The sequence below is a fragment of the Eucyclogobius newberryi genome, unplaced genomic scaffold (assembly GCF_026437365.1).
Source record: "Eucyclogobius newberryi isolate DKJ021-1_F unplaced genomic scaffold, fEucNew1.0.hap1 SCAF_9, whole genome shotgun sequence".
Classification (NCBI taxonomy): Eukaryota; Metazoa; Chordata; class Actinopteri; order Gobiiformes; family Gobiidae; genus Eucyclogobius; species Eucyclogobius newberryi.
Window position 1 is genome coordinate 13,797,801 of NW_027316532.1, and position 72,089 is coordinate 13,869,889.

A 72,089-nucleotide genomic window follows, 5' to 3' on the forward strand; every position below is an offset into this window, starting at 1 on the left:
CCTTTTCAGCCCATGAAACAGTTGTTTGTGAGTTTTGAAAAAAGTGCAAAAGCTATTCAAACCCTTTTTGCTGGGCAAGTAGGACCTATGAATCTACACAATATATAGTTTAAAGTCTGAGTCTATCATATTAGGTTGTGGATTTATAGCTGTTTTTGTGTCTATTGCTTCAAAAGCATTTTCACATAATTTGTGTTTTCTGAAGAAACTGCAAGAGATATCTAGCCCATACTTTCTGTGCAAGAGGGGCTTGTACATCTGCACAACATGTCTTTTAAAGTTTGAACTTATCTTATTGCATTTTTGAGTTATAGCAGTTTTTACTGTTTTATTGCTCCAAAAGCCTTTTCAGCCCATGAACAGTTGTTTGTGAGTTTTGAAAAAAGTGCAAGATCTATTCAAACCCTTTTTGCTGGGCAAGTAGGACCTGTAAATCTACATAATATATAGTTTAAAGTTTGAGTCTATCATATTAGGTTTTAGATTTATAGCTGTTTTTGTGTCTATTGCTTCAAAAGCATTTTCACATAATTTGTGTTTTCTGAAGAAACTGCAAGAGATATCTAACCCATACTTTTTGTGCAAGAGGGGCTTGTACATCTGCACAACATGTCTTTTAAAGTTTGAACCTATCTTTTTTCATTTTTGAGTTATAGCAGTTTTTACTGTTTTATTGCTCCAAAAGCCTTTTCAGCCCATGAACAGTTGTTTGTGAGTTTTGAAAAAAGTGCAAGAGCTATTCAAACCCTTTTTGCTGGGCAAGTAGGACCTGTAAATCTACACAATATATAGTTTAAAGTTTGAGTCTATCATATTAGGTTTTGGATTTATAGCTGTTTTTGTGTCTATTGCTTCAAAAGCATTTTCACATAATTTGTGTTTTCTGAAGAAACTGCAAGAGATATCTAACCCATACTTTCTGTGCAAGAGGGGCTTGTACATCTGCACAACATGTCTTTTAAAGTTTGAACTTATCTTATTGCATTTTTGAGTTATAGCAGTTTTTACTGTTTTATTGCTCCAAAAGCCTTTTCAGCCCATGAACAGTTGTTTGTGAGTTTTGAAAAAAGTGCAAGAGCTATTTAAACCCTTTTTGCTGGGCAAGTAGGACCTGTAAATCTACACAATATATAGTTTAAAGTTTGAGTCTATCATATTAGGTTTTGGATTTATAGCTGTTTTTGTGTCTATTGCTTCAAAAGCATTTTCACATAATTTGTGTTTTCTGAAGAAACTGCAAGAGATATCTAACCCATTCTTTCTGTGCAAGAGGGGCTTGTACATCTGCACAACATGTCTTTTAAAGTTTGAACCTATCTTATTGCATTTTTGAGTAATAGCAGTTTTTACTGTTTTATTGCTCCAAAAGCCTTTTCAGCCCATGAACAGTTGTTTGTGAGTTTTGAAAAAAGTGCAAGAGCTATTCAAACCCTTTTTGCTGGGCAAGTAGGACCTGTAAATCTACACAATATATAGTTTAAAGTTTGAATCTATCATATTAGGTTTTGGATTTATAGCTGTTTTTGTGTCTATTGCTTCAAAAGCATTTTCACATAATTTGTGTTTTCTGAAGAAACTGCAAGAGATATCTAACCCATACTTTCTGTGCAAGAGGGGCTTGTACATTTGCACATGTATTTTAAAGTTTGAACCTATCTTATTGCATTTTTGAGTTATAGCAGTTTTTACTGTTTTATTGCTCCAAATGCCTTTTCAGCCCATGAACAGTTGTTTGTGAGTTTTGAAAAAAGTGCAAGATCTATTCAAACCCTTTTTGCTGGGCAAGTAGGACCTGTAAATCTACCTAATATATAGTTTAAAGTTTGAGTCTATCATATTAGGTTTTAGATTTATAGCTGTTTTTGTGTCTATTGCTTCAAAAGCATTTTCACATAATTTGTGTTTTCTGAAGAAACTGCAAGAGATATCTAACCCATACTTTCTGTGCAAGAGGGGCTTGTACATTTGCACAACATGTCTTTTAAAGTTTGAACCTATCTTATTGCATTTTTGAGTTATAGCAGTTTTTACTGTTTTATTGCTCCAAAAGCCTTTTCAGCCCATGAACAGTTGTTTGTGAGTTTTGAAAAAAGTGCAAGAGCTATTCAAACCCTTTTTGCTGGGCAAGTAGGACCTGTGAATCTACATAATATATAGTTTAAAGTTTGAGTCTATCATATTAGGTTTTGGATTTATAGCTGTTTTTGTGTCTATTGCTTCAAAAGCATTTTCACATAATTTGTGTTTTCTGAAGAAACTGCAAGAGATATCTAACCCATACTTTCTGTGCAAGAGGGGCTTGTACATCCGCACAACATGTCTTTTAAAGTTTGAACTTATCTTATTACATTTTTGAGTTATAGCAGTTTTTACTGTTTTATTGCTCCAAAAGCCTTTTCAGCCCATGAACAGTTTATTGTGAGTTTTGAAAAAAGTTCAAGAGCTATTCAAACCCTTTTTGCTGGGCAAGTATGACCTGTAAATGTACACAATATATAGTTTAAAGTTTGAGTCTATCATATTAGGTTTTGGATTTATAGCTGTTTTTGTGTCGATTGCTTCAAAAGCATTTTCACATAATTTGGGTTTTCTGTAGAAACTGCAAGAGATATCTAACCCATACTTTCTGTGCAAGAGGGGCTTGTACATCTGCACAACATGTCTTTTAAAGTTTGAACCTATCTTATTGCATTTTTGAGTTATAGCAGTTTTTACTGTTTTATTGCTCCAAAAGCCTTTTCAGCCCATGAAACAGTTGTTTGTGAGTTTTGAAAAAAGTGCAAAAGCTATTCAAACCCTTTTTGCTGGGCAAGTAGGACCTATGAATCTACACAATATATAGTTTAAAGTCTGAGTCTATCATATTAGGTTGTGGATTTATAGCTGTTTTTGTGTCTATTGCTTCAAAAGCATTTTCACATAATTTGTGTTTTCTGAAGAAACTGCAAGAGATATCTAGCCCATACTTTCTGTGCAAGAGGGGCTTGTACATCTGCACAACATGTCTTTTAAAGTTTGAACTTATCTTATTGCATTTTTGAGTTATAGCAGTTTTTACTGTTTTATTGCTCCAAAAGCCTTTTCAGACCATGAACAGTTGTTTGTGAGTTTTGAAAAATGTGCAAGAGCTATTCAAACCCTTTTTGCTGGGCAAGTATGACCTGTGAATCTACATAATATATAGTTTAAAGTTTGAGTCTATCATATTAGGTTTTGGATTTATAGCTGTTTTTGTGTCTATTGCTTCAAAAGCATTTTCACATAATTTGTGTTTTCTGAAGAAACTGCAAGAGATATCTAACCCATACTTTCTGTGCAAGAGGGGCTTGTACATCTGCACAACATGTCTTTTAAAGTTTGAACCTATCTTATTGCATTTTTGAGTTATAGCAGTTTTTACTGTTTTATTGCTCCAAAAGCCTTTTCAGCCCATGAACAGTTGTTTGTGAGTTTTGAAAAAAGTGCAAGAGCTATTAAAACCCTTTTTGCTGGGCAAGTAGGACCTGTAAATCTACACAATATATAGTTTAAAGTTTGAGTCTATCATATTAGGTTTTGGATTTATAGCTGTTTTTGTGTCTATTGCTTCAAAAGCATTTTCACATAATTTGTGTTTTCTGAAGAAACTGCAAGAGATATCTAACCCATACTTTCTGTGCAAAAGGGGCTTGTACATCTGCACAACATGTCTTTTAAAGTTTGAACCTATCTTATTGCATTTTTGAGTTATAGCAGTTTTTACTGTTTTATTGCTCCAAAAGCCTTTTCAGCCCATGAACAGTTGTTTGTGAGTTTTGAAAAAAGTGCAAGAGCTATTAAAACCCTTTTTGCTGGGCAAGTAGGACCTGTAAATCTACACAATATATAGTTTAAAGTTTGAGTCTATCATATTAGGTTTTGGATTTATAGCTGTTTTTGTGTCTATTGCTTCAAAAGCATTTTCACATAATTTGTGTTTTCTGAAGAAACTGCAAGAGATATCTAACCCATACTTTCTGTGCAAGAGGGGCTTGTACATCTGCACAACATGTCTTTTAAAGTTTGAACCTATCTTATTGCATTTTTGAGTTATAGCAGTTTTTACTGTTTTATTGCTCCAAAAGCATTTTCAGCCCATGAACAGTTTATTGTGAGTTTTGAAAAAAGTGCAAGAGCTATTCAAACCCTTTTTGCTGGGCAAGTATGACCTGTAAATCTACATAATATATAGTTTAAAGTTTGAGTCTATCATATTAGGTTGTGGATTTATAGCTGTTTTTGTGTCTATTGCTTCAAAAGCATTTTCACATAATTTGTGTTTTCTGAAGAAACTGCAAGAGATATCTAACCCATTCTTTCTGTGCAAGAGGGGCTTGTACATCTGCACAACATGTCTTTTAAAGTTTGAACCTATCTTATTGCATTTTTGAGTTATAGCAGTTTTTACTGTTTTATTGCTCCAAAAGCCTTTTCAGCCCATGAACAGTTGTTTGTGAGTTTTGAAAAAAGTGCAAGAGCTATTCAAACCCTTTTTGCTGGGCAAGTAGGACCTGTGAATCTACATAATATATAGTTTAAAGTTTGAGTCTATCATATTAGGTTTTGGATTTATAGCTGTTTTTGTGTCTATTGCTTCAAAAGCATTTTCACATAATTTGTGTTTTCTGAAGAAACTGCAAGAGATATCTAACCCATACTTTCTGTGCAAGAGGGGCTTGTACATCCGCACAACATGTCTTTTAAAGTTTGAACTTATCTTATTACATTTTTGAGTTATAGCAGTTTTTACTGTTTTATTGCTCCAAAAGCCTTTTCAGCCCATGAACAGTTTATTGTGAGTTTTGAAAAAAGTTCAAGAGCTATTCAAACCCTTTTTGCTGGGCAAGTATGACCTGTAAATGTACACAATATATAGTTTAAAGTTTGAGTCTATCATATTAGGTTTTGGATTTATAGCTGTTTTTGTGTCGATTGCTTCAAAAGCATTTTCACATAATTTGGGTTTTCTGTAGAAACTGCAAGAGATATCTAACCCATACTTTCTGTGCAAGAGGGGCTTGTACATCTGCACAACATGTCTTTTAAAGTTTGAACCTATCTTATTGCATTTTTGAGTTATAGCAGTTTTTACTGTTTTATTGCTCCAAAAGCCTTTTCAGCCCATGAAACAGTTGTTTGTGAGTTTTGAAAAAAGTGCAAAAGCTATTCAAACCCTTTTTGCTGGGCAAGTAGGACCTATGAATCTACACAATATATAGTTTAAAGTCTGAGTCTATCATATTAGGTTGTGGATTTATAGCTGTTTTTGTGTCTATTGCTTCAAAAGCATTTTCACATAATTTGTGTTTTCTGAAGAAACTGCAAGAGATATCTAGCCCATACTTTCTGTGCAAGAGGGGCTTGTACATCTGCACAACATGTCTTTTAAAGTTTGAACTTATCTTATTGCATTTTTGAGTTATAGCAGTTTTTACTGTTTTATTGCTCCAAAAGCCTTTTCAGACCATGAACAGTTGTTTGTGAGTTTTGAAAAATGTGCAAGAGCTATTCAAACCCTTTTTGCTGGGCAAGTATGACCTGTGAATCTACATAATATATAGTTTAAAGTTTGAGTCTATCATATTAGGTTTTGGATTTATAGCTGTTTTTGTGTCTATTGCTTCAAAAGCATTTTCACATAATTTGTGTTTTCTGAAGAAACTGCAAGAGATATCTAACCCATACTTTCTGTGCAAGAGGGGCTTGTACATCTGCACAACATGTCTTTTAAAGTTTGAACCTATCTTATTGCATTTTTGAGTTATAGCAGTTTTTACTGTTTTATTGCTCCAAAAGCCTTTTCAGCCCATGAACAGTTGTTTGTGAGTTTTGAAAAAAGTGCAAGAGCTATTAAAACCCTTTTTGCTGGGCAAGTAGGACCTGTAAATCTACACAATATATAGTTTAAAGTTTGAGTCTATCATATTAGGTTTTGGATTTATAGCTGTTTTTGTGTCTATTGCTTCAAAAGCATTTTCACATAATTTGTGTTTTCTGAAGAAACTGCAAGAGATATCTAACCCATACTTTCTGTGCAAAAGGGGCTTGTACATCTGCACAACATGTCTTTTAAAGTTTGAACCTATCTTATTGCATTTTTGAGTTATAGCAGTTTTTACTGTTTTATTGCTCCAAAAGCCTTTTCAGCCCATGAACAGTTGTTTGTGAGTTTTGAAAAAAGTGCAAGAGCTATTAAAACCCTTTTTGCTGGGCAAGTAGGACCTGTAAATCTACACAATATATAGTTTAAAGTTTGAGTCTATCATATTAGGTTTTGGATTTATAGCTGTTTTTGTGTCTATTGCTTCAAAAGCATTTTCACATAATTTGTGTTTTCTGAAGAAACTGCAAGAGATATCTAACCCATACTTTCTGTGCAAAAGGGGCTTGTACATCTGCACAACATGTCTTTTAAAGTTTGAACCTATCTTATTGCATTTTTGAGTTATAGCAGTTTTTACTGTTTTATTGCTCCAAAAGCATTTTCAGCCCATGAACAGTTTATTGTGAGTTTTGAAAAAAGTGCAAGAGCTATTCAAACCCTTTTTGCTGGGCAAGTATGACCTGTAAATCTACATAATATATAGTTTAAAGTTTGAGTCTATCATATTAGGTTGTGGATTTATAGCTGTTTTTGTGTCTATTGCTTCAAAAGCATTTTCACATAATTTGTGTTTTCTGAAGAAACTGCAAGAGATATCTAACCCATACTTTCTGTGCAAGAGGGGCTTGTACATCTGCACAACATGTCTTTTAAAGTTTGAACTTATCTTATTGCATTTTTGAGTTATAGCAGTTTTTACTGTTTTATTGCCCCAAAAGCCTTTTCAGCCCATGAACAGTTGTTTGTGAGTTTTGAAAAATGTGCAAGAGCTATTCAAACCCTTTTTGCTGGGAAAGTATGACCTGTGAATCTACATAATATATAGTTTAAAGTTTAAGTCTATCATATTAGGTTTTGGATTTATAGCTGTTTTTGTGTCTATTGCTTCAAAAGCATTTTCACATAATTTGTGTTTTCTGAAGAAACTGCAAGAGATATCTAACCCATACTTTCTGTGCAAGAGGGGCTTGTACATCTGCACAACATGTCTTTTAATGTTTGAACCTATCTTATTGCATTTTTGAGTTATAGCAGTTTTTACTGTTTTATTGCTCCAAAAGCCTTTTCAGCCCATGAAACAGTTGTTTGTGAGTTTTGAAAAAAGTGCAAAAGCTATTCAAACCCTTTTTGCTGGGCAAGTAGGACCTATGAATCTACACAATATATAGTTTAAAGTCTGAGTCTATCATATTAGGTTGTGGATTTATAGCTGTTTTTGTGTCTATTGCTTCAAAAGCATTTTCACATAATTTGTGTTTTCTGAAGAAACTGCAAGAGATATCTAGCCCATACTTTCTGTGCAAGAGGGGCTTGTACATCTGCACAACATGTCTTTTAAAGTTTGAACTTATCTTATTGCATTTTTGAGTTATAGCAGTTTTTACTGTTTTATTGCTCCAAAAGCCTTTTCAGACCATGAACAGTTGTTTGTGAGTTTTGAAAAATGTGCAAGAGCTATTCAAACCCTTTTTGCTGGGCAAGTATGACCTGTGAATCTACATAATATATAGTTTAAAGTTTGAGTCTATCATATTAGGTTTTGGATTTATAGCTGTTTTTGTGTCTATTGCTTCAAAAGCATTTTCACATAATTTGTGTTTTCTGAAGAAACTGCAAGAGATATCTAACCCATACTTTCTGTGCAAGAGGGGCTTGTACATCTGCACAACATGTCTTTTAAAGTTTGAACCTATCTTATTGCATTTTTGAGTTATAGCAGTTTTTACTGTTTTATTGCTCCAAAAGCCTTTTCAGCCCATGAACAGTTGTTTGTGAGTTTTGAAAAAAGTGCAAGAGCTATTAAAACCCTTTTTGCTGGGCAAGTAGGACCTGTGAATCTACATAATATATAGTTTAAAGTTTGAGTCTATCATATTAGGTTTTGGATTTATAGCTGTTTTTGTGTCTATTGCTTCAAAAGCATTTTCACATAATTTGTGTTTTCTGAAGAAACTGCAAGAGATATCTAACCCATACTTTCTGTGCAAGAGGGGCTTGTACATCCGCACAACATGTCTTTTAAAGTTTGAACTTATCTTATTACATTTTTGAGTTATAGCAGTTTTTACTGTTTTATTGCTCCAAAAGCCTTTTCAGCCCATGAACAGTTTATTGTGACTTTTGAAAAAAGTTCAAGAGCTATTCAAACCCTTTTTGCTGGGCAAGTATGACCTGTAAATGTACACAATATATAGTTTAAAGTTTGAGTCTATCATATTAGGTTTTGGATTTATAGCTGTTTTTGTGTCGATTGCTTCAAAAGCATTTTCACATAATTTGGGTTTTCTGTAGAAACTGCAAGAGATATCTAACCCATACTTTCTGTGCAAGAGGGGCTTGTACATCTGCACAACATGTCTTTTAAAGTTTGAACCTATCTTATTGCATTTTTGAGTTATAGCAGTTTTTACTGTTTTATTGCTCCAAAAGCCTTTTCAGCCCATGAAACAGTTGTTTGTGAGTTTTGAAAAAAGTGCAAAAGCTATTCAAACCCTTTTTGCTGGGCAAGTAGGACCTATGAATCTACACAATATATAGTTTAAAGTCTGAGTCTATCATATTAGGTTGTGGATTTATAGCTGTTTTTGTGTCTATTGCTTCAAAAGCATTTTCACATAATTTGTGTTTTCTGAAGAAACTGCAAGAGATATCTAGCCCATACTTTCTGTGCAAGAGGGGCTTGTACATCTGCACAACATGTCTTTTAAAGTTTGAACTTATCTTATTGCATTTTTGAGTTATAGCAGTTTTTACTGTTTTATTGCTCCAAAAGCCTTTTCAGACCATGAACAGTTGTTTGTGAGTTTTGAAAAATGTGCAAGAGCTATTCAAACCCTTTTTGCTGGGCAAGTATGACCTGTGAATCTACATAATATATAGTTTAAAGTTTGAGTCTATCATATTAGGTTTTGGATTTATAGCTGTTTTTGTGTCTATTGCTTCAAAAGCATTTTCACATAATTTGTGTTTTCTGAAGAAACTGCAAGAGATATCTAACCCATACTTTCTGTGCAAGAGGGGCTTGTACATCTGCACAACATGTCTTTTAAAGTTTGAACCTATCTTATTGCATTTTTGAGTTATAGCAGTTTTTACTGTTTTATTGCTCCAAAAGCCTTTTCAGCCCATGAACAGTTGTTTGTGAGTTTTGAAAAAAGTGCAAGAGCTATTAAAACCCTTTTTGCTGGGCAAGTAGGACCTGTGAATCTACATAATATATAGTTTAAAGTTTGAGTCTATCATATTAGGTTTTGGATTTATAGCTGTTTTTGTGTCTATTGCTTCAAAAGCATTTTCACATAATTTGTGTTTTCTGAAGAAACTGCAAGAGATATCTAACCCATACTTTCTGTGCAAGAGGGGCTTGTACATCCGCACAACATGTCTTTTAAAGTTTGAACTTATCTTATTACATTTTTGAGTTATAGCAGTTTTTACTGTTTTATTGCTCCAAAAGCCTTTTCAGCCCATGAACAGTTTATTGTGAGTTTTGAAAAAAGTTCAAGAGCTATTCAAACCCTTTTTGCTGGGCAAGTATGACCTGTAAATGTACACAATATATAGTTTAAAGTTTGAGTCTATCATATTAGGTTTTGGATTTATAGCTGTTTTTGTGTCGATTGCTTCAAAAGCATTTTCACATAATTTGGGTTTTCTGTAGAAACTGCAAGAGATATCTAACCCATACTTTCTGTGCAAGAGGGGCTTGTACATCTGCACAACATGTCTTTTAAAGTTTGAACCTATCTTATTGCATTTTTGAGTTATAGCAGTTTTTACTGTTTTATTGCTCCAAAAGCCTTTTCAGCCCATGAAACAGTTGTTTGTGAGTTTTGAAAAAAGTGCAAAAGCTATTCAAACCCTTTTTGCTGGGCAAGTAGGACCTATGAATCTACACAATATATAGTTTAAAGTCTGAGTCTATCATATTAGGTTGTGGATTTATAGCTGTTTTTGTGTCTATTGCTTCAAAAGCATTTTCACATAATTTGTGTTTTCTGAAGAAACTGCAAGAGATATCTAGCCCATACTTTCTGTGCAAGAGGGGCTTGTACATCTGCACAACATGTCTTTTAAAGTTTGAACTTATCTTATTGCATTTTTGAGTTATAGCAGTTTTTACTGTTTTATTGCTCCAAAAGCCTTTTCAGACCATGAACAGTTGTTTGTGAGTTTTGAAAAATGTGCAAGAGCTATTCAAACCCTTTTTGCTGGGCAAGTATGACCTGTGAATCTACATAATATATAGTTTAAAGTTTGAGTCTATCATATTAGGTTTTGGATTTATAGCTGTTTTTGTGTCTATTGCTTCAAAAGCATTTTCACATAATTTGTGTTTTCTGAAGAAACTGCAAGAGATATCTAACCCATACTTTCTGTGCAAGAGGGGCTTGTACATCTGCACAACATGTCTTTTAAAGTTTGAACCTATCTTATTGCATTTCTGAGTTATAGCAGTTTTTACTGTTTTATTGCTCCAAAAGCCTTTTCAGCCCATGAACAGTTGTTTGTGAGTTTTGAAAAAAGTGCAAGAGCTATTAAAACCCTTTTTGCTGGGCAAGTAGGACCTGTAAATCTACACAATATATAGTTTAAAGTTTGAGTCTATCATATTAGGTTTTGGATTTATAGCTGTTTTTGTGTCTATTGCTTCAAAAGCATTTTCACATAATTTGTGTTTTCTGAAGAAACTGCAAGAGATATCTAACCCATACTTTCTGTGCAAAAGGGGCTTGTACATCTGCACAACATGTCTTTTAAAGTTTGAACCTATCTTATTGCATTTTTGAGTTATAGCAGTTTTTACTGTTTTATTGCTCCAAAAGCCTTTTCAGCCCATGAACAGTTGTTTGTGAGTTTTGAAAAAAGTGCAAGAGCTATTAAAACCCTTTTTGCTGGGCAAGTAGGACCTGTAAATCTACACAATATATAGTTTAAAGTTTGAGTCTATCATATTAGGTTTTGGATTTATAGCTGTTTTTGTGTCTATTGCTTCAAAAGCATTTTCACATAATTTGTGTTTTCTGAAGAAACTGCAAGAGATATCTAACCCATACTTTCTGTGCAAAAGGGGCTTGTACATCTGCACAACATGTCTTTTAAAGTTTGAACCTATCTTATTGCATTTTTGAGTTATAGCAGTTTTTACTGTTTTATTGCTCCAAAAGCATTTTCAGCCCATGAACAGTTTATTGTGAGTTTTGAAAAAAGTGCAAGAGCTATTCAAACCCTTTTTGCTGGGCAAGTATGACCTGTAAATCTACATAATATATAGTTTAAAGTTTGAGTCTATCATATTAGGTTGTGGATTTATAGCTGTTTTTGTGTCTATTGCTTCAAAAGCATTTTCACATAATTTGTGTTTTCTGAAGAAACTGCAAGAGATATCTAACCCATACTTTCTGTGCAAGAGGGGCTTGTACATCTGCACAACATGTCTTTTAAAGTTTGAACTTATCTTATTGCATTTTTGAGTTATAGCAGTTTTTACTGTTTTATTGCCCCAAAAGCCTTTTCAGCCCATGAACAGTTGTTTGTGAGTTTTGAAAAATGTGCAAGAGCTATTCAAACCCTTTTTGCTGGGAAAGTATGACCTGTGAATCTACATAATATATAGTTTAAAGTTTAAGTCTATCATATTAGGTTTTGGATTTATAGCTGTTTTTGTGTCTATTGCTTCAAAAGCATTTTCACATAATTTGTGTTTTCTGAAGAAACTGCAAGAGATATCTAACCCATACTTTCTGTGCAAGAGGGGCTTGTACATCTGCACAACATGTCTTTTAATGTTTGAACCTATCTTATTGCATTTTTGAGTTATAGCAGTTTTTACTGTTTTATTGCTCCAAAAGCCTTTTCAGCCCATGAACAGTTGTTTGTGAGTTTTGAAAAATGTGCAAGAGCTATTCAAACCCTTTTTGCTGGGCAAGTAGGACCTGTGAATCTACATAATATATAGTTTAAAGTTTGAGTCTATCATATTAGGTTTTGGATTTATAGCTGTTTTTGTGTCTATTGCTTCAAAAGCATTTTCACATAATTTGTGTTTTCTGAAGAAACTGCAAGAGATATCTAACCCATACTTTCTGTGCAAGAGGGGCTTGTACATCTGCACAACATGTCTTTTAAAGTTTGAACCTATCTTATTGCATTTTTGAGTTATAGCAGTTTTTACTGTTTTATTGCTCCAAAAGCCTTTTCAGCCCATGAACAGTTGTTTGTGAGTTTTGAAAAAAGTGCAAGAGCTATTAAAACCCTTTTTGCTGGGCAAGTAGGACCTGTGAATCTACATAATATATAGTTTAAAGTTTGAGTCTATCATATTAGGTTTTGGATTTATAGCTGTTTTTGTGTCTATTGCTTCAAAAGCATTTTCACATAATTTGTGTTTTCTGAAGAAACTGCAAGAGATATCTAACCCATACTTTCTGTGCAAGAGGGGCTTGTACATCCGCACAACATGTCTTTTAAAGTTTGAACTTATCTTATTACATTTTTGAGTTATAGCAGTTTTTACTGTTTTATTGCTCCAAAAGCCTTTTCAGCCCATGAACAGTTTATTGTGAGTTTTGAAAAAAGTTCAAGAGCTATTCAAACCCTTTTTGCTGGGCAAGTATGACCTGTAAATGTACACAATATATAGTTTAAAGTTTGAGTCTATCATATTAGGTTTTGGATTTATAGCTGTTTTTGTGTCGATTGCTTCAAAAGCATTTTCACATAATTTGGGTTTTCTGTAGAAACTGCAAGAGATATCTAACCCATACTTTCTGTGCAAGAGGGGCTTGTACATCTGCACAACATGTCTTTTAAAGTTTGAACCTATCTTATTGCATTTTTGAGTTATAGCAGTTTTTACTGTTTTATTGCTCCAAAAGCCTTTTCAGCCCATGAAACAGTTGTTTGTGAGTTTTGAAAAAAGTGCAAAAGCTATTCAAACCCTTTTTGCTGGGCAAGTATGACCTGTGAATCTACATAATATATAGTTTAAAGTTTGAGTCTATCATATTAGGTTTTGGATTTATAGCTGTTTTTGTGTCTATTGCTTCAAAAGCATTTTCACATAATTTGTGTTTTCTGAAGAAACTGCAAGAGATATCTAACCCATACTTTCTGTGCAAGAGGGGCTTGTACATCTGCACAACATGTCTTTTAAAGTTTGAACCTATCTTATTGCATTTCTGAGTTATAGCAGTTTTTACTGTTTTATTGCTCCAAAAGCCTTTTCAGCCCATGAACAGTTGTTTGTGAGTTTTGAAAAAAGTGCAAGAGCTATTAAAACCCTTTTTGCTGGGCAAGTAGGACCTGTAAATCTACACAATATATAGTTTAAAGTTTGAGTCTATCATATTAGGTTTTGGATTTATAGCTGTTTTTGTGTCTATTGCTTCAAAAGCATTTTCACATAATTTGTGTTTTCTGAAGAAACTGCAAGAGATATCTAACCCATACTTTCTGTGCAAAAGGGGCTTGTACATCTGCACAACATGTCTTTTAAAGTTTGAACCTATCTTATTGCATTTTTGAGTTATAGCAGTTTTTACTGTTTTATTGCTCCAAAAGCCTTTTCAGCCCATGAACAGTTGTTTGTGAGTTTTGAAAAAAGTGCAAGAGCTATTAAAACCCTTTTTGCTGGGCAAGTAGGACCTGTAAATCTACACAATATATAGTTTAAAGTTTGAGTCTATCATATTAGGTTTTGGATTTATAGCTGTTTTTGTGTCTATTGCTTCAAAAGCATTTTCACATAATTTGTGTTTTCTGAAGAAACTGCAAGAGATATCTAACCCATACTTTCTGTGCAAAAGGGGCTTGTACATCTGCACAACATGTCTTTTAAAGTTTGAACCTATCTTATTGCATTTTTGAGTTATAGCAGTTTTTACTGTTTTATTGCTCCAAAAGCATTTTCAGCCCATGAACAGTTTATTGTGAGTTTTGAAAAAAGTGCAAGAGCTATTCAAACCCTTTTTGCTGGGCAAGTATGACCTGTAAATCTACATAATATATAGTTTAAAGTTTGAGTCTATCATATTAGGTTGTGGATTTATAGCTGTTTTTGTGTCTATTGCTTCAAAAGCATTTTCACATAATTTGTGTTTTCTGAAGAAACTGCAAGAGATATCTAACCCATACTTTCTGTGCAAGAGGGGCTTGTACATCTGCACAACATGTCTTTTAAAGTTTGAACTTATCTTATTGCATTTTTGAGTTATAGCAGTTTTTACTGTTTTATTGCCCCAAAAGCCTTTTCAGCCCATGAACAGTTGTTTGTGAGTTTTGAAAAATGTGCAAGAGCTATTCAAACCCTTTTTGCTGGGAAAGTATGACCTGTGAATCTACATAATATATAGTTTAAAGTTTAAGTCTATCATATTAGGTTTTGGATTTATAGCTGTTTTTGTGTCTATTGCTTCAAAAGCATTTTCACATAATTTGTGTTTTCTGAAGAAACTGCAAGAGATATCTAACCCATACTTTCTGTGCAAGAGGGGCTTGTACATCTGCACAACATGTCTTTTAAAGTTTGAACCTATCTTATTGCATTTTTGAGTTATAGCAGTTTTTACTGTTTTATTGCTCCAAAAGCCTTTTCAGCCCATGAAACAGTTGTTTGTGAGTTTTGAAAAAAGTGCAAAAGCTATTCAAACCCTTTTTGCTGGGCAAGTAGGACCTATGAATCTACACAATATATAGTTTAAAGTCTGAGTCTATCATATTAGGTTGTGGATTTATAGCTGTTTTTGTGTCTATTGCTTCAAAAGCATTTTCACATAATTTGTGTTTTCTGAAGAAACTGCAAGAGATATCTAGCCCATACTTTCTGTGCAAGAGGGGCTTGTACATCTGCACAACATGTCTTTTAAAGTTTGAACTTATCTTATTGCATTTTTGAGTTATAGCAGTTTTTACTGTTTTATTGCTCCAAAAGCCTTTTCAGCCCATGAACAGTTGTTTGTGAGTTTTGAAAAAAGTGCAAGAGCTATTAAAACCCTTTTTGCTGGGCAAGTAGGACCTGTAAATCTACACAATATATAGTTTAAAGTTTGAGTCTATCATATTAGGTTTTGGATTTATAGCTGTTTTTGTGTCTATTGCTTCAAAAGCATTTTCACATAATTTGTGTTTTCTGAAGAAACTGCAAGAGATATCTAACCCATACTTTCTGCGCAAAAGGGGCTTGTACATCTGCACAACATGTCTTTTAAAGTTTGAACCTATCTTATTGCATTTTTGAGTTATAGCAGTTTTTACTGTTTTATTGCTCCAAAAGCCTTTTCAGCCCATGAACAGTTGTTTGTGAGTTTTGAAAAAAGTGCAAGAGCTATTAAAACCCTTTTTGCTGGGCAAGTAGGACCTGTAAATCTACACAATATATAGTTTAAAGTTTGAGTCTATCATATTAGGTTTTGGATTTATAGCTGTTTTTGTGTCTATTGCTTCAAAAGCATTTTCACATAATTTGTGTTTTCTGAAGAAACTGCAAGAGATATCTAACCCATACTTTCTGTGCAAAAGGGGCTTGTACATCTGCACAACATGTCTTTTAAAGTTTGAACCTATCTTATTGCATTTTTGAGTTATAGCAGTTTTTACTGTTTTATTGCTCCAAAAGCATTTTCAGCCCATGAACAGTTTATTGTGAGTTTTGAAAAAAGTGCAAGAGCTATTCAAACCCTTTTTGCTGGGCAAGTATGACCTGTAAATCTACCTAATATATAGTTTAAAGTTTGAGTCTATCATATTAGGTTGTGGATTTATAGCTGTTTTTGTGTCTATTGCTTCAAAAGCATTTTCACATAATTTGTGTTTTCTGAAGAAACTGCAAGAGATATCTAACCCATACTTTCTGTGCAAGAGGGGCTTGTACATCTGCACAACATGTCTTTTAAAGTTTGAACTTATCATATTGCATTTTTGAGTTATAGCAGTTTTTACTGTTTTATTGCCCCAAAAGCCTTTTCAGCCCATGAACAGTTGTTTGTGAGTTTTGAAAAATGTGCAAGAGCTATTCAAACCCTTTTTGCTGGGAAAGTATGACCTGTGAATCTACATAATATATAGTTTAAAGTTTAAGTCTATCATATTAGGTTTTGGATTTATAGCTGTTTTTGTGTCTATTGCTTCAAAAGCATTTTCACATAATTTGTGTTTTCTGAAGAAACTGCAAGAGATATCTAACCCATACTTTCTGTGCAAGAGGGGCTTGTACATCTGCACAACATGTCTTTTAATGTTTGAACCTATCTTATTGCATTTTTGAGTTATAGCAGTTTTTACTGTTTTATTGCTCCAAAAGCCTTTTCAGCCCATGAACAGTTGTTTGTGAGTTTTGAAAAAAGTGCAAGAGCTATTAAAACCCTTTTTGCTGGGCAAGTAGGACCTGTAAATCTACACAATATATAGTTTAAAGTTTGAGTCTATCATATTAGGTTTTGGATTTATAGCTGTTTTTGTGTCTATTGCTTCAAAAGCATTTTCACATAATTTGTGTTTTCTGAAGAAACTGCAAGAGATATCTAACCCATACTTTCTGTACAAGAGGGGCTTGTACATCTGCACAACATGTCTTTTAAAGTTTGAACCTATCTTATTGCATTTCTGAGTTATAGCAGTTTTTACTGTTTTATTGCTCCAAAAGCCTTTTCAGCCCATGAACAGTTTATTGTGAGTTTTGAAAAAAGTGCAAGAGCTATTCAAACCCTTTTTGCTGGGCAAGTATGACCTGTAAATCTACATAATATATAGTTTAAAGTTTGAGTCTATCATATTAGGTTTTGGATTTATAGCTGTTTTTGTGTCTATTGCTTCAAAAGCATTTTCACATAATTTGTGTTTTCTGAAGAAACTGCAAGAGATATCTGACCCATACTTTCTGTGCAAGAGGGGCTTGTACATCTGCACAACATGTCTTTTAAAGTTTGAACCTATCTTATTGCATTTTTGAGTTATAGCAGTTTTTACTGTTTTATTGCTCCAAAAGCCTTTTCAGCCCATGAAAAGTTGTTTGTGAGTTTTGAAAAAAAGTTCAAGAGCTATTCAAACCCTTTTTGCTGGGCAAGTAGGACCTGTAAATCTACACAATATATAGTTTAAAGTTTGAGTCTATCATATTAGGTTTTGGATTTATAGCTGTTTTTGTGTCTATTGCTTCAAAAGCATTTTCACATAATTTGTGTTTTCTGAAGAAACTGCAAGAGATATCTAACCCATACTTTCTGTGCAAGAGGGGCTTGTACATCTGCACAAAATGTCTTTTAAAGTTTGAACTTATCTTATTACATTTTTGAGTTATAGCAGTTTTTACTGTTTTATTGCTCCAAAAGCCTTTTCAGCCCATGAACAGTTGTTTGTGAGTTTTGAAAAAAGTGCAAGAGCTATTCAAACCCTTTTTGCTGGGCAAGTATGACCTGTAAATGTACACAATATATAGTTTGAAGTTTGAGTCTATCATATTAGGTTTTGGATTTATAGCTGTTTTTGTGTCTATTGCTTCAAAAGCATTTTCACATAATTTGTGTTTTCTGAAGAAACTGCAAGAGATATCTAACCCATACTTTCTGTGCAAGAGGGGCTTGTACATCTGCACAAAATGTCTTTTAAAGTTTGAAGTTATCTTATTACATTTTTGAGTTATAGCAGTTTTTACTGTTTTATTGCTCCAAAAGCCTTTTCAGCCCATGAACAGTTTATTGTGAGTTTTGAAAAAAGTTCAAGAGCTATTCAAACCCTTTTTGCTGGGCAAGTATGACCTGTAAATGTACACAATATATAGTTTGAAGTTTCAGTCTATCATATTAGGTTTTGGATTTATAGCTGTTTTTGTGTCTATTGCTTCAAAAGCATTTTCACATAATTTGTGTTTTCTGAAGAAACTGCAAGAGATATCTAACCCATACTTTCTATGCAAGAGGGGCTTGTACATTTGCACAACATGTCTTTTAAAGTTTGAACCTATCTTATTGCATTTTTGAGTTATAGCAGTTTTTACTGTTTTATTGCTCCAAAATCCTTTTCAGCCCATGAACAGTTTATTGTGAGTTTTGAAAAAAGTGCAAGATCTATTCAAACCCTTTTTGCTGGGCAAGTAGGACCTGTGAATCTACACAATATATAGTTTAAAGTTTGAGTCTATCATATTAGGTTTTGGATTTATAGCTGTTTTTGTGTCTATTGCTTCAAAAGCATTTTCACATAATTTGTGTTTTCTGAAGAAACTGCAAGAGATATCTAACCCATACTTTCTGTGCAAAAGGGGCTTGTACATCTGCACAACATGTCTTTTAAAGTTTGAACCTATCTTATTGCATTTTTGAGTTATAGCAGTTTTTACTGTTTTATTGCTCCAAAATCCTTTTCAGCCCATGAACAGTTGTTTGTGAGTTTTGAAAAAAGTGCAAGATCTATTCAAACCCTTTTTGCTGGGCAAGTAGGAACTGTGAATCTACATAATATATAGTTTAAAGTTTGAGTCTATCATATTAGGTTTTGGATTTATAGCTGTTTTTGTGTCTATTGCTTCAAAAGCATTTTCACATAATTTGTGTTTTCTGAAGAAACTGCAAGAGATATCTAACCCATACTTTCTGTGCAAGAGGGGCTTGTACATCTGCACAAAATGTCTTTTAAAGTTTGAACTTATCTTATTACATTTTTGAGTTATAGCAGTTTTTACTGTTTTATTGCTCCAAAAGCCTTTTCAGCCCATGAACAGTTTATTGTGAGTTTTGAAAAAAGTTCAAGAGCTATTCAAACCCTTTTTGCTGGGCAAGTATGACCTGTAAATGTACACAATATATAGTTTGAAGTTTGAGTCTATCATATTAGGTTTTGGATTTATAGCTGTTTTTGTGTCTATTGCTTCAAAAGCATTTTCACATAATTTGGGTTTTCTGAAGAAACTGCAAGAGATATCTAACCCATACTTTCTGTGCAAGAGGGGCTTGTACATCTGCACAACATGTCTTTTAAAGTTTGAACCTATCTTATTGCATTTTTGAGTTATAGCAGTTTTTACTGTTTTATTGCTCCAAAAGCCTTTTCAGCCCATGAAAAGTTGTTTGTGAGTTTTGAAAAAAAGTTCAAGAGCTATTCAAACCCTTTTTGCTGGGCAAGTAGGACCTGTAAATCTACACAATATATAGTTTAAAGTTTGAGTCTATCATATTAGGTTTTGGATTTATAGCTGTTTTTGTGTCTATTGCTTCAAAAGCATTTTCACATAATTTGGGTTTTCTGAAGAAACTGCAAGAGATATCTAACCCATACTTTCTGTGCAAGAGGGGCTTGTACATTTGCACAACATGTCTTTTAAAGTTTGAACCTATCTTATTGCATTTTTGAGTTATAGCAGTTTTTACTGTTTTATTGCTCCAAAAGCCTTTTCAGCCCATGAACAGTTGTTTGTGAGTTTTGAAAAAAGTGCAAGATCTATTCAAACCCTTTTTGCTGGGCAAGTAGGACCTGTGAATCTACATAATATATAGTTTAAAGTTTGAGTCTATCATATTAGGTTTTGGATTTATAGCTGTTTTTGTGTCTATTGCTTCAAAAGCATTTTCACATAATTTGTGTTTTCTGAAGAAACTGCAAGAGATATCTAACCCATACTTTCTGTGCAAGAGGGGCTTGTACATGTGCACAACATGTCTTTTAAAGTTTGAACTTATCTTATTACATTTTTGAGTTATAGCAGTTTTTACTGTTTTATTGCTCCAAAAGCCTTTTCAGCCCATGAACAGTTGTTTGTGAGTTTTGAAAAAAGTGCAAGAGCTATTCAAACCCTTTTTGCTGGGCAAGTATGACCTGTAAATGTACACAATATATAGTTTGAAGTTTGAGTCTATCATATTAGGTTTTGGATTTATAGCTGTTTTTGTGTCTATTGCTTCAAAAGCATTTTCACATAATTTGTGTTTTCTGAAGAAACTGCAAGAGATATCTAACCCATACTTTCTGTGCAAGAGGGGCTTGTACATCTGCACAAAATGTCTTTTAAAGTTTGAAGTTATCTTATTACATTTTTGAGTTATAGCAGTTTTTACTGTTTTATTGCTCCAAAAGCCTTTTCAGCCCATGAACAGTTTATTGTGAGTTTTGAAAAAAGTTCAAGAGCTATTCAAACCCTTTTTGCTGGGCAAGTATGACCTGTAAATGTACACAATATATAGTTTGAAGTTTGAGTCTATCATATTAGGTTTTGGATTTATAGCTGTTTTTGTGTCTATTGCTTCAAAAGCATTTTCACATAATTTGTGTTTTCTGAAGAAACTGCAAGAGATATCTAACCCATACTTTCTGTGCAAGAGGGGCTTGTACATTTGCACAACATGTCTTTTAAAGTTTGAACCTATCTTATTGCATTTTTGAGTTATAGCAGTTTTTACTGTTTTATTGCTCCAAAATCCTTTTCAGCCCATGAACAGTTGTTTGTGAGTTTTGAAAAAAGTGCAAGATCTATTCAAACCCTTTTTGCTGGGCAAGTAGGAACTGTGAATCTACATAATATATAGTTTAAAGTTTGAGTCTATCATATTAGGTTTTGGATTTATAGCTGTTTTTGTGTCTATTGCTTCAAAAGCATTTTCACATAATTTGTGTTTTCTGAAGAAACTGCAAGAGATATCTAACCCATACTTTCTGTGCAAGAGGGGCTTGTACATCTGCACAAAATGTCTTTTAAAGTTTGAACTTATCTTATTACATTTTTGAGTTATAGCAGTTTTTACTGTTTTATTGCTCCAAAAGCCTTTTCAGCCCATGAACAGTTTATTGTGAGTTTTGAAAAAAGTGCAAGAGCTATTCAAACCCTTTTTGCTGGGCAAGTATGACCTGTAAATGTACACAATATATAGTTTGAAGTTTGAGTCTATCATATTAGGTTTTGGATTTATAGCTGTTTTTGTGTCTATTGCTTCAAAAGCATTTTCACATAATTTGGGTTTTCTGAAGAAACTGCAAGAGATATCTAACCCATACTTTCTGTGCAAGAGGGGCTTGTACATCTGCACAACATGTCTTTTAAAGTTTGAACCTATCTTATTGCATTTTTGAGTTATAGCAGTTTTTACTGTTTTATTGCTCCAAAAGCCTTTTCAGCCCATGAACGGTTTATTGTGAGTTTTGAAAAAAGTTCAAGAGCTATTCAAACCCTTTTTGCTGGGCAAGTAGGACCTGTGAATCTACATAATATATAGTTTAAAGTTTGAGTCTATCATATTAGGTTTTGGATTTATAGCTGTTTTTGTGTCTATTGCTTCAAAAGCATTTTCACATAATTTGTGTTTTCTGAAGAAACTGCAAGAGTTATCCAACCCATACTTTCTGTGCAAGAGGGGCTTGTACATCTGCACAACGTGTCTTTTAAAGTTTGAACCTATCTTATTGCATTTTTGAGTTATAGCAGTTTTTACTGTTTTATTGCTCCAAAAGCCTTTTCAGCCCATGAAAAGTTGTTTGTGAGTTTTGAAAAAAAGTTCAAGAGCTATTCAAACCCTTTTTGCTGGGCAAGTAGGACCTGTAAATCTACACAATATATAGTTTAAAGTTTGAGTCTATCATATTAGGTTTTGGATTTATAGCTGTTTTTGTGTCTATTGCTTCAAAAGCATTTTCACATAATTTGTGTTTTCTGAAGAAACTGCAAGAGATATCTAACCCATACTTTCTGTGCAAGAGGGGCTTGTACATCTGCACAACATGTCTTTTAAAGTTTGAACCTATCTTATTGTATTTTTGAGTTATAGCAGTTTTTACTGTTTTATTGCTCCAAAAGCCTTTTCAGCCCATGAACAGTTGTTTGTGAGTTTTGAAAAAAGTGCAAGAGCTATTCAAACCCTTTTTGCTGGGCAAGTAGGACCTGTGAATCTACACAATATATAGTTTAAAGTTTGAGTCTATCATATTAGGTTTTGGATTTATAGCTGTTTTTGTGTCTATTGCTTCAAAAGCATTTTCACATAATTTGTGTTTTCTGAAGAAACTGCAAGAGATATCTAACCCATACTTTCTGTGCAAGAGGGGCTTGTACATCTGCACAACATGTCTTTTAAAGTTTGAACCTATCTTATTGCATTTTTGAGTTATAGCAGTTTTTACTGTTTTATTGCTCCAAAAGCCTTTTCAGCCCATGAACAGTTTATTGTGAGTTTTGAAAAAAGTGCAAGAGCTATTCAAACCCTTTTTGCTGGGCAAGTATGACCTGTAAATCTACATAATATATAGTTTAAAGTTTGAGTCTATCATATTAGGTTTTGGATTTATAGCTGTTTTTGTGTCTATTGCTTCAAAAGCATTTTCACATAATTTGTGTTTTCTGAAGAAACTGCAAGAGATATCTAACCCATACTTTATGTGCAAGAGGGGCTTGTACATCTGCACAAAATGTCTTTTAAAGTTTGAACTTATCTTATTACATTTTTGAGTTATAGCAGTTTTTACTGTTTTATTGCTCCAAAAGCCTTTTCAGCCCATGAACAGTTTATTGTGAGTTTTGAAAAAAGTTCAAGAGCTATTCAAACCCTTTTTGCTGGGCAAGTATGACCTGTAAATGTACACAATATATAGTTTGAAGTTTGAGTCTATCATATTAGGTTTTGGATTTATAGCTGTTTTTGTGTCTATTGCTTCAAAAGCATTTTCACATAATTTGTGTTTTCTGAAGAAACTGCAAGAGATATCTAACCCATACTTTCTGTGCAAGAGGGGCTTGTACATCTGCACAAAATGTCTTTTAAAGTTTGAAGTTATCTTATTACATTTTTGAGTTATAGCAGTTTTTACTGTTTTATTGCTCCAAAAGCCTTTTCAGCCCATGAACAGTTTATTGTGAGTTTTGAAAAAAGTTCAAGAGCTATTCAAACCCTTTTTGCTGGGCAAGTATGACCTGTAAATGTACACAATATATAGTTTGAAGTTTGAGTCTATCATATTAGGTTTTGGATTTATAGCTGTTTTTGTGTCTATTGCTTCAAAAGCATTTTCACATAATTTGTGTTTTCTGAAGAAACTGCAAGAGATATCTAACCCATACTTTCTGTGCAAGAGGGGCTTGTACATTTGCACAACATGTCTTTTAAAGTTTGAACCTATCTTATTGCATTTTTGAGTTATAGCAGTTTTTACTGTTTTATTGCTCCAAAATCCTTTTCAGCCCATGAACAGTTGTTTGTGAGTTTTGAAAAAAGTGCAAGATCTATTCAAACCCTTTTTGCTGGGCAAGTAGGACCTGTGAATCTACATAATATATAGTTTAAAGTTTGAGTCTATCATATTAGGTTTTGGATTTATAGCTGTTTTTGTGTCTATTGCTTCAAAAGCATTTTCACATAATTTGTGTTTTCTGAAGAAACTGCAAGAGATATCTAACCCATACTTTCTGTGCAAGAGGGGCTTGTACATCTGCACAACATGTCTTTTAAAGTTTGAACCTATCTTATTGCATTTTTGAGTTATAGCAGTTTTTACTGTTTTATTGCTCCAAAAGCCTTTTCAGCCCATGAACAGTTTATTGTGAGTTTTGAGAAAAGTGCAAGAGCTATTCAAACCCTTTTTGCTGGGCAAGTATGACCTGTAAATCTACATAATATATAGTTTAAAGTTTGAGTCCATCATATTAGGTTTTGGATTTATAGCTGTTTTTGTGTCTATTGCTTCAAAAGCATTTTCACATAATTTGTGTTTTCTGAAGAAACTGCAAGAGATATCTAACCCATACTTTCTGTGCAAGAGGGGCTTGTACATCTGCACAACATGTCTTTTAAAGTTTGAACTTATCTTATTGCATTTATGAGTTATAGCAGTTTTTACTGTTTTATTGCTCCAAAAGCCTTTTCAGCCCATGAAAAGTTGTTTGTGAGTTTTGAAAAAAAGTTCAAGAGCTATTCAAACCCTTTTTGCTGGGCAAGTAGGACCTGTAAATCTACACAATATATAGTTTAAAGTTTGAGTCTATCATATTAGGTTTTGGATTTATAGCTGTGTTTGTGTCTATTGCTTCAAAAGCATTTTCACATAATTTGTGTTTTCTGAAGAAACTGCAAGAGATATCTAACCCATACTTTCTGTGCAAGAGGGGCTTGTACATTTGCACAACATGTCTTTTAAAGTTTGAACCTATCTTATTGCATTTTTGAGTTATAGCAGTTTTTACTGTTTTATTGCTCCAAAATCCTTTTCAGCCCATGAACAGTTGTTTGTGAGTTTTGAAAAAAGTGCAAGATCTATTCAAACCCTTTTTGCTGGGCAAGTAGGACCTGTGAATCTACATAATATATAGTTTAAAGTTTGAGTCTATCATATTAGGTTTTGGATTTATAGCTGTTTTTGTGTCTATTGCTTCAAAAGCATTTTCACATAATTTGTGTTTTCTGAAGAAACTGCAAGAGATATCTAACCCATACTTTCTGTGCAAGAGGGGCTTGTACATCTGCACAACATGTCTTTTAAAGTTTGAACCTATCTTATTGCATTTTTGAGTTATAGCAGTTTTTACTGTTTTATTGCTCCAAAAGCCTTTTCAGCCCATGAACAGTTTATTGTGAGTTTTGAGAAAAGTGCAAGAGCTATTCAAACCCTTTTTGCTGGGCAAGTATGACCTGTAAATCTACATAATATATAGTTTAAAGTTTGAGTCCATCATATTAGGTTTTGGATTTATAGCTGTTTTTGTGTCTATTGCTTCAAAAGCATTTTCACATAATTTGTGTTTTCTGAAGAAACTGCAAGAGATATCTAACCCATACTTTCTGTGCAAGAGGGGCTTGTACATCTGCACAACATGTCTTTTAAAGTTTGAACTTATCTTATTGCATTTATGAGTTATAGCAGTTTTTACTGTTTTATTGCTCCAAAAGCCTTTTCAGCCCATGAAAAGTTGTTTGTGAGTTTTGAAAAAAAGTTCAAGAGCTATTCAAACCCTTTTTGCTGGGCAAGTAGGACCTGTAAATCTACACAATATATAGTTTAAAGTTTGAGTCTATCATATTAGGTTTTGGATTTATAGCTGTTTTTGTGTCTATTGCTTCAAAAGCATTTTCACATAATTTGTGTTTTCTGAAGAAACTGCAAGAGATATCTAACCCATACTTTCTGTGCAAGAGGGGCTTGTACATTTGCACAACATGTCTTTTAAAGTTTGAACCTATCTTATTGCATTTTTGAGTTATAGCAGTTTTTACTGTTTTATTGCTCCAAAATCCTTTTCAGCCCATGAACAGTTGTTTGTGAGTTTTGAAAAAAGTGCAAGATCTATTCAAACCCTTTTTGCTGGGCAAGTAGGACCTGTGAATCTACATAATATATAGTTTAAAGTTTGAGTCTATCATATTAGGTTTTGGATTTATAGCTGTTTTTGTGTCTATTGCTTCAAAAGCATTTTCACATAATTTGTGTTTTCTGAAGAAACTGCAAGAGATATCTAACCCATACTTTCTGTGCAAGAGGGGCTTGTACATCTGCACAACATGTCTTTTAAAGTTTGAACCTATCTTATTGCATTTTTGAGTTATAGCAGTTTTTACTGTTTTATTGCTCCAAAAGCCTTTTCAGCCCATGAACAGTTTATTGTGAGTTTTGAGAAAAGTGCAAGAGCTATTCAAACCCTTTTTGCTGGGCAAGTATGACCTGTAAATCTACATAATATATAGTTTAAAGTTTGAGTCCATCATATTAGGTTTTGGATTTATAGCTGTTTTTGTGTCTATTGCTTCAAAAGCATTTTCACATAATTTGTGTTTTCTGAAGAAACTGCAAGAGATATCTAACCCATACTTTCTGTGCAAGAGGGGCTTGTACATCTGCACAACATGTCTTTTAAAGTTTGAACTTATCTTATTGCATTTATGAGTTATAGCAGTTTTTACTGTTTTATTGCTCCAAAAGCCTTTTCAGCCCATGAAAAGTTGTTTGTGAGTTTTGAAAAAAAGTTCAAGAGCTATTCAAACCCTTTTTGCTGGGCAAGTATGACCTGTAAATCTACACAATATATAGTTTAAAGTTTGAGTCTATCATATTAGGTTTTGGATTTATAGCTGTTTTTGTGTCTATTGCTTCAAAAGCATTTTCACATAATTTGTGTTTTCTGAAGAAACTGCAAGAGATATCTAACCCATACTTTCTGTGCAAGAGGGGCTTGTACATTTGCACAACATGTCTTTTAAAGTTTGAACCTATCTTATTGCATTTTTGAGTTATAGCAGTTTTTACTGTTTTATTGCTCCAAAAGCCTTTTCAGCCCATGAACAGTTGTTTGTGAGTTTTGAAAAAAGTGCAAGAGCTATTAAAACCCTTTTTGCTGGGCAAGTAGGACCTGTAAATCTACACAATATATAGTTTAAAGTTTGAGTCTATCATATTAGGTTTTGGATTTATAGCAGTTTTTGTGTCTATTGCTTCAAAAGCATTTTCACATAATTTGTGTTTTCTGAAGAAACTGCAAGAGATATCTAACCCATACTTTCTGTGCAAAAGGGGCTTGTACATCTGCACAACATGTCTTTTAAAGTTTGAACCTATCTTATTGCATTTTTGAGTTATAGCAGTTTTTACTGTTTTATTGCTCCAAAAGCCTTTTCAGCCCATGAACAGTTTATTATGAGTTTTGAAAAAAGTGCAAGAGCTATTCAAACCCTTTTTGCTGGGCAAGTATGACCTGTAAATCTACACAATATATAGTTTAAAGTTTGAGTCTATCATATTAGGTTTTGGATTTATAGCAGTTTTTGTGTCTATTGCTTCAAAAGCATTTTCACATAATTTGTGTTTTCTGAAGAAACTGCAAGAGATATCTAACCCATACTTTCTGTGCAAAAGGGGCTTGTACATCTGCACAACATGTCTTTTAAAGTTTGAACCTATCTTATTGCATTTTTGAGTTATAGCAGTTTTTACTGTTTTATTGCTCCAAAAGCCTTTTCAGCCCATGAACAGTTTATTGTGACTTTTGAAAAAAGTGCAAGAGCTATTCAAACCCTTTTTGCTGGGCAAGTATGACCTGTAAATCTACACAATATATAGTTTAAAGTTTGAGTCTATCATATTAGGTTTTGGATTTATAGCAGTTTTTGTGTCTATTGCTTCAAAAGCATTTTCACATAATTTGTGTTTTCTGAAGAAACTGCAAGAGATATCTAACCCATACTTTCTGTGCAAAAGGGGCTTGTACATCTGCACAACATGTCTTTTAAAGTTTGAACCTATCTTATTGCATTTTTGAGTTATAGCAGTTTTTACTGTTTTATTGCTCCAAAAGCCTTTTCAGCCCATGAAAAGTTGTTTGTGAGTTTTGAAAAAAAGTTCAAGAGCTTTTCAAACCCTTTTTGCTGGGCAAATAGGACCTGTAAATCTACACAATATATAGTTTAAAGTTTGAGTCTATCATATTAGGTTTTGGATTTATAGCTGTTTTTGTGTCTATTGCTTCAAAAGCATTTTCACATACTTTGTGTTTTCTGAAGAAACTGCAAGAGATATCTAACCCATACTTTCTGTGCAAGAGGGGCTTGTACATCTGCACAAAATGTCTTTTAAAGTTTGAACCTATCTTATTGCATTTTTGAGTTATAGCAGTTTTTACTGTTTTATTGCTCCAAAAGCCTTTTCAGCCCATGAACAGTTTATTGTGAGTTTTGAAAAAAGTGCAAGAGCTATTCAAACCCTTTTTGCTGGGCAAGTAGGACCTGTGAATCTACATAATATATAGTTCAAAGTTTGAGTCTATCATATTAGGTTTTGGATTTATAGCTGTTTTTGTGTCTATTGCTTCAAAAGCATTTTCACATAATTTGTGTTTTCTGAAGAAACTGCAAGAGATATCTAACCCATACTTTCTGTGCAAGAGGGGCTTGTACATCTGCACAACATGTCTTTTAAAGTTTGAACCTATCTTATTGCATTTTTGAGTTATAGCAGTTTTTACTGTTTTATTGCTCCAAAAGCCTTTTCAGCCCATGAACAGTTTATTGTGAGTTTTGAAAAAAGTGCAAGAGCTATTCAAACCCTTTTTGCTGGGCAAGTATGACCTGTAAATCTACATAATATATAGTTTAAAGTTTGAGTCCATCATATTAGGTTTTGGATTTATAGCTGTTTTTGTGTCTATTGCTTCAAAAGCATTTTCACATAATTTGTGTTTTCTGAAGAAACTGCAAGAGATATCTAACCCATACTTTCTGTGCAAGAGGGGCTTGTACATCTGCACAACGTGTCTTTTAAAGTTTGAACCTATCTTATTGCATTTTTGAGTTATAGCAGTTTTTACTGTTTTATTGCTCCAAAAGCCTTTTCAGCCCATGAAAAGTTGTTTGTGAGTTTTGAAAAAAAGTTCAAGAGCTATTCAAACCCTTTTTGCTGGGCAAGTAGGACCTGTAAATCTACACAATATATAGTTTAAAGTTTGAGTCTATCATATTAGGTTTTGGATTTATAGCTGTTTTTGTGTCTATTGCTTCAAAAGCATTTTCACATAATTTGTGTTTTCTGAAGAAACTGCAAGAGATATCTAACCCATACTTTCTGTGCAAGAGGGGCTTGTACATTTGCACAACATGTCTTTTAAAGTTTGAACCTATCTTATTGCATTTTTGAGTTATAGCAGTTTTTACTGTTTTATTGCTCCAAAAGCCTTTTCAGCCCATGAACAGTTGTTTGTGAGTTTTGAAAAAAGTGCAAGATCTATTCAAACCCTTTTTGCTGGGCAAGTAGGACCTGTGAATCTACATAATATATAGTTTAAAGTTTGAGTCTATCATATTAGGTTTTGGATTTATAGCTGTTTTTGTGTCTATTGCTTCAAAAGCATTTTCACATAATTGTTGTTTTCTGAAGAAACTGCAAGAGATATCTAACCCATACTTTCTGTGCAAGAGGGGCTTGTACATCTGCACAACATGTCTTTTAAAGTTTGAACTTATCTTATTACATTTTTGAGTTATAGCAGTTTTTACTGTTTTATTGCTCCAAAAGCCTTTTCAGCCCATGAACAGTTTATTGTGAGTTTTGAAAAAAGTTCAAGAGCTATTCAAACCCTTTTTGCTGGGCAAGTATGACCTGTAAATGTACACAATATATAGTTTAAAGTTTGAGTCTATCATAATAGGTTTTGGATTTATAGCTGTTTTTGTGTCTATTGCTTCAAAAGCATTTTCACATAATTTGTGTTTTCTGAAGAAACTGCAAGAGATATCTAACCCATACTTTCTGTGCAAGAGGGGCTTGTACATATGCACAACATGTCTTTTAAAGTTTGAACCTATCTTATTGCATTTTTGAGTTATAGCAGTTTTTACTGTTTTATTGCTCCAAAAGCCTTTTCAGCCCATGAACAGTTGTTTGTGAGTTTTGAAAAAAGTGCAAGAGCTATTCAAACCCTTTTTGCTGGGCAAGTAGGACCTGTGAATCTACACAATATATAGTTTAAAGTTTGAGTCTATCATATTAGGTTTTGGATTTATAGCTGTTTTTGTGTCTATTGCTTCAAAAGCATTTTCACATAATTTGGGTTTTCTGAAGAAACTGCAAGAGATATCTAACCCATACTTTCTGTGCAAGAGGGGCTTGTACATCTGCACAACATGTCTTTTAAAGTTTGAACCTATCTTATTGCATTTTTGAGTTATAGCAGTTTTTACTGTTTAATTGCTCCAAAAGCCTTTTCAGCCCATGAAAAGTTGTTTGTGAGCTTTGAAAAAAAGTTCAAGAGCTATTCAAACCCTTTTTGCTAGGCAAGTAGGATCTGTAAATCTACACAATATATAGTTTAAAGTTTGAGTCTATCATATTAAGTTTTGGATTTATAGCTGTTTTTGTGTCTATTGGTTCAAAAGCATTTTCACATAATTTGTGTTTTCTGAAGAAACTGCAAGATATATCTAACCCATACTTTCTGTGCAAGAGGGGCTTGTGCGTCTGCACAACATGCTTTTTAAAGTTTGAACCTATCTTATTGCATTTTTGAATTATAGCAGTTTTTACTGTTTTATTGCTCCAAAAGCCTTTTCAGCCCATGAACAGTTGTTTGTGAGTTTTGAAAAAAGTGCAAGAGCTATTCAAACCCTTTTTGCTGGGCAAGTATGACCTGTAAATCTACATAATATATAGTTTAAAGTTTGAGTCTATCATATTAGGTTTTGGATTTATAGCTGTTTTTGTGTCTATTGCTTCAAAAGCATTTTCACATAATTTGTGTTTTCTGAAGAAACTGCAAGAGATTTCTAACACATACTTTCTGTGCAAGAGGGGCTTGTACATCTGCACAATGTGTCTTTTAAAGTTTGAACCTATCTTATTGCATTTTTGAGTTATAGCAGTTTTTACTGTTTTATTGCTCCAAAAGCCTTTTCAGCCCATGAAAAGTTGTTTGTGAGTTTTGAAAAAAAGTTCAAGAGCTATTCAAACCCTTTTTGCTGGGCAAGTAGGACCTGTAAATCTACACAATATATAGTTTAAAGTCTGAGTCTATCATATTAGGTTTTGGATTTATAGCTGTTTTTGTGTCTATTGCTTCAAAAACATTTTCACATAATTTGTGTTTTCTGAAGAAACTGCAAGAGTTATCCAACCCATACTTTCTGTGCAAGAGGGGCTTGTACATTTGCACAACATGTCTTTTAAAGTTTGAACCTATCTTATTGCATTTTTGAGTTATAGCAGTTTTTACTGTTTTATTGCTCCAAAAGCCTTTTCAGCCCATGAACAGTTGTCTGTGAGTTTTGAAAAAAGTGCAAGATCTATTCAAACCCTTTTTGCTGGGCAAGTAGGACCTGTGAATCTACATAATATATAGTTTAAAGTTTGAGTCTATCATATTAGGTTTTGGATTTATAGCTGTTTTTGTGTCTATTGCTTCAAAAGCATTTTCACATAATTTGTGTTTTCTGAAGAAACTGCAAGAGATATCTAACCCATACTTTCTGTGCAAGAGGGGCTTGTACATATGCACAACATGTCTTTTAAAGTTTGAACCTATCTTATTGCATTTTTGAGTTATAGCAGTTTTTACTGTTTTATTGCTCCAAAAGCCTTTTCAGCCCATGAACAGTTGTTTGTGAGTTTTGAAAAAAGTGCAAGAGCTATTCAAACCCTTTTTGCTGGGCAAGTAGGACCTGTGAATCTACACAATATATAGTTTAAAGTTTGAGTCTATCATATTAGGTTTTGGATTTATAGCTGTTTTTGTGTCTATTGCTTCAAAAGCATTTTCACATAATTTGGGTTTTCTGAAGAAACTGCAAGAGATATCTAACCCATACTTTCTGTGCAAGAGGGGCTTGTACATCTGCACAACATGTCTTTTAAAGTTTGAACCTATCTTATTGCATTTTTGAGTTATAGCAGTTTTTACTGTTTAATTGCTCCAAAAGCCTTTTCAGCCCATGAAAAGTTGTTTGTGAGCTTTGAAAAAAAGTTCAAGAGCTATTCAAACCCTTTTTGCTGGGCAAGTAGGATCTGTAAATCTACACAATATATAGTTTAAAGTTTGAGTCTATCATATTAAGTTTTGGATTTATAGCTGTTTTTGTGTCTATTGGTTCAAAAGCATTTTCACATAATTTGTGTTTTCTGAAGAAACTGCAAGATATATCTAACCCATACTTTCTGTGCAAGAGGGGCTTGTGCGTCTGCACAACATGCTTTTTAAAGTTTGAACCTATCTTATTGCATTTTTGAATTATAGCAGTTTTTACTGTTTTATTGCTCCAAAAGCCTTTTCAGCCCATGAACAGTTGTTTGTGAGTTTTGAAAAAAGTGCAAGAGCTATTCAAACCCTTTTTGCTGGGCAAGTATGACCTGTAAATCTACATAATATATAGTTTAAAGTTTGAGTCTATCATATTAGGTTTTGGATTTATAGCTGTTTTTGTGTCTATTGCTTCAAAAGCATTTTCACATAATTTGTGTTTTCTGAAGAAACTGCAAGAGATTTCTAACACATACTTTCTGTGCAAGAGGGGCTTGTACATCTGCACAATGTGTCTTTTAAAGTTTGAACCTATCTTATTGCATTTTTGAGTTATAGCAGTTTTTACTGTTTTATTGCTCCAAAAGCCTTTTCAGCCCATGAAAAGTTGTTTGTGAGTTTTGAAAAAAAGTTCAAGAGCTATTCAAACCCTTTTTGCTGGGCAAGTAGGACCTGTAAATCTACACAATATATAGTTTAAAGTCTGAGTCTATCATATTAGGTTTTGGATTTATAGCTGTTTTTGTGTCTATTGCTTCAAAAGCATTTTCACATAATTTGTGTTTTCTGAAGAAACTGCAAGAGTTATCCAACCCATACTTTCTGTGCAAGAGGGGCTTGTACATTTGCACAACATGTCTTTTAAAGTTTGAACCTATCTTATTGCATTTTTGAGTTATAGCAGTTTTTACTGTTTTATTGCTCCAAAAGCCTTTTCAGCCCATGAACAGTTGTCTGTGAGTTTTGAAAAAAGTGCAAGATCTATTCAAACCCTTTTTGCTGGGCAAGTAGGACCTGTGAATCTACATAATATATAGTTTAAAGTTTGAGTCTATCATATTAGGTTTTGGATTTATAGCTGTTTTTGTGTCTATTGCTTCAAAAGCATTTTCACATAATTTGTGTTTTCTGAAGAAACTGCAAGAGATATCTAACCCATACTTTCTGTGCAAGAGGGGCTTGTACATCCGCACAACATGTCTATTAAAGTTTGAACTTATCTTATTACATTTTTGAGTTATAGCAGTTTTTACTGTTTTATTGCTCCAAAAGCCTTTTCAGCCCATGAACAGTTTATTGTGAGTTTTGAAAAAAGTTCAAGAGCTATTCAAACCCTTTTTGCTGGGCAAGTATGACCTGTAAATGTACACAATATATAGTTTAAAGTTTGAGTCTATCATATTAGGTTTTGGATTTATAGCTGTTTTTGTGTCTATTGCTTCAAAAGCATTTTCACATAATTTGGGTTTTCTGAAGAAACTGCAAGAGATATCTAACCCATACTTTCTGTGCAAGAGGGGCTTGTACATCTGCACAACATGTCTTTTAAAGTTTGAACCTATCTTATTGCATTTTTGAGTTATAGCAGTTTTTACTGTTTTATTGCTCCAAAAGCCTTTTCAGCCCATGAAACAGTTGTTTGTTAGTTTTGAAAAATGTGCAAGAGCTATTCAAACCCTTTTTGCTGGGCAAGTATGACCTGTGAATCTACATAATATATAGTTTAAAGTTTGAGTCTATCATATTAGGTTTTGGATTTATAGCTGTTTTTGTGTCTATTGCTTCAAAAGCATTTTCACATAATTTGTGTTTTCTGAAGAAACTGCAAGAGATATCTAACCCATACTTTCTGTGCAAGAGGGGCTTGTACATCTGCACAACATGTCTTTTAAAGTTTGAACCTATCTTATTGTATTTTTGAGTTATAGCAGTTTTTACTGTTTTATTGCTCCAAAAGCCTTTTCAGCCCATGAACAGTTGTTTGTGAGTTTTGAAAAAAGTGCAAGAGCTATTAAAACCCTTTTTGCTGGGCAAGTAGGACCTGTAAATCTACACAATATATAGTTTAAAGTTTGAGTCTATCATATTAGGTTTTGGATTTATAGCTGTTTTTGTGTCTATTGCTTCAAAAGCATTTTCACATAATTTGTGTTTTATGAAGAAACTGCAAGAGATATCTAACCCATACTTTCTGTGCAAGAGGGGCTTGTACATCTGCACAACATGTCTTTTAAAGTTTGAACCTATCTTATTGCATTTTTGAGTTATAGCAGTTTTTACTGTTTAATTGCTCCAAAAGCCTTTTCAGCCCATGAAAAGTTGTTTGTGAGCTTTGAAAAAAAGTTCAAGAGCTATTCAAACCCTTTTTGCTGGGCAAGTAGGATCTGTAAATCTACACAATATATAGTTTAAAGTTTGAGTCTATCATATTAAGTTTTGGATTTATAGCTGTTTTTGTGTCTATTGCTTCAAAAGCATTTTCACATAATTTGTGTTTTCTGAAGAAACTGCAAGAGATATCTAACCCATACTTTCTGTGCAAGAGGGGCTTGTGCGTCTGCACAACATGCTTTTTAAAGTTTGAACCTATCTTATTGCATTTTTGAATTATAGCAGTTTTTACTGTTGTATTGCTCCAAAAGCCTTTTCAGCCCATGAACAGTTGTTTGTGAGTTTTGAAAAAAGTGCAAGAGCTATTCAAACCCTTTTTGCTGGGCAAGTATGACCTGTAAATCTACATAATATATAGTTTAAAGTTTGAGTCTATCATATTAGGTTTTGGATTTATAGCTGTTTTTGTGTCTATTGCTTCAAAAGCATTTTCACATAATTTGTGTTTTCTGAAGAAACTGCAAGAGATTTCTAACCCATACTTTCTGTGCAAGAGGGGCTTGTACATCTGCACAACGTGTCTTTTAAAGTTTGAACCTATCTTATTGCATTTTTGAGTTATAGCAGTTTTTACTGTTTTATTGCTCCAAAAGCCTTTTCAGCCCATGAAAAGTTGTTTGTGAGTTTTGAAAAAAAGTTCAAGAGCTATTCAAACCCTTTTTGCTGGGCAAGTAGGACCTGTAAATCTACACAATATATAGTTTAAAGTCTGAGTCTATCATATTAGGTTTTGGATTTATAGCTGTTTTTGTGTCTATTGCTTCAAAAGCATTTTCACATAATTTGTGTTTTCTGAAGAAACTGCAAGAGTTATCCAACCCATACTTTCTGTGCAAGAGGGGCTTGTACATTTGCACAACATGTCTTTTAAAGTTTGAACCTATCTTATTGCATTTTTGAGTTATAGCAGTTTTTACTGTTTTATTGCTCCAAAAGCCTTTTCAGCCCATGAACAGTTGTCTGTGAGTTTTGAAAAAAGTGCAAGATCTATTCAAACCCTTTTTGCTGGGCAAGTAGGACCTGTGAATCTACATAATATATAGTTTAAAGTTTGAGTCTATCATATTAGGTTTTGGATTTATAGCTGTTTTTGTGTCTATTGCTTCAAAAGCATTTTCACATAATTTGTGTTTTCTGAAGAAACTGCAAGAGATATCTAACCCATACTTTCTGTGCAAGAGGGGCTTGTACATCCGCACAACATGTCTTTTAAAGTTTGAACTTATCTTATTACATTTTTGAGTTATAGCAGTTTTTACTGTTTTATTGCTCCAAAAGCCTTTTCAGCCCATGAACAGTTTATTGTGAGTTTTGAAAAAAGTTCAAGAGCTATTCAAACCCTTTTTGCTGGGCAAGTATGACCTGTAAATGTACACAATATATAGTTTAAAGTTTGAGTCTATCATATTAGGTTTTGGATTTATAGCTGTTTTTGTGTCTATTGCTTCAAAAGCATTTTCACATAATTTGTGTTTTCTGAAGAAACTGCAAGAGATATCTAACCCATACTTTCTGTGCAAGAGGGGCTTGTACATCTGCACAACATGTCTTTTAAAGTTTGAACCTATCTTATTGCATTTTTGAGTTATAGCAGTTTTTACTGTTTTATTGCTCCAAAAGCCTTTTCAGCCCATGAACAGTTGTTTGTGAGTTTTGAAAAAAGTGCAAGAGCTATTAAAACCCTTTTTGCTGGGCAAGTAGGACCTGTAAATCTACACAATATATAGTTTAAAGTTTGAGTCTATCATATTAGGTTTTGGATTTATAGCTGTTTTTGTGTCTATTGCTTCAAAAGCATTTTCACATAATTTGTGTTTTATGAAGCAACTGCAAGAGATATCTAACCCATACTTTCTGTGCAAAAGGGGCTTGTACATCTGCACAACATGTCTTTTAAAGTTTGAACCTATCTTATTGCATTTTTGAGTTATAGCAGTTTTGACTGTTTTATTGCTCCAAAAGCCTTTTCAGCCCATGGACAGTTGTTTGTGAGTTTTGAAAAAAGTGCAAGAGCTATTCAAACCCTTTTTGCTGGGCAAGTATGACCTGTAAATCTACATAATATATAGTTTAAAGTTTGAGTCTATCATATTAGGTTTTGGATTTATAGCTGTTTTTGTGTCTATTGCTTCAAAAGCATTTTCACATAATTTGTGTTTTCTGAAGAAACTGCAAGAGATATCTGACCCATACTTTCTGTGCAAGAGGGGCTTGTACATCTGCACAACATGTCTTTTAAAGTTTGAACCTATCTTATTGCATTTTTGAGTTATAGCAGTTTTTACTGTTTTATTGCTCCAAAAGCCTTTTCAGCCCATGAACAGTTGTTTGTGAGTTTTGAAAAAAAGTTCAAGAGCTATTCAAACCCTTTTTGCTGGGCAAGTATGACCTGTAAATCTACACAATATATAGTTTAAAGTTTGAATCTATCATATTAGGTTTTGGACTTATAGCTGTTTTTGTGTCTATTGCTTCAAAAGCATTTTCACATAATTTGTGTATTCTGAAGAAACTGCAAGAGATATCTAACCCATACTTTCTGTGCAAGAGGGGCTTGTACATCTGCACAACATGTCTTTTAAAGTTTGAACTTATCTTATTGCATTTTTGAGTTATAGCAGTTTTTACTGTTTTATTGCTCCAAAAGCCTTTTCAGCCCATGAACAGTTGTTTGTGAGTTTTGAAAAAAAGTTCAAGAGCTATTCAAACCCTTTTTGCTGGGCAAGTATGACCTGTAAATCTACACAATATATAGTTTAAAGTTTGAGTCTATCATATTAGGTTTTGGATTTATAGCTGTTTTTGTGTCTATTGCTTCAAAAGCATTTTCACATAATTTGTGTATTCTGAAGAAACTGCAAGAGATATCTAACCCATACTTTCTTCGCAAGAGGGGCTTGTACATCTGCACAACATGTCTTTTAAAGTTTGAACCTATCTTATTGCATTTTTGAGTTATAGCAGTTTTTACTGTTTTATTGCTCCAAAAGCCTTTTCAGCCCATGAACAGTTGTTTGTGAGTTTTGAAAAAAAGTTCAAGAGCTATTCAAACCCTTTTTGCTGGGCAAGTAGGACCTGTAAATCTACACAATATATAGTTTAAAGTTTGAGTCTATCATATTAGGTTTTGGATTTATAGCTGTTTTTGTGTCTATTGCTTCAAAAGCATTTTCACAAAATTTGTGTTTTCTGAAGAAACTGCAAGAGATATCTAACCCATACTTTCTGTGCAAGAGGGGCTTGTACATCTGCACAACATGTCTTTTAAAGTTTGAACCTATCTTATTGCATTTTTGAGTTATAGCAGTTTTTACTGTTTTATTGCTCCAAAAGCCTTTTCAGCCCATGAACAGTTTATTGTGAGTTTTGAAAAAAGTGCAAGAGCTATTCAAACCCTTTTTGCTGGGCAAGTAGGACCTGTAATTCTACACAATATATAGTTTAAAGTTTGAGTCTATCATATTAGGTTTTGGATTTATAGCTGTTTTTGTGTCTATTGCTTCAAAAGCATTTTCACATAATTTGTGTATTCTGAAGAAACTGCAAGAGATATCTAACCCATACTTTTTGTGCAAGAGGGGCTTGTACATCTGCACAACATGTCTTTTAAAGTTTGAACCTATCTTTTTTCATTTTTGAGTTATAGCAGTTTTTACTGTTTTATTGCTCCAAAAGCCTTTTCAGCCCATGAACAGTTGTTTGTGAGTTTTGAAAAAAGTGCAAGAGCTATTCAAACCCTTTTTGCTGGGCAAGTAGGACCTGTAAATCTACACAATATATAGTTTAAAGTTTGAGTCTATCATATTAGGTTTTGGATTTATAGCTGTTTTTGTGTCTATTGCTTCAAAAGCATTTTCACATAATTTGTGTTTTCTGAAGAAACTGCAAGAGATATCTAACCCATACTTTCTGTGCAAGAGGGGCTTGTACATCTGCACAACATGTCTTTTAAAGTTTGAACTTATCTTATTGCATTTTTGAGTTATAGCAGTTTTTACTGTTTTATTGCTCCAAAAGCCTTTTCAGCCCATGAACAGTTGTTTGTGAGTTTTGAAAAAAGTGCAAGAGCTATTTAAACCCTTTTTGCTGGGCAAGTAGGACCTGTAAATCTACACAATATATAGTTTAAAGTTTGAGTCCATCATATTAGGTTTTGGATTTATAGCTGTTTTTGTGTCTATTGCTTCAAAAGCATTTTCACATAATTTGTGTTTTCTGAAGAAACTGCAAGAGATATCTAACCCATTCTTTCTGTGCAAGAGGGGCTTGTACATCTGCACAACATGTCTTTTAAAGTTTGAACCTATCTTATTGCATTTTTGAGTTATAGCAGTTTTTACTGTTTTATTGCTCCAAAAGCCTTTTCAGCCCATGAACAGTTGTTTGTGAGTTTTGAAAAAAGTGCAAGAGCTATTCAAACCCTTTTTGCTGGGCAAATAGGACCTGTAAATCTACACAATATATAGTTTAAAGTTTGAATCTATCATATTAGGTTTTGGATTTATAGCTGTTTTTGTGTCTATTGCTTCAAAAGCATTTTCACATAATTTGTGTTTTCTGAAGAAACTGCAAGAGATATCTAACCCATACTTTCTGTGCAAGAGGGGCTTGTACATTTGCACAACATGTCTTTTAAAGTTTGAACCTATCTTATTGCATTTTTGAGTTATAGCAGTTTTTACTGTTTTATTGCTCCAAAAGCCTTTTCAGCCCATGAACAGTTGTTTGTGAGTTTTGAAAAAAGTGCAAGAGCTATTAAAACCCTTTTTGCTGGGCAAGTAGGACCTGTAAATCTACACAATATATAGTTTAAAGTTTGAGTCTATCATATTAGGTTTTGGATTTATAGCTGTTTTTGTGTCTATTGCTTCAAAAGCATTTTCACATAATTTGTGTTTTCTGAAGAAACTGCAAGAGATATCTAACCCATACTTTCTGTGCAAAAGGGGCTTGTACATCTGCACAACATGTCTTTTAAAGTTTGAACCTATCTTATTGCATTTTTGAGTTATAGCAGTTTTTACTGTTTTATTGCTCCAAAAGCCTTTTCAGCCCATGAACAGTTGTTTGTGAGTTTTGAAAAAAGTGCAAGAGCTATTAAAACCCTTTTTGCTGGGCAAGTAGGACCTGTAAATCTACACAATATATAGTTTAAAGTTTGAGTCTATCATATTAGGTTTTGGATTTATAGCTGTTTTTGTGTCTATTGCTTCAAAAGCATTTTCACATAATTTGTGTTTTCTGAAGAAACTGCAAGAGATATCTAACCCATACTTTCTGTGCAAAAGGGGCTTGTACATCTGCACAACATGTCTTTTAAAGTTTGAACCTATCTTATTGCATTTTTGAGTTATAGCAGTTTTTACTGTTTTATTGCTCCAAAAGCATTTTCAGCCCATGAACAGTTTATTGTGAGTTTTGAAAAAAGTGCAAGAGCTATTCAAACCCTTTTTGCTGGGCAAGTATGACCTGTAAATCTACATAATATATAGTTTAAAGTTTGAGTCTATCATATTAGGTTGTGGATTTATAGCTGTTTTTGTGTCTATTGCTTCAAAAGCATTTTCACATAATTTGTGTTTTCTGAAGAAACTGCAAGAGATATCTAACCCATTCTTTCTGTGCAAGAGGGGCTTGTACATCTGCACAACATGTCTTTTAAAGTTTGAACCTATCTTATTGCATTTTTGAGTTATAGCAGTTTTTACTGTTTTATTGCTCCAAAAGCCTTTTCAGCCCATGAACAGTTGTTCGTGAGTTTTGAAAAAAGTGCAAGAGCTATTCAAACCCTTTTTGCTGGACAAGTATGACCTGTAAATTTACACAATATATACAGTTTAAAGTTTGAGTCTATCATATTAGGTTTTGGATTTATAGCTGTTTTTGTGTCTATTGCTTCAAAAGCATTTTCACATAATTTGTGTTTTCTGAAGAAACTGCAAGAGATATCTAGGCCATACTTTCTGTGCAAGAGGGGCTTGTACATCTGCACAACATGTCTTTTAAAGTTTGAACCTATCTTATTGCATTTTTGAGTTATAGCAGTTTTTACTGTTTTATTGCTCCAAAAGCCTTTTCAGCCCATGAACAGTTGTTTGTGAGTTTTGAAAAAAGTGCAAGAGCTATTCAAACCCTTTTTGCTGGGCAAGTAGGACCTGTAAATCTACACAATATATAGTTTAAAGTTTGAGTCTATCATATTAGGTTTTGGATTTATAGCTGTTTTTGTGTCTATTGCTTCAAAAGCATTTTCACATAATTTGTGTTTTCTGAAGAAACTGCAAGAGATATCTAACCCATACTTTCTGTGCAAGAGGGGCATGTACATTTGCACAACATGTCTTTTAAAGTTTGAACCTATCTTATTGCATTTTTGAGTTATAGCAGTTTTTACTGTTTTATTGCTCCAAAAGCCTTTTCAGCCCATGAACAGTTGTTTGTGAGTTTTGAAAAAAGTGCAAGAGCTATTCAAACCCTTTTTGCTGGGCAAGTAGGACCTGTGAATCTACATAATATATAGTTTAAAGTTTGAGTCTATCATATTAGGTTTTGGATTTATAGCTGTTTTTGTGTCTATTGCTTCAAAAGCATTTTCACATAATTTGTGTTTTCTGAAGAAACTGCAAGAGATATCTAACCCATACTTTCTGTGCAAGAGGGGCTTGTACATCCGCACAACATGTCTTTTAAAGTTTGAACTTATCTTATTACATTTTTGAGTTATAGCAGTTTTTACTGTTTTATTGCTCCAAAAGCCTTTTCAGCCCATGAACAGTTTATTGTGAGTTTTGAAAAAAGTTCAAGAGCTATTCAAACCCTTTTTGCTGGGCAAGTATGACCTGTAAATGTACACAATATATAGTTTAAAGTTTGAGTCTATCATATTAGGTTTTGGATTTATAGCTGTTTTTGTGTCGATTGCTTCAAAAGCATTTTCACATAATTTGGGTTTTCTGTAGAAACTGCAAGAGATATCTAACCCATACTTTCTGTGCAAGAGGGGCTTGTACATCTGCACAACATGTCTTTTAAAGTTTGAACCTATCTTATTGCATTTTTGAGTTATAGCAGTTTTTACTGTTTTATTGCTCCAAAAGCCTTTTCAGCCCATGAAACAGTTGTTTGTGAGTTTTGAAAAAAGTGCAAAAGCTATTCAAACCCTTTTTGCTGGGCAAGTAGGACCTATGAATCTACACAATATATAGTTTAAAGTCTGAGTCTATCATATTAGGTTGTGGATTTATAGCTGTTTTTGTGTCTATTGCTTCAAAAGCATTTTCACATAATTTGTGTTTTCTGAAGAAACTGCAAGAGATATCTAGCCCATACTTTCTGTGCAAGAGGGGCTTGTACATCTGCACAACATGTCTTTTAAAGTTTGAACTTATCTTATTGCATTTTTGAGTTATAGCAGTTTTTACTGTTTTATTGCTCCAAAAGCCTTTTCAGACCATGAACAGTTGTTTGTGAGTTTTGAAAAATGTGCAAGAGCTATTCAAACCCTTTTTGCTGGGCAAGTATGACCTGTGAATCTACATAATATATAGTTTAAAGTTTGAGTCTATCATATTAGGTTTTGGATTTATAGCTGTTTTTGTGTCTATTGCTTCAAAAGCATTTTCACATAATTTGTGTTTTCTGAAGAAACTGCAAGAGATATCTAACCCATACTTTCTGTGCAAGAGGGGCTTGTACATCTGCACAACATGTCTTTTAATGTTTGAACCTATCTTATTGCATTTTTGAGTTATAGCAGTTTTTACTGTTTTATTGCTCCAAAAGCCTTTTCAGCCCATGAAACAGTTGTTTGTGAGTTTTGAAAAAAGTGCAAAAGCTATTCAAACCCTTTTTGCTGGGCAAGTAGGACCTATGAATCTACACAATATATAGTTTAAAGTCTGAGTCTATCATATTAGGTTGTGGATTTATAGCTGTTTTTGTGTCTATTGCTTCAAAAGCATTTTCACATAATTTGTGTTTTCTGAAGAAACTGCAAGAGATATCTAGCCCATACTTTCTGTGCAAGAGGGGCTTGTACATCTGCACAACATGTCTTTTAAAGTTTGAACTTATCTTATTGCATTTTTGAGTTATAGCAGTTTTTACTGTTTTATTGCTCCAAAAGCCTTTTCAGACCATGAACAGTTGTTTGTGAGTTTTGAAAAATGTGCAAGAGCTATTCAAACCCTTTTTGCTGGGCAAGTATGACCTGTGAATCTACATAATATATAGTTTAAAGTTTGAGTCTATCATATTAGGTTTTGGATTTATAGCTGTTTTTGTGTCTATTGCTTCAAAAGCATTTTCACATAATTTGTGTTTTCTGAAGAAACTGCAAGAGATATCTAACCCATACTTTCTGTGCAAGAGGGGCTTGTACATCTGCACAACATGTCTTTTAAAGTTTGAACCTATCTTATTGCATTTCTGAGTTATAGCAGTTTTTACTGTTTTATTGCTCCAAAAGCCTTTTCAGCCCATGAACAGTTGTTTGTGAGTTTTGAAAAAAGTGCAAGAGCTATTAAAACCCTTTTTGCTGGGCAAGTAGGACCTGTAAATCTACACAATATATAGTTTAAAGTTTGAGTCTATCATATTAGGTTTTGGATTTATAGCTGTTTTTGTGTCTATTGCTTCAAAAGCATTTTCACATAATTTGTGTTTTCTGAAGAAACTGCAAGAGATATCTAACCCATACTTTCTGTGCAAAAGGGGCTTGTACATCTGCACAACATGTCTTTTAAAGTTTGAACCTATCTTATTGCATTTTTGAGTTATAGCAGTTTTTACTGTTTTATTGCTCCAAAAGCCTTTTCAGCCCATGAACAGTTGTTTGTGAGTTTTGAAAAAAGTGCAAGAGCTATTAAAACCCTTTTTGCTGGGCAAGTAGGACCTGTAAATCTACACAATATATAGTTTAAAGTTTGAGTCTATCATATTAGGTTTTGGATTTATAGCTGTTTTTGTGTCTATTGCTTCAAAAGCATTTTCACATAATTTGTGTTTTCTGAAGAAACTGCAAGAGATATCTAACCCATACTTTCTGTGCAAAAGGGGCTTGTACATCTGCACAACATGTCTTTTAAAGTTTGAACCTATCTTATTGCATTTTTGAGTTATAGCAGTTTTTACTGTTTTATTGCTCCAAAAGCATTTTCAGCCCATGAACAGTTTATTGTGAGTTTTGAAAAAAGTGCAAGAGCTATTCAAACCCTTTTTGCTGGGCAAGTATGACCTGTAAATCTACATAATATATAGTTTAAAGTTTGAGTCTATCATATTAGGTTGTGGATTTATAGCTGTTTTTGTGTCTATTGCTTCAAAAGCATTTTCACATAATTTGTGTTTTCTGAAGAAACTGCAAGAGATATCTAACCCATACTTTCTGTGCAAGAGGGGCTTGTACATCTGCACAACATGTCTTTTAAAGTTTGAACTTATCTTATTGCATTTTTGAGTTATAGCAGTTTTTACTGTTTTATTGCTCCAAAAGCCTTTTCAGCCCATGAACAGTTGTTTGTGAGTTTTGAAAAATGTGCAAGAGCTATTCAAACCCTTTTTGCTGGGCAAGTAGGACCTGTGAATCTACATAATATATAGTTTAAAGTTTGAGTCTATCATATTAGGTTTTGGATTTATAGCTGTTTTTGTGTCTATTGCTTCAAAAGCATTTTCACATAATTTGTGTTTTCTGAAGAAACTGCAAGAGATATCTAACCCATACTTTCTGTGCAAGAGGGGCTTGTACATCTGCACAACATGTCTTTTAAAGTTTGAACCTATCTTATTGCATTTTTGAGTTATAGCAGTTTTTACTGTTTTATTGCTCCAAAAGCCTTTTCAGCCCATGAACAGTTGTTTGTGAGTTTTGAAAAAAGTGCAAGAGCTATTAAAACCCTTTTTGCTGGGCAAGTAGGACCTGTGAATCTACATAATATATAGTTTAAAGTTTGAGTCTATCATATTAGGTTTTGGATTTATAGCTGTTTTTGTGTCTATTGCTTCAAAAGCATTTTCACATAATTTGTGTTTTCTGAAGAAACTGCAAGAGATATCTAACCCATACTTTCTGTGCAAGAGGGGCTTGTACATCCGCACAACATGTCTTTTAAAGTTTGAACTTATCTTATTACATTTTTGAGTTATAGCAGTTTTTACTGTTTTATTGCTCCAAAAGCCTTTTCAGCCCATGAACAGTTTATTGTGAGTTTTGAAAAAAGTTCAAGAGCTATTCAAACCCTTTTTGCTGGGCAAGTATGACCTGTAAATGTACACAATATATAGTTTAAAGTTTGAGTCTATCATATTAGGTTTTGGATTTATAGCTGTTTTTGTGTCGATTGCTTCAAAAGCATTTTCACATAATTTGGGTTTTCTGTAGAAACTGCAAGAGATATCTAACCCATACTTTCTGTGCAAGAGGGGCTTGTACATCTGCACAACATGTCTTTTAAAGTTTGAACCTATCTTATTGCATTTTTGAGTTATAGCAGTTTTTACTGTTTTATTGCTCCAAAAGCCTTTTCAGCCCATGAAACAGTTGTTTGTGAGTTTTGAAAAAAGTGCAAAAGCTATTCAAACCCTTTTTGCTGGGCAAGTATGACCTGTGAATCTACATAATATATAGTTTAAAGTTTGAGTCTATCATATTAGGTTTTGGATTTATAGCTGTTTTTGTGTCTATTGCTTCAAAAGCATTTTCACATAATTTGTGTTTTCTGAAGAAACTGCAAGAGATATCTAACCCATACTTTCTGTGCAAGAGGGGCTTGTACATCTGCACAACATGTCTTTTAAAGTTTGAACCTATCTTATTGCATTTCTGAGTTATAGCAGTTTTTACTGTTTTATTGCTCCAAAAGCCTTTTCAGCCCATGAACAGTTGTTTGTGAGTTTTGAAAAAAGTGCAAGAGCTATTAAAACCCTTTTTGCTGGGCAAGTAGGACCTGTAAATCTACACAATATATAGTTTAAAGTTTGAGTCTATCATATTAGGTTTTGGATTTATAGCTGTTTTTGTGTCTATTGCTTCAAAAGCATTTTCACATAATTTGTGTTTTCTGAAGAAACTGCAAGAGATATCTAACCCATACTTTCTGTGCAAAAGGGGCTTGTACATCTGCACAACATGTCTTTTAAAGTTTGAACCTATCTTATTGCATTTTTGAGTTATAGCAGTTTTTACTGTTTTATTGCTCCAAAAGCCTTTTCAGCCCATGAACAGTTGTTTGTGAGTTTTGAAAAAAGTGCAAGAGCTATTAAAACCCTTTTTGCTGGGCAAGTAGGACCTGTAAATCTACACAATATATAGTTTAAAGTTTGAGTCTATCATATTAGGTTTTGGATTTATAGCTGTTTTTGTGTCTATTGCTTCAAAAGCATTTTCACATAATTTGTGTTTTCTGAAGAAACTGCAAGAGATATCTAACCCATACTTTCTGTGCAAAAGGGGCTTGTACATCTGCACAACATGTCTTTTAAAGTTTGAACCTATCTTATTGCATTTTTGAGTTATAGCAGTTTTTACTGTTTTATTGCTCCAAAAGCATTTTCAGCCCATGAACAGTTTATTGTGAGTTTTGAAAAAAGTGCAAGAGCTATTCAAACCCTTTTTGCTGGGCAAGTATGACCTGTAAATCTACATAATATATAGTTTAAAGTTTGAGTCTATCATATTAGGTTGTGGATTTATAGCTGTTTTTGTGTCTATTGCTTCAAAAGCATTTTCACATAATTTGTGTTTTCTGAAGAAACTGCAAGAGATATCTAACCCATACTTTCTGTGCAAGAGGGGCTTGTACATCTGCACAACATGTCTTTTAAAGTTTGAACTTATCTTATTGCATTTTTGAGTTATAGCAGTTTTTACTGTTTTATTGCCCCAAAAGCCTTTTCAGCCCATGAACAGTTGTTTGTGAGTTTTGAAAAATGTGCAAGAGCTATTCAAACCCTTTTTGCTGGGAAAGTATGACCTGTGAATCTACATAATATATAGTTTAAAGTTTAAGTCTATCATATTAGGTTTTGGATTTATAGCTGTTTTTGTGTCTATTGCTTCAAAAGCATTTTCACATAATTTGTGTTTTCTGAAGAAACTGCAAGAGATATCTAACCCATACTTTCTGTGCAAGAGGGGCTTGTACATCTGCACAACATGTCTTTTAATGTTTGAACCTATCTTATTGCATTTTTGAGTTATAGCAGTTTTTACTGTTTTATTGCTCCAAAAGCCTTTTCAGCCCATGAAACAGTTGTTTGTGAGTTTTGAAAAAAGTGCAAAAGCTATTCAAACCCTTTTTGCTGGGCAAGTAGGACCTATGAATCTACACAATATATAGTTTAAAGTCTGAGTCTATCATATTAGGTTGTGGATTTATAGCTGTTTTTGTGTCTATTGCTTCAAAAGCATTTTCACATAATTTGTGTTTTCTGAAGAAACTGCAAGAGATATCTAGCCCATACTTTCTGTGCAAGAGGGGCTTGTACATCTGCACAACATGTCTTTTAAAGTTTGAACTTATCTTATTGCATTTTTGAGTTATAGCAGTTTTTACTGTTTTATTGCTCCAAAAGCCTTTTCAGCCCATGAACAGTTGTTTGTGAGTTTTGAAAAAAGTGCAAGAGCTATTAAAACCCTTTTTGCTGGGCAAGTAGGACCTGTAAATCTACACAATATATAGTTTAAAGTTTGAGTCTATCATATTAGGTTTTGGATTTATAGCTGTTTTTGTGTCTATTGCTTCAAAAGCATTTTCACATAATTTGTGTTTTCTGAAGAAACTGCAAGAGATATCTAACCCATACTTTCTGTGCAAAAGGGGCTTGTACATCTGCACAACATGTCTTTTAAAGTTTGAACCTATCTTATTGCATTTTTGAGTTATAGCAGTTTTTACTGTTTTATTGCTCCAAAAGCCTTTTCAGCCCATGAACAGTTGTTTGTGAGTTTTGAAAAAAGTGCAAGAGCTATTAAAACCCTTTTTGCTGGGCAAGTAGGACCTGTAAATCTACACAATATATAGTTTAAAGTTTGAGTCTATCATATTAGGTTTTGGATTTATAGCTGTTTTTGTGTCTATTGCTTCAAAAGCATTTTCACATAATTTGTGTTTTCTGAAGAAACTGCAAGAGATATCTAACCCATACTTTCTGTGCAAAAGGGGCTTGTACATCTGCACAACATGTCTTTTAAAGTTTGAACCTATCTTATTGCATTTTTGAGTTATAGCAGTTTTTACTGTTTTATTGCTCCAAAAGCATTTTCAGCCCATGAACAGTTTATTGTGAGTTTTGAAAAAAGTGCAAGAGCTATTCAAACCCTTTTTGCTGGGCAAGTATGACCTGTAAATCTACCTAATATATAGTTTAAAGTTTGAGTCTATCATATTAGGTTGTGGATTTATAGCTGTTTTTGTGTCTATTGCTTCAAAAGCATTTTCACATAATTTGTGTTTTCTGAAGAAACTGCAAGAGATATCTAACCCATACTTTCTGTGCAAGAGGGGCTTGTACATCTGCACAACATGTCTTTTAAAGTTTGAACTTATCATATTGCATTTTTGAGTTATAGCAGTTTTTACTGTTTTATTGCCCCAAAAGCCTTTTCAGCCCATGAACAGTTGTTTGTGAGTTTTGAAAAATGTGCAAGAGCTATTCAAACCCTTTTTGCTGGGAAAGTATGACCTGTGAATCTACATAATATATAGTTTAAAGTTTAAGTCTATCATATTAGGTTTTGGATTTATAGCTGTTTTTGTGTCTATTGCTTCAAAAGCATTTTCACATAATTTGTGTTTTCTGAAGAAACTGCAAGAGATATCTAACCCATACTTTCTGTGCAAGAGGGGCTTGTACATCTGCACAACATGTCTTTTAATGTTTGAACCTATCTTATTGCATTTTTGAGTTATAGCAGTTTTTACTGTTTTATTGCTCCAAAAGCCTTTTCAGCCCATGAACAGTTGTTTGTGAGTTTTGAAAAAAGTGCAAGAGCTATTAAAACCCTTTTTGCTGGGCAAGTAGGACCTGTAAATCTACACAATATATAGTTTAAAGTTTGAGTCTATCATATTAGGTTTTGGATTTATAGCTGTTTTTGTGTCTATTGCTTCAAAAGCATTTTCACATAATTTGTGTTTTCTGAAGAAACTGCAAGAGATATCTAACCCATACTTTCTGTACAAGAGGGGCTTGTACATCTGCACAACATGTCTTTTAAAGTTTGAACCTATCTTATTGCATTTCTGAGTTATAGCAGTTTTTACTGTTTTATTGCTCCAAAAGCCTTTTCAGCCCATGAACAGTTTATTGTGAGTTTTGAAAAAAGTGCAAGAGCTATTCAAACCCTTTTTGCTGGGCAAGTATGACCTGTAAATCTACATAATATATAGTTTAAAGTTTGAGTCTATCATATTAGGTTTTGGATTTATAGCTGTTTTTGTGTCTATTGCTTCAAAAGCATTTTCACATAATTTGTGTTTTCTGAAGAAACTGCAAGAGATATCTGACCCATACTTTCTGTGCAAGAGGGGCTTGTACATCTGCACAACATGTCTTTTAAAGTTTGAACCTATCTTATTGCATTTTTGAGTTATAGCAGTTTTTACTGTTTTATTGCTCCAAAAGCCTTTTCAGCCCATGAAAAGTTGTTTGTGAGTTTTGAAAAAAAGTTCAAGAGCTATTCAAACCCTTTTTGCTGGGCAAGTAGGACCTGTAAATCTACACAATATATAGTTTAAAGTTTGAGTCTATCATATTAGGTTTTGGATTTATAGCTGTTTTTGTGTCTATTGCTTCAAAAGCATTTTCACATAATTTGTGTTTTCTGAAGAAACTGCAAGAGATATCTAACCCATACTTTCTGTGCAAGAGGGGCTTGTACATCTGCACAAAATGTCTTTTAAAGTTTGAACTTATCTTATTACATTTTTGAGTTATAGCAGTTTTTACTGTTTTATTGCTCCAAAAGCCTTTTCAGCCCATGAACAGTTGTTTGTGAGTTTTGAAAAAAGTGCAAGAGCTATTCAAACCCTTTTTGCTGGGCAAGTATGACCTGTAAATGTACACAATATATAGTTTGAAGTTTGAGTCTATCATATTAGGTTTTGGATTTATAGCAGTTTTTGTGTCTATTGCTTCAAAAGCATTTTCACATAATTTGTGTTTTCTGAAGAAACTGCAAGAGATATCTAACCCATACTTTCTGTGCAAGAGGGGCTTGTACATCTGCACAAAATGTCTTTTAAAGTTTGAAGTTATCTTATTACATTTTTGAGTTATAGCAGTTTTTACTGTTTTATTGCTCCAAAAGCCTTTTCAGCCCATGAACAGTTTATTGTGAGTTTTGAAAAAAGTTCAAGAGCTATTCAAACCCTTTTTGCTGGGCAAGTATGACCTGTAAATGTACACAATATATAGTTTGAAGTTTCAGTCTATCATATTAGGTTTTGGATTTATAGCTGTTTTTGTGTCTATTGCTTCAAAAGCATTTTCACATAATTTGTGTTTTCTGAAGAAACTGCAAGAGATATCTAACCCATACTTTCTGTGCAAGAGGGGCTTGTACATTTGCACAACATGTCTTTTAAAGTTTGAACCTATCTTATTGCATTTTTGAGTTATAGCAGTTTTTACTGTTTTATTGCTCCAAAATCCTTTTCAGCCCATGAACAGTTGTTTGTGAGTTTTGAAAAAAGTGCAAGATCTATTCAAACCCTTTTTGCTGGGCAAGTAGGACCTGTGAATCTACACAATATATAGTTTAAAGTTTGAGTCTATCATATTAGGTTTTGGATTTATAGCTGTTTTTGTGTCTATTGCTTCAAAAGCATTTTCACATAATTTGTGTTTTCTGAAGAAACTGCAAGAGATATCTAACCCATACTTTCTGTGCAAAAGGGGCTTGTACATCTGCACAACATGTCTTTTAAAGTTTGAACCTATCTTATTGCATTTTTGAGTTATAGCAGTTTTTACTGTTTTATTGCTCCAAAAGCCTTTTCAGCCCATGAACAGTTGTTTGTGAGTTTTGAAAAAAGTGCAAGATCTATTCAAACCCTTTTTGCTGGGCAAGTAGGAACTGTGAATCTACATAATATATAGTTTAAAGTTTGAGTCTATCATATTAGGTTTTGGATTTATAGCTGTTTTTGTGTCTATTGCTTCAAAAGCATTTTCACATAATTTGTGTTTTCTGAAGAAACTGCAAGAGATATCTAACCCATACTTTCTGTGCAAGAGGGGCTTGTACATCTGCACAAAATGTCTTTTAAAGTTTGAACTTATCTTATTGCATTTTTGAGTTATAGCAGTTTTTACTGTTTTATTGCTCCAAAAGCATTTTCAGCCCATGAACAGTTTATTGTGAGTTTTGAAAAAAGTGCAAGAGCTATTCAAACCCTTTTTGCTGGGCAAGTATGACCTGTAAATCTACCTAATATATAGTTTAAAGTTTGAGTCTATCATATTAGGTTGTGGATTTATAGCTGTTTTTGTGTCTATTGCTTCAAAAGCATTTTCACATAATTTGTGTTTTCTGAAGAAACTGCAAGAGATATCTAACCCATACTTTCTGTGCAAGAGGGGCTTGTACATCTGCACAACATGTCTTTTAAAGTTTGAACTTATCATATTGCATTTTTGAGTTATAGCAGTTTTTACTGTTTTATTGCCCCAAAAGCCTTTTCAGCCCATGAACAGTTGTTTGTGAGTTTTGAAAAATGTGCAAGAGCTATTCAAACCCTTTTTGCTGGGAAAGTATGACCTGTGAATCTACATAATATATAGTTTAAAGTTTAAGTCTATCATATTAGGTTTTGGATTTATAGCTGTTTTTGTGTCTATTGCTTCAAAAGCATTTTCACATAATTTGTGTTTTCTGAAGAAACTGCAAGAGATATCTAACCCATACTTTCTGTGCAAGAGGGGCTTGTACATCTGCACAACATGTCTTTTAATGTTTGAACCTATCTTATTGCATTTTTGAGTTATAGCAGTTTTTACTGTTTTATTGCTCCAAAAGCCTTTTCAGCCCATGAACAGTTGTTTGTGAGTTTTGAAAAAAGTGCAAGAGCTATTAAAACCCTTTTTGCTGGGCAAGTAGGACCTGTAAATCTACACAATATATAGTTTAAAGTTTGAGTCTATCATATTAGGTTTTGGATTTATAGCTGTTTTTGTGTCTATTGCTTCAAAAGCATTTTCACATAATTTGTGTTTTCTGAAGAAACTGCAAGAGATATCTAACCCATACTTTCTGTACAAGAGGGGCTTGTACATCTGCACAACATGTCTTTTAAAGTTTGAACCTATCTTATTGCATTTCTGAGTTATAGCAGTTTTTACTGTTTTATTGCTCCAAAAGCCTTTTCAGCCCATGAACAGTTTATTGTGAGTTTTGAAAAAAGTGCAAGAGCTATTCAAACCCTTTTTGCTGGGCAAGTATGACCTGTAAATCTACATAATATATAGTTTAAAGTTTGAGTCTATCATATTAGGTTTTGGATTTATAGCTGTTTTTGTGTCTATTGCTTCAAAAGCATTTTCACATAATTTGTGTTTTCTGAAGAAACTGCAAGAGATATCTGACCCATACTTTCTGTGCAAGAGGGGCTTGTACATCTGCACAACATGTCTTTTAAAGTTTGAACCTATCTTATTGCATTTTTGAGTTATAGCAGTTTTTACTGTTTTATTGCTCCAAAAGCCTTTTCAGCCCATGAAAAGTTGTTTGTGAGTTTTGAAAAAAAGTTCAAGAGCTATTCAAACCCTTTTTGCTGGGCAAGTAGGACCTGTAAATCTACACAATATATAGTTTAAAGTTTGAGTCTATCATATTAGGTTTTGGATTTATAGCTGTTTTTGTGTCTATTGCTTCAAAAGCATTTTCACATAATTTGTGTTTTCTGAAGAAACTGCAAGAGATATCTAACCCATACTTTCTGTGCAAGAGGGGCTTGTACATCTGCACAAAATGTCTTTTAAAGTTTGAACTTATCTTATTACATTTTTGAGTTATAGCAGTTTTTACTGTTTTATTGCTCCAAAAGCCTTTTCAGCCCATGAACAGTTGTTTGTGAGTTTTGAAAAAAGTGCAAGAGCTATTCAAACCCTTTTTGCTGGGCAAGTATGACCTGTAAATGTACACAATATATAGTTTGAAGTTTGAGTCTATCATATTAGGTTTTGGATTTATAGCTGTTTTTGTGTCTATTGCTTCAAAAGCATTTTCACATAATTTGTGTTTTCTGAAGAAACTGCAAGAGATATCTAACCCATACTTTCTGTGCAAGAGGGGCTTGTACATCTGCACAAAATGTCTTTTAAAGTTTGAAGTTATCTTATTACATTTTTGAGTTATAGCAGTTTTTACTGTTTTATTGCTCCAAAAGCCTTTTCAGCCCATGAACAGTTTATTGTGAGTTTTGAAAAAAGTTCAAGAGCTATTCAAACCCTTTTTGCTGGGCAAGTATGACCTGTAAATGTACACAATATATAGTTTGAAGTTTCAGTCTATCATATTAGGTTTTGGATTTATAGCTGTTTTTGTGTCTATTGCTTCAAAAGCATTTTCACATAATTTGTGTTTTCTGAAGAAACTGCAAGAGATATCTAACCCATACTTTCTGTGCAAGAGGGGCTTGTACATTTGCACAACATGTCTTTTAAAGTTTGAACCTATCTTATTGCATTTTTGAGTTATAGCAGTTTTTACTGTTTTATTGCTCCAAAATCCTTTTCAGCCCATGAACAGTTGTTTGTGAGTTTTGAAAAAAGTGCAAGATCTATTCAAACCCTTTTTGCTGGGCAAGTAGGACCTGTGAATCTACACAATATATAGTTTAAAGTTTGAGTCTATCATATTAGGTTTTGGATTTATAGCTGTTTTTGTGTCTATTGCTTCAAAAGCATTTTCACATAATTTGTGTTTTCTGAAGAAACTGCAAGAGATATCTAACCCATACTTTCTGTGCAAAAGGGGCTTTTACATCTGCACAACATGTCTTTTAAAGTTTGAACCTATCTTATTGCATTTTTGAGTTATAGCAGTTTTTACTGTTTTATTGCTCCAAAAGCCTTTTCAGCCCATGAACAGTTGTTTGTGAGTTTTGAAAAAAGTGCAAGATCTATTCAAACCCTTTTTGCTGGGCAAGTAGGAACTGTGAATCTACATAATATATAGTTTAAAGTTTGAGTCTATCATATTAGGTTTTGGATTTATAGCTGTTTTTGTGTCTATTGCTTCAAAAGCATTTTCACATAATTTGTGTTTTCTGAAGAAACTGCAAGAGATATCTAACCCATACTTTCTGTGCAAGAGGGGCTTGTACATCTGCACAAAATGTCTTTTAAAGTTTGAACTTATCTTATTGCATTTTTGAGTTATAGCAGTTTTTACTGTTTTATTGCTCCAAAATCCTTTTCAGCCCATGAACAGTTGTTTGTGAGTTTTGAAAAAAGTTCAAGAGCTATTCAAACCCTTTTTGCTTGGCAAGTATGACCTGTAAATGTACACAATATATAGTTTGAAGTTTGAGTCTATCATATTAGGTTTTGGATTTATAGCTGTTTTTGTGTCTATTGCTTCAAAAGCATTTTCACATAATTTGGGTTTTCTGAAGAAACTGCAAGAGATATCTAACCCATACTTTCTGTGCAAGAGGGGCTTGTACATCTGCACAACATGTCTTTTAAAGTTTGAACCTATCTTATTGCATTTTTGAGTTATAGCAGTTTTTACTGTTTTATTGCTCCAAAAGCCTTTTCAGCCCATGAACAGTTTATTGTGAGTTTTGAAAAAAGTGCAAGAGCTATTCAAACCCTTTTTGCTGGGCAAGTATGACCTGTAAATGTACACAATATATAGTTTGAAGTTTGAGTCTATCATATTAGGTTTTGGATTTATAGCTGTTTTTGTGTCTATTGCTTCAAAAGCATTTTCACATAATTTGGGTTTTCTGAAGAAACTGCAAGAGATATCTAACCCATACTTTCTGTGCAAGAGGGGCTTGTACATCTGCACAACATGTCTTTTAAAGTTTGAACCTATCTTATTGCATTTTTGAGTTATAGCAGTTTTTACTGTTTTATTGCTCCAAAAGCCTTTTCAGCCCATGAACGGTTTATTGTGAGTTTTGAAAAAAGTTCAAGAGCTATTCAAACCCTTTTTGCTGGGCAAGTATGACCTGTGAATCTACATAATATATAGTTTAAAGTTTGAGTCTATCATATTAGGTTTTGGATTTATAGCTGTTTTTGTGTCTATTGCTTCAAAAGCATTTTCACATAATTTGTGTTTTCTGAAGAAACTGCAAGAGTTATCCAACCCATACTTTCTGTGCAAGAGGGGCTTGTACATCTGCACAACGTGTCTTTTAAAGTTTGAACCTATCTTATTGCATTTTTGAGTTATAGCAGTTTTTACTGTTTTATTGCTCCAAAAGCCTTTTCAGCCCATGAACAGTTGTTTGTGAGTTTTGAAAAAAGTGCAAGAGCTATTCAAACCCTTTTTGCTGGGCAAGTAGGACCTGTGAATCTACACAATATATAGTTTAAAGTTTGAGTCTATCATATTAGGTTTTGGATTTATAGCTGTTTTTGTGTCTATTGCTTCAAAAGCATTTTCACATAATTTGTGTTTTCTGAAGAAACTGCAAGAGATATCTAACCCATACTTTCTGTGCAAGAGGGGCTTGTACATCTGCACAACATGTCTTTTAAAGTTTGAACCTATCTTATTGCATTTTTGAGTTATAGCAGTTTTTACTGTTTTATTGCTCCAAAAGCCTTTTCAGCCTATGAACAGTTGTTTGTGAGTTTTGAAAAAAGTGCAAGATCTATTCAAACCCTTTTTGCTGGGCAAGTAGGACCTGTGAATCTACATAATATATAGTTTAAAGTTTGAGTCTATCATATTAGGTTTTGGATTTATAGCTGTTTTTGTGTCTATTGCTTCAAAAGCATTTTCACATAATTTGTTTTTTCTGAAGAAACTGCAAGAGATATCTAACCCAAACTTTCTGTGCAAGAGGGGCTTGTACATCTGCACAACATGTCTTTTAAAGTTTGAACCTATCTTATTGCATTTTTGAGTTATAGCAGTTTTTACTGTTTTATTGCTCCAAAAGCCTTTTCAGCCCATGAACAGTTTATTGTGAGTTTTGAAAAAAGTGCAAGAGCTATTCAAACCCTTTTTGCTGGGCAAGTATGACCTGTAAATCTACATAATATATAGTTTAAAGTTTGAGTCTATCATATTAGGTTTTGGATTTATAGCTGTTTTTGTGTCTATTGCTTCAAAAGCATTTTCACATAATTTGTGTTTTCTGAAGAAACTGCAAGAGATATCTAACCCATACTTTATGTGCAAGAGGGGCTTGTACATCTGCACAAAATGTCTTTTAAAGTTTGAACTTATCTTATTACATTTTTGAGTTATAGCAGTTTTTACTGTTTTATTGCTCCAAAAGCCTTTTCAGCCCATGAACAGTTTATTGTGAGTTTTGAAAAAAGTGCAAGAGCTATTCAAACCCTTTTTGCTGGGCAAGTATGACCTGTAAATGTACACAATATATAGTTTGAAGTTTGAGTCTATCATATTAGGTTTTGGATTTATAGCTGTTTTTGTGTCTATTGCTTCAAAAGCATTTTCACATAATTTGTGTTTTCTGAAGAAACTGCAAGAGATATCTAACCCATACTTTCTGTGCAAGAGGGGCTTGTACATCTGCACAAAATGTCTTTTAAAGTTTGAAGTTATCTTATTACATTTTTGAGTTATAGCAGTTTTTACTGTTTTATTGCTCCAAAAGCCTTTTCAGCCCATGAACAGTTTATTGTGAGTTTTGAAAAAAGTTCAAGAGCTATTCAAACCTTTTTTGCTGGGCAAGTATGACCTGTAAATGTACACAATATATAGTTTGAAGTTTGAGTCTATCATATTAGGTTTTGGATTTATAGCTGTTTTTGTGTCTATTGCTTCAAAAGCATTTTCACATAATTTGTGTTTTCTGAAGAAACTGCAAGAGATATCTAACCCATACTTTCTGTGCAAGAGGGGCTTGTACATTTGCACAACATGTCTTTTAAAGTTTGAACCTATCTTATTGCATTTTTGAGTTATAGCAGTTTTTACTGTTTTATTGCTCCAAAATCCTTTTCAGCCCATGAACAGTTGTTTGTGAGTTTTGAAAAAAGTGCAAGATCTATTCAAACCCTTTTTGCTGGGCAAGTAGGACCTGTGAATCTACATAATATATAGTTTAAAGTTTGAGTCTATCATATTAGGTTTTGGATTTATAGCTGTTTTTGTGTCTATTGCTTCAAAAGCATTTTCACATAATTTGTGTTTTCTGAAGAAACTGCAAGAGATATCTAACCCATACTTTCTGTGCAAGAGGGGCTTGTACATCTGCACAACATGTCTTTTAAAGTTTGAACCTATCTTATTGCATTTTTGAGTTATAGCAGTTTTTACTGTTTTATTGCTCCAAAAGCCTTTTCAGCCCATGAACAGTTTATTGTGAGTTTTGAGAAAAGTGCAAGAGCTATTCAAACCCTTTTTGCTGGGCAAGTATGACCTGTAAATCTACATAATATATAGTTTAAAGTTTGAGTCCATCATATTAGGTTTTGGATTTATAGCTGTTTTTGTGTCTATTGCTTCAAAAGCATTTTCACATAATTTGTGTTTTCTGAAGAAACTGCAAGAGATATCTAACCCATACTTTCTGTGCAAGAGGGGCTTGTACATCTGCACAACATGTCTTTTAAAGTTTGAACTTATCTTATTGCATTTATGAGTTATAGCAGTTTTTACTGTTTTATTGCTCCAAAAGCCTTTTCAGCCCATGAAAAGTTGTTTGTGAGTTTTGAAAAAAAGTTCAAGAGCTATTCAAACCCTTTTTGCTGGGCAAGTAGGACCTGTAAATCTACACAATATATAGTTTAAAGTTTGAGTCTATCATATTAGGTTTTGGATTTATAGCTGTTTTTGTGTCTATTGCTTCAAAAGCATTTTCACATAATTTGTGTTTTCTGAAGAAACTGCAAGAGATATCTAACCCATACTTTCTGTGCAAGAGGGGCTTGTACATTTGCACAACATGTCTTTTAAAGTTTGAACCTATCTTATTGCATTTTTGAGTTATAGCAGTTTTTACTGTTTTATTGCTCCAAAATCCTTTTCAGCCCATGAACAGTTGTTTGTGAGTTTTGAAAAAAGTGCAAGATCTATTCAAACCCTTTTTGCTGGGCAAGTAGGACCTGTGAATCTACATAATATATAGTTTAAAGTTTGAGTCTATCATATTAGGTTTTGGATTTATAGCAGTTTTTGTGTCTATTGCTTCAAAAGCATTTTCACATAATTTGTGTTTTCTGAAGAAACTGCAAGAGATATCTAACCCAAACTTTCTGTGCAAGAGGGGCTTGTACATCTGCACAACATGTCTTTTAAAGTTTGAACCTATCTTATTGCATTTTTGAGTTATAGCAGTTTTTACTGTTTTATTGCTCCAAAAGCCTTTTCAGCCCATGAACAGTTTATTGTGAGTTTTGAGAAAAGTGCAAGAGCTATTCAAACCCTTTTTGCTGGGCAAGTATGACCTGTAAATCTACATAATATATAGTTTAAAGTTTGAGTCCATCATATTAGGTTTTGGATTTATAGCTGTTTTTGTGTCTATTGCTTCAAAAGCATTTTCACATAATTTGTGTTTTCTGAAGAAACTGCAAGAGATATCTAACCCATACTTTCTGTGCAAGAGGGGCTTGTACATCTGCACAACATGTCTTTTAAAGTTTGAACCTATCTTATTGCATTTTTGAGTTATAGCAGTTTTTACTGTTTTATTGCTCCAAAAGCCTTTTCAGCCCATGAAAAGTTGTTTGTGAGTTTTGAAAAAAAGTTCAAGAGCTATTCAAACCCTTTTTGCTGGGCAAGTAGGACCTGTAAATCTACACAATATATAGTTTAAAGTTTGAGTCTATCATATTAGGTTTTGGATTTATAGCTGTTTTTGTGTCTATTGCTTCAAAAGCATTTTCACATAATTTGTGTTTTCTGAAGAAACTGCAAGAGATATCTAACCCATACTTTCTGTGCAAGAGGGGCTTGTACATTTGCACAACATGTCTTTTAAAGTTTGAACCTATCTTATTGCATTTTTGAGTTATAGCAGTTTTTACTGTTTTATTGCTCCAAAAGCCTTTTCAGCCCATGAACAGTTGTTTGTGAGTTTTGAAAAAAGTGCAAGAGCTATTAAAACCCTTTTTGCTGGGCAAGTAGGACCTGTAAATCTACACAATATATAGTTTAAAGTTTGAGTCTATCATATTAGGTTTTGGATTTATAGCAGTTTTTGTGTCTATTGCTTCAAAAGCATTTTCACATAATTTGTGTTTTCTGAAGAAACTGCAAGAGATATCTAACCCATACTTTCTGTGCAAAAGGGGCTTGTACATCTGCACAACATGTCTTTTAAAGTTTGAACCTATCTTATTGCATTTTTGAGTTATAGCAGTTTTTACTGTTTTATTGCTCCAAAAGCCTTTTCAGCCCATGAACAGTTTATTGTGAGTTTTGAAAAAAGTGCAAGAGCTATTCAAACCCTTTTTGCTGGGCAAGTATGACCTGTAAATCTACACAATATATAGTTTAAAGTTTGAGTCTATCATATTAGGTTTTGGATTTATAGCAGTTTTTGTGTCTATTGCTTCAAAAGCATTTTCACATAATTTGTGTTTTCTGAAGAAACTGCAAGAGATATCTAACCCATACTTTCTGTGCAAAAGGGGCTTGTACATCTGCACAACATGTCTTTTAAAGTTTGAACCTATCTTATTGCATTTTTGAGTTATAGCAGTTTTTACTGTTTTATTGCTCCAAAAGCCTTTTCAGCCCATGAACAGTTTATTGTGAGTTTTGAAAAAAGTGCAAGAGCTATTCAAACCCTTTTTGCTGGGCAAGTATGACCTGTAAATCTACACAATATATAGTTTAAAGTTTGAGTCTATCATATTAGGTTTTGGATTTATAGCAGTTTTTGTGTCTATTGCTTCAAAAGCATTTTCACATAATTTGTGTTTTCTGAAGAAACTGCAAGAGATATCTAACCCATACTTTCTGTGCAAAAGGGGCTTGTACATCTGCACAACATTTCTTTTAAAGTTTGAACCTATCTTATTGCATTTTTGAGTTATAGCAGTTTTTACTGTTTTATTGCTCCAAAAGCCTTTTCAGCCCATGAAAAGTTGTTTGTGAGTTTTGAAAAAAAGTTCAAGAGCTTTTCAAACCCTTTTTGCTGGGCAAATAGGACCTGTAAATCTACACAATATATAGTTTAAAGTTTGAGTCTATCATATTAGGTTTTGGATTTATAGCTGTTTTTGTGTCTATTGCTTCAAAAGCATTTTCACATACTTTGTGTTTTCTGAAGAAACTGCAAGAGATATCTAACCCATACTTTCTGTGCAAGAGGGGCTTGTACATCTGCACAAAATGTCTTTTAAAGTTTGAACCTATCTTATTGCATTTTTGAGTTATAGCAGTTTTTACTGTTTTATTGCTCCAAAAGCCTTTTCAGCCCATGAACAGTTTATTGTGAGTTTTGAAAAAAGTGCAAGAGCTATTCAAACCCTTTTTGCTGGGCAAGTAGGACCTGTGAATCTACATAATATATAGTTCAAAGTTTGAGTCTATCATATTAGGTTTTGGATTTATAGCTGTTTTTGTGTCTATTGCTTCAAAAGCATTTTCACATAATTTGTGTTTTCTGAAGAAACTGCAAGAGATATCTAACCCATACTTTCTGTGCAAGAGGGGCTTGTACATCTGCACAACATGTCTTTTAAAGTTTGAACCTATCTTATTGCATTTTTGAGTTATAGCAGTTTTTACTGTTTTATTGCTCCAAAAGCCTTTTCAGCCCATGAACAGTTTATTGTGAGTTTTGAAAAAAGTGCAAGAGCTATTCAAACCCTTTTTGCTGGGCAAGTATGACCTGTAAATCTACATAATATATAGTTTAAAGTTTGAGTCCATCATATTAGGTTTTGGATTTATAGCTGTTTTTGTGTCTATTGCTTCAAAAGCATTTTCACATAATTTGTGTTTTCTGAAGAAACTGCAAGAGATATCTAACCCATACTTTCTGTGCAAGAGGGGCTTGTACATCTGCACAACGTGTCTTTTAAAGTTTGAACCTATCTTATTGCATTTTTGAGTTATAGCAGTTTTTACTGTTTTATTGCTCCAAAAGCCTTTTCAGCCCATGAAAAGTTGTTTGTGAGTTTTGAAAAAAAGTTCAAGAGCTATTCAAACCCTTTTTGCTGGGCAAGTAGGACCTGTAAATCTACACAATATATAGTTTAAAGTTTGAGTCTATCATATTAGGTTTTGGATTTATAGCTGTTTTTGTGTCTATTGCTTCAAAAGCATTTTCACATAATTTGTGTTTTCTGAAGAAACTGCAAGAGATATCTAACCCATACTTTCTGTGCAAGAGGGGCTTGTACATATGCACAACATGTCTTTTAAAGTTTGAACCTATCTTATTGCATTTTTGAGTTATAGCAGTTTTTACTGTTTTATTGCTCCAAAAGCCTTTTCAGCCCATGAACAGTTGTTTGTGAGTTTTGAAAAAAGTGCAAGAGCTATTCAAACCCTTTTTGCTGGGCAAGTAGGACCTGTGAATCTACACAATATATAGTTTAAAGTTTGAGTCTATCATATTAGGTTTTGGATTTATAGCTGTTTTTGTGTCTATTGCTTCAAAAGCATTTTCACATAATTTGGGTTTTCTGAAGAAACTGCAAGAGATATCTAACCCATACTTTCTGTGCAAGAGGGGCTTGTACATCTGCACAACATGTCTTTTAAAGTTTGAACCTATCTTATTGGATTTTTGAGTTATAGCAGTTTTTACTGTTTAATTGCTCCAAAAGCCTTTTCAGCCCATGAAAAGTTGTTTGTGAGCTTTGAAAAAAAGTTCAAGAGCTATTCAAACCCTTTTTGCTGGGCAAGTAGGATCTGTAAATCTACACAATATATAGTTTAAAGTTTGAGTCTATCATATTAAGTTTTGGATTTATAGCTGTTTTTGTGTCTATTGGTTCAAAAGCATTTTCACATAATTTGTGTTTTCTGAAGAAACTGCAAGATATATCTAACCCATACTTTCTGTGCAAGAGGGGCTTGTGCGTCTGCACAACATGCTTTTTAAAGTTTGAACCTATCTTATTGCATTTTTGAATTATAGCAGTTTTTACTGTTTTATTGCTCCAAAAGCCTTTTCAGCCCATGAACAGTTGTTTGTGAGTTTTGAAAAAAGTGCAAGAGCTATTCAAACCCTTTTTGCTGGGCAAGTATGACCTGTAAATCTACATAATATATAGTTTAAAGTTTGAGTCTATCATATTAGGTTTTGGATTTATAGCTGTTTTTGTGTCTATTGCTTCAAAAGCATTTTCACATAATTTGTGTTTTCTGAAGAAACTGCAAGAGATTTCTAACACATACTTTCTGTGCAAGAGGGGCTTGTACATCTGCACAATGTGTCTTTTAAAGTTTGAACCTATCTTATTGCATTTTTGAGTTATAGCAGTTTTTACTGTTTTATTGCTCCAAAAGCCTTTTCAGCCCATGAAAAGTTGTTTGTGAGTTTTGAAAAAAAGTTCAAGAGCTATTCAAACCCTTTTTGCTGGGCAAGTAGGACCTGTAAATCTACACAATATATAGTTTAAAGTCTGAGTCTATCATATTAGGTTTTGGATTTATAGCTGTTTTTGTGTCTATTGCTTCAAAAGCATTTTCACATAATTTGTGTTTTCTGAAGAAACTGCAAGAGTTATCCAACCCATACTTTCTGTGCAAGAGGGGCTTGTACATTTGCACAACATGTCTTTTAAAGTTTGAACCTATCTTATTGCATTTTTGAGTTATAGCAGTTTTTACTGTTTTATTGCTCCAAAAGCCTTTTCAGCCCATGAACAGTTGTCTGTGAGTTTTGAAAAAAGTGCAAGATCTATTCAAACCCTTTTTGCTGGGCAAGTAGGACCTGTGAATCTACATAATATATAGTTTAAAGTTTGAGTCTATCATATTAGGTTTTGGATTTATAGCTGTTTTTGTGTCTATTGCTTCAAAAGCATTTTCACATAATTTGTGTTTTCTGAAGAAACTGCAAGAGATATCTAACCCATACTTTCTGTGCAAGAGGGGCTTGTACATCCGCACAACATGTCTTTTAAAGTTTGAACTTATCTTATTACATTTTTGAGTTATAGCAGTTTTTACTGTTTTATTGCTCCAAAAGCCTTTTCAGCCCATGAACAGTTTATTGTGAGTTTTGAAAAAAGTTCAAGAGCTATTCAAACCCTTTTTGCTGGGCAAGTATGACCTGTAAATGTACACAATATATAGTTTAAAGTTTGAGTCTATCATATTAGGTTTTGGATTTATAGCTGTTTTTGTGTCTATTGCTTCAAAAGCATTTTCACATAATTTGGGTTTTCTGAAGAAACTGCAAGAGATATCTAACCCATACTTTCTGTGCAAGAGGGGCTTGTACATCTGCACAACATGTCTTTTAAAGTTTGAACCTATCTTATTGCATTTTTGAGTTATAGCAGTTTTTACTGTTTTATTGCTCCAAAAGCCTTTTCAGCCCATGAAACAGTTGTTTGTTAGTTTTGAAAAATGTGCAAGAGCTATTCAAACCCTTTTTGCTGGGCAAGTATGACCTGTGAATCTACATAATATATAGTTTAAAGTTTGAGTCTATCATATTAGGTTTTGGATTTATAGCTGTTTTTGTGTCTATTGCTTCAAAAGCATTTTCACATAATTTGTGTTTTCTGAAGAAACTGCAAGAGATATCTAACCCATACTTTCTGTGCAAGAGGGGCTTGTACATCTGCACAACATGTCTTTTAAAGTTTGAACCTATCTTATTGCATTTTTGAGTTATAGCAGTTTTTACTGTTTTATTGCTCCAAAAGCCTTTTCAGCCCATGAACAGTTGTTTGTGAGTTTTGAAAAAAGTGCAAGAGCTATTAAAACCCTTTTTGCTGGGCAAGTAGGACCTGTAAATCTACACAATATATAGTTTAAAGTTTGAGTCTATCATATTAGGTTTTGGATTTATAGCTGTTTTTGTGTCTATTGCTTCAAAAGCATTTTCACATAATTTGTGTTTTATGAAGAAACTGCAAGAGATATCTAACCCATACTTTCTGTGCAAGAGGGGCTTGTACATCTGCACAACATGTCTTTTAAAGTTTGAACCTATCTTATTGCATTTTTGAGTTATAGCAGTTTTTACTGTTTAATTGCTCCAAAAGCCTTTTCAGCCCATGAAAAGTTGTTTGTGAGCTTTGAAAAAAAGTTCAAGAGCTATTCAAACCCTTTTTGCTGGGCAAGTAGGATCTGTAAATCTACACAATATATAGTTTAAAGTTTGAGTCTATCATATTAAGTTTTGGATTTATAGCTGTTTTTGTGTCTATTGCTTCAAAAGCATTTTCACATAATTTGTGTTTTCTGAAGAAACTGCAAGATATATCTAACCCATACTTTCTGTGCAAGAGGGGCTTGTGCGTCTGCACAACATGCTTTTTAAAGTTTGAACCTATCTTATTGCATTTTTGAATTATAGCAGTTTTTACTGTTGTATTGCTCCAAAAGCCTTTTCAGCCCATGAACAGTTGTTTGTGAGTTTTGAAAAAAGTGCAAGAGCTATTCAAACCCTTTTTGCTGGGCAAGTATGACCTGTAAATCTACATAATATATAGTTTAAAGTTTGAGTCTATCATATTAGGTTTTGGATTTATAGCTGTTTTTGTGTCTATTGCTTCAAAAGCATTTTCACATAATTTGTGTTTTCTGAAGAAACTGCAAGAGATTTCTAACCCATACTTTCTGTGCAAGAGGGGCTTGTACATCTGCACAACGTGTCTTTTAAAGTTTGAACCTATCTTATTGCATTTTTGAGTTATAGCAGTTTTTACTGTTTTATTGCTCCAAAAGCCTTTTCAGCCCATGAAAAGTTGTTTGTGAGTTTTGAAAAAAAGTTCAAGAGCTATTCAAACCCTTTTTGCTGGGCAAGTAGGACCTGTAAATCTACACAATATATAGTTTAAAGTCTGAGTCTATCATATTAGGTTTTGGATTTATAGCTGTTTTTGTGTCTATTGCTTCAAAAGCATTTTCACATAATTTGTGTTTTCTGAAGAAACTGCAAGAGTTATCCAACCCATACTTTCTGTGCAAGAGGGGCTTGTACATTTGCACAACATGTCTTTTAAAGTTTGAACCTATCTTATTGCATTTTTGAGTTATAGCAGTTTTTACTGTTTTATTGCTCCAAAAGCCTTTTCAGCCCATGAACAGTTGTCTGTGAGTTTTGAAAAAAGTGCAAGATCTATTCAAACCCTTTTTGCTGGGCAAGTAGGACCTGTGAATCTACATAATATATAGTTTAAAGTTTGAGTCTATCATATTAGGTTTTGGATTTATAGCTGTTTTTGTGTCTATTGCTTCAAAAGCATTTTCACATAATTTGTGTTTTCTGAAGAAACTGCAAGAGATATCTAACCCATACTTTCTGTGCAAGAGGGGCTTGTACATCCGCACAACATGTCTTTTAAAGTTTGAACTTATCTTATTACATTTTTGAGTTATAGCAGTTTTTACTGTTTTATTGCTCCAAAAGCCTTTTCAGCCCATGAACAGTTTATTGTGAGTTTTGAAAAAAGTTCAAGAGCTATTCAAACCCTTTTTGCTGGGCAAGTATGACCTGTAAATGTACACAATATATAGTTTAAAGTTTGAGTCTATCATATTAGGTTTTGGATTTATAGCTGTTTTTGTGTCTATTGCTTCAAAAGCATTTTCACATAATTTGTGTTTTCTGAAGAAACTGCAAGAGATATCTAACCCATACTTTCTGTGCAAGAGGGGCTTGTACATCTGCACAACATGTCTTTTAAAGTTTGAACCTATCTTATTGCATTTTTGAGTTATAGCAGTTTTTACTGTTTTATTGCTCCAAAAGCCTTTTCAGCCCATGAACAGTTGTTTGTGAGTTTTGAAAAAAGTGCAAGAGCTATTAAAACCCTTTTTGCTGGGCAAGTAGGACCTGTAAATCTACACAATATATAGTTTAAAGTTTGAGTCTATCATATTAGGTTTTGGATTTATAGCTGTTTTTGTGTCTATTGCTTCAAAAGCATTTTCACATAATTTGTGTTTTATGAAGCAACTGCAAGAGATATCTAACCCATACTTTCTGTGCAAAAGGGGCTTGTACATCTGCACAACATGTCTTTTAAAGTTTGAACCTATCTTATTGCATTTTTGAGTTATAGCAGTTTTGACTTTTTTATTGCTCCAAAAGCCTTTTCAGCCCATGGACAGTTGTTTGTGAGTTTTGAAAAAAGTGCAAGAGCTATTCAAACCCTTTTTGCTGGGCAAGTATGACCTGTAAATCTACATAATATATAGTTTAAAGTTTGAGTCTATCATATTAGGTTTTGGATTTATAGCTGTTTTTGTGTCTATTGCTTCAAAAGCATTTTCACATAATTTGTGTTTTCTGAAGAAACTGCAAGAGATATCTGACCCATACTTTCTGTGCAAGAGGGGCTTGTACATCTGCACAACATGTCTTTTAAAGTTTGAACCTATCTTATTGCATTTTTGAGTTATAGCAGTTTTTACTGTTTTATTGCTCCAAAAGCCTTTTCAGCCCATGAACAGTTGTTTGTGAGTTTTGAAAAAAAGTTCAAGAGCTATTCAAACCCTTTTTGCTGGGCAAGTATGACCTGTAAATCTACACAATATATAGTTTAAAGTTTGAATCTATCATATTAGGTTTTGGACTTATAGCTGTTTTTGTGTCTATTGCTTCAAAAGCATTTTCACATAATTTGTGTATTCTGAAGAAACTGCAAGAGATATCTAACCCATACTTTCTGTGCAAGAGGGGCTTGTACATCTGCACAACATGTCTTTTAAAGTTTGAACTTATCTTATTGCATTTTTGAGTTATAGCAGTTTTTACTGTTTTATTGCTCCAAAAGCCTTTTCAGCCCATGAACAGTTGTTTGTGAGTTTTGAAAAAAAGTTCAAGAGCTATTCAAACCCTTTTTGCTGGGCAAGTATGACCTGTAAATCTACACAATATATAGTTTAAAGTTTGAGTCTATCATATTAGGTTTTGGATTTATAGCTGTTTTTGTGTCTATTGCTTCAAAAGCATTTTCACATAATTTGTGTATTCTGAAGAAACTGCAAGAGATATCTAACCCATACTTTCTTCGCAAGAGGGGCTTGTACATCTGCACAACATGTCTTTTAAAGTTTGAACCTATCTTATTGCATTTTTGAGTTATAGCAGTTTTTACTGTTTTATTGCTCCAAAAGCCTTTTCAGCCCATGAACAGTTGTTTGTGAGTTTTGAAAAAAAGTTCAAGAGCTATTCAAACCCTTTTTGCTGGGCAAGTAGGACCTGTAAATCTACACAATATATAGTTTAAAGTTTGAGTCTATCATATTAGGTTTTGGATTTATAGCTGTTTTTGTGTCTATTGCTTCAAAAGCATTTTCACAAAATTTGTGTTTTCTGAAGAAACTGCAAGAGATATCTAACCCATACTTTCTGTGCAAGAGGGGCTTGTACATCTGCACAACATGTCTTTTAAAGTTTGAACCTATCTTATTGCATTTTTGAGTTATAGCAGTTTTTACTGTTTTATTGCTCCAAAAGCCTTTTCAGCCCATGAACAGTTTATTGTGAGTTTTGAAAAAAGTGCAAGAGCTATTCAAACCCTTTTTGCTGGGCAAGTAGGACCTGTAATTCTACACAATATATAGTTTAAAGTTTGAGTCTATCATATTAGGTTTTGGATTTATAGCTGTTTTTGTGTCTATTGCTTCAAAAGCATTTTCACATAATTTGTGTATTCTGAAGAAACTGCAAGAGATATCTAACCCATACTTTCTGTGCAAGAGGGGCTTGTACATCTGCACAACATGTCTTTTAAAGTTTGAACCTATCTTATTGCATTTTTGAGTTATAGCAGTTTTTACTGTTTTATTGCTCCAAAAGCCTTTTCAGCCCATGAACAGTTTTTTGTGAGTTTTGAAAAAAAGTGCAAGAGCTATTCAAACCCTTTTTGCTGGGCAAGTATGAACTGTAAATCTACACTATACATAGTTTAAAGTTTGAGTCTATCATATTAGGTTTTGGATTTATAGCTGTTTTTGTGTCTATTGCTTCAAAAGCATTTTCACAAAATTTGTGTTTTCTGAAGAAACTGCAAGAGATATCTAACCCATACTTTCTGTGCAAGAGGGGCTTGTACATCTGCACAACACGTCTTGTAAAGTTTGAACCTATCTTATTGCATTTTTGAGTTATAGCAGTTTTTACTGTTTTATTGCTCCAAAAGCCTTTTCAGCCCACGAACAGTTGTTTGTGAGTTTTGAAAAAAAGTGCAAGAGCTATTCAAACCCTTTTTGCTGGGCAAGTATGACCTGTAAATCTACACAATATATAGTTTAAAGTTTGAGTCTATCATATTAGGTTTTGGATTTATAGCTGTTTTTGTGTCTATTGCTTCAAAAGCATTTTCACATAATTTGTGTTTTCTGAAGAAACTGCAAGAGATATCTAACCCATACTTTCTGTGCAAGAGGGGCTTGTACATCTGCACAACATGTCTTTTAAAGTTTGAACCTATCTCATTGCATTTTTGAGTTATAGCAGTTTTTACTGTTTTAATGCTCCAAAAGCCTTTTCAGTCCATGAACAGTTGTTTGTGAGTTTTGAAAAAAAGTGCAAGATCTATTCAAACCCTTTTTGCTGGGCAAGTATGACCTGTAAATCTACACAATATATAGTTTAAAGTTTGAGTCTATCATATTAGGTTTTGGATTTATAGCTGTTTTTGTGTCTATTGCTTCAAAAGCATTTTCACATAATTTGTGTTTTCTGAAGAAACTGCAAGAGATATCTAGCCCATACTTTCTGTGCAAGAGGGGCTTGTACATCTGCACAACATGCTTTTTAAAGTTTGAACTTATCTTATTGCATTTTTGAGTTATACCAGTTTTTACTGTTTTATTGCTCCAAAAGCCTTTTCAGCCCATGAACAGTTGTTTGTGAGTTTTGAAAAAAGTGCAAGAGCTTTTCAAACCCTTTTTGCTGGGCAAGTAGGACCTGTGAATCTACATAATATATAGTTTAAAGTTTGAGTCTATCATATTAAGTTTTGGATTTATAGCTGTTTTTGTGTCTATTGCTTCAAAAGCATTTTCACATAATTTGTGTTTTCTGAAGAAACTGCAAGAGATATCTAACCAATACTTTCTGTGCAAGAGGGGCTTGTACATCTGCACAACATGTCTTTTAAAGTTTGAACCTATCTTATTGCATTTTTGAGTTATAGCAGTTTTTACTGTTTTATTGCTCCAAAAGCCTTTTCACCCCATGAACAGTTGTTTGTGAGTTTTGAAAAAAGTGCAAGATCTATTCAAACCCTTTTTGCTGGGCAAGTAGGACCTGTGAATCTACATAATATATAGTTTAAAGTTTGAGTCTATCATATTAGGTTTTGGATTTATAGCTGTTTTTGTGTCTATGCTTAAAAAGCATTTTCACATAATTTGTGTTTTCTGAAGAAACTGCAAGAGATATCTAACCCATACTTTCTGTGCAAGAGGGGCTTGTACATCTGCACAAAATGTCTTTTAAAGTTTGAACTTATCTTATTACATTTTTGAGTTATAGCAGTTTTTACTGTTTTATTGCTCCAAAAGCCTTTTCAGCCCATGAACAGTTTATTGTGAGTTTTGAAAAAAGTTCAAGAGCTATTCAAACCATTTTTGCTGGGCAAGTATGACCTGTAAATGTACACAATATATAGTTTGAAGTTTGAGTCTATCATATTAGGTTTTGGATTTATAGCTGTTTTTGTGTCTATTGCTTCAAAAGCATTTTCACATAATTTGGGTTTTCTGAAGAAACTGCAAGAGATATCTAACCCATACTTTCTGTGCAAGAGGGGCTTGTACATCTGCACAACATGTCTTTTAAAGTTTGAACCTATCTTATTGCATTTTTGAGTTATAGCAGTTTTTACTGTTTTATTGCTCCAAAAGCCTTTTCAGCCCATGAAACAGTTGTTTGTGAGTTTTGAAAAAAAGTGCAAAAGCTATTCAAACCCTTTTTGCTGGGCAAGTATGACCTGTGAATCTACATAATATATAGTTTAAAGTTTGAGTCTATCATATTAGGTTTTGGATTTATAGCTGTTTTTGTGTCTATTGCTTCAAAAGCATTTTCACATAATTTGTGTTTTCTGAAGAAACTGCAAGAGATATCTAACCCATACTTTCTGTGCAAGAGGGGCTTGTACATCTGCACAACATGTCTTTTAAAGTTTGAACCTATCTTATTGCATTTTTGAGTTATAGCAGTTTTTACTGTTTTATTGCTCCAAAAGCCTTTTCAGCCCATGAACAGTTTATTGTGAGTTTTGAAAAAAGTGCAAGAGCTATTCAAACCCTTTTTGCTGGGCAAGTATGACCTGTAAATCTACATAATATATAGTTTAAAGTTTGAGTCTATCATATTAGGTTTTGGATTTATAGCTGTTTTTGTGTCTATTGCTTCAAAAGCATTTTCACATAATTTGTGTTTTCTGAAGAAACTGCAAGAGATATCTGACCCATACTTTCTGTGCAAGAGGGGCTTGTACATCTGCACAACATGTCTTTTAAAGTTTGAACCTATCTTATTGCATTTTTGAGTTATAGCAGTTTTTACTGTTTTATTGCTCCAAAAGCCTTTTCAGCCCATGAAAAGTTGTTTGTGAGTTTTGAAAAAAAGTTCAAGAGCTATTCAAACCCTTTTTGCTGGGCAAGTAGGACCTGTAAATCTACACAATATATAGTTTAAAGTTTGAGTCTATCATATTAGGTTTTGGATTTATAGCTGTTTTTGTGTCTATTGCTTCAAAAGCATTTTCACATAATTTGTGTTTTCTGAAGAAACTGCAAGAGATATCTAACCCATACTTTCTGTGCAAGAGGGGCTTGTACATTTGCACAACATGTCTTTTAAAGTTTGAACCTATCTTATTGCATTTTTGAGTTATAGCAGTTTTTACTGTTTTATTGCTCCAAAAGCCTTTTCAGCCCATGAACAGTTTATTGTGAGTTTTGAAAAAAGTTCAAGAGCTATTCAAACCCTTTTTGCTGGGCAAGTAGGACCTGTAATTCTACACAATATATAGTTTGAAGTTTGAGTCTATCATATTAGGTTTTGGATTTATAGCTGTTTTTGTGTCTATTGCTTCAAAAGCATTTTCACATAATTTGTGTTTTCTGAAGAAACTGCAAGAGATATCTAACCCATACTTTCTGTGCAAGAGGGGCTTGTACATCTGCACAACATGTCTTTTAAAGTTTGAACCTATCTTATTGCATTTTTGAGTTATAGCAGTTTTTACTGTTTTATTGCTCCAAAAGCCTTTTCAGCCCATGAACAGTTGTTTGTGAGTTTTGAAAAAAGTGCAAGAGCTATTAAAACCCTTTTTGCTGGGCAAGTAGGACCTGTAAATCTACACAATATATAGTTTAAAGTTTGAGTCTATCATATTAGGTTTTGGATTTATAGCTGTTTTTGTGTCTATTGCTTCAAAAGCATTTTCACATAATTTGTGTTTTATGAAGAAACTGCAAGAGATATCTAACCCATACTTTCTGTGCAAGAGGGGCTTGTACATCTGCACAACATGTCTTTTAAAGTTTGAACCTATCTTATTGCATTTTTGAGTTATAGCAGTTTTTACTGTTTAATTGCTCCAAAAGCCTTTTCAGCCCATGAAAAGTTGTTTGTGAGCTTTGAAAAAAAGTTCAAGAGCTATTCAAACCCTTTTTGCTGGGCAAGTAGGATCTGTAAATCTACACAATATATAGTTTAAAGTTTGAGTCTATCATATTAAGTTTTGGATTTATAGCTGTTTTTGTGTCTATTGCTTCAAAAGCATTTTCACATAATTTGTGTTTTCTGAAGAAACTGCAAGATATATCTAACCCATACTTTCTGTGCAAGAGGGGCTTGTGCGTCTGCACAACATGCTTTTTAAAGTTTGAACCTATCTTATTGCATTTTTGAATTATAGCAGTTTTTACTGTTTTATTGCTCCAAAAGCCTTTTCAGCCCATGAACAGTTGTTTGTGAGTTTTGAAAAAAGTGCAAGAGCTATTCAAACCCTTTTTGCTGGGCAAGTATGACCTGTAAATGTACACAATATATAGTTTAAAGTTTGAGTCCATCATATTAGGTTTTGGATTTATAGCTGTTTTTGTGTCTATTGCTTCAAAAGCATTTTCACATAATTTGTGTTTTCTGAAGAAACTGCAAGAGATTTCTAACCCATACTTTCTGTGCAAGAGGGGCTAGCACATCTGCACAACGTGTCTTTTAAAGTTTGAACCTATCTTATTGCATTTTTGAGTTATAGCAGTTTTTACTGTTTTATTGCTCCAAAAGCCTTTTCAGCCCATGAAAAGTTGTTTGTGAGTTTTGAAAAAAAGTTCAAGAGCTATTCAAACCCTTTTTGCTGGGCAAGTAGGACCTGTAAATCTACACAATATATAGTTTAAAGTCTGAGTCTATCATATTAGGTTTTGGATTTATAGCTGTTTTTGTGTCTATTGCTTCAAAAGCATTTTCACATAATTTGTGTTTTCTGAAGAAACTGCAAGAGTTATCCAACCCATACTTTCTGTGCAAGAGGGGCTTGTACATTTGCACAACATGTCTTTTAAAGTTTGAACCTATCTTATTGCATTTTTGAGTTATAGCAGTTTTTACTGTTTTATTGCTCCAAAAGCCTTTTCAGCCCATGAACAGTTGTCTGTGAGTTTTGAAAAAAGTGCAAGATCTATTCAAACCCTTTTTGCTGGGCAAGTAGGACCTGTGAATCTACATAATATATAGTTTAAAGTTTGAGTCTATCATATTAGGTTTTGGATTTATAGCTGTTTTTGTGTCTATTGCTTCAAAAGCATTTTCACATAATTTGTGTTTTCTGAAGAAACTGCAAGAGATA